The sequence below is a fragment of the Zeugodacus cucurbitae genome, chromosome 5, assembly GCF_028554725.1.
Source record: "Zeugodacus cucurbitae isolate PBARC_wt_2022May chromosome 5, idZeuCucr1.2, whole genome shotgun sequence".
NCBI lineage: Eukaryota > Metazoa > Arthropoda > Insecta > Diptera > Tephritidae > Zeugodacus > Zeugodacus cucurbitae.
This window is the reverse complement of record NC_071670.1, coordinates 46,408,536-46,480,624: the sequence shown is the minus strand read 5'-3', so window position 1 is coordinate 46,480,624 and position 72,089 is coordinate 46,408,536. Positions and strand designations below refer to the sequence as shown.

Genomic DNA, 72,089 nt, shown 5'->3' with positions numbered 1-72,089 from the left:
GTTGGAAGCGAATTTCGTTGCGCTAATTCATACGTCAAGGGGTTAATACAGGTTACATATATTATTCTCATTTTAAATTACGTAATGAAGTATTCTGTTTCCAATAAAAACTCCCAGTAAATATTCAATGTGTATAAAAATACGTTTTTGTAGCAAAGTATAGCAATAGTACACAATGAAATTTTATTACAAACATTTACAAATTTTTATAATCTAATACTATTTATTTTTAGTTAGAATATATAAACATATCCCTGAATTGTTAATACATTATTTCTTTATTTTAAGCTATTTACTTTTGAATACATTTCATTTAATTTAATTTCATTAAAAAAAAATTGTATATATCTTATACAAAAATGTTTTAGTAATATTAGAAATTGAGAAAATTTTGTTTATATTGTTGACATTTTCTGGCCCTTTTATATTATTTTTGCTAGCAAGTATATTTTTCTCTCTACAAATATTTCATAAAGACACATTTGTGTATGTGTACATAGCTATAGAATTTAACAAAAAGTCTACCAGTTTTTATTTGTATTGAATGCATTTACTTACTTTATTTTCATTTATTTTAGAATATTCCTTTGTAAAATGCAAACACTTCTCAATAACTTAACATTCGTTCAGTTAAGTTAATAAAAATCGGTAGGAAAATCCACTTGACTATTGCCAACCAAAAACTCTTATGCAAAAGTAATAAAATCAATTTCGCTTTATTGCTGTGAAAAATATTCTCTAAAAGGGTTGACTATTTTGTGAATAAGGGTAGAAGTATAATCAAAATAAAATGCTCTTGAAATCCCTTTTGTAGGGTTTTCGACATACACACACAGTAAACATATCAACTTGTATAAGTGGAAGTGCAAGTACCATTGTATTCGTGGAAATCAAGTTAATAAATGCAGCAAGCATATTTTGAAATAATTTGGCAAAAGCATTATAAATGTAGGAACAATTCAGTTTTATATTAATGTTTTCTTATTATATTACATTTTACACTTTTAATTGTAGATTAAATTAGTTTTAATAATTTTAATTTAAGTTTTTAGTTACAGTAGGTTGTAAAATAATCTTTAGTTTTTTAACGAGGTCTATCTTACGCTATGGTTATACTGAGACTGAATTCGTTTCCTTTTTCAGTTCTTCTTTTGTCGTCCGTGTTAGTGTCCGTATAGTCGTCTCGTCAAGTTCGGTCAGTCTGTCAGGGTTGTAATAGTTAGTATCAGTATTTCTGTCCGCTTCTATGTTCCCTGCCTACTTAAATATCTGCTTCCGTTTCTGTACTCGTACCAATTAAAAAAGCAATTGTAATTCCGTTTTGCGCTATATGAAAATAATTGAAAATTTTACAGAAAGTATATACTTAACACCATTAATTTTTCTTGTCCTTTATTTTTTATATATATTGCGTATACTTAACGTGACATAGTGAACAGTAGCTATGTAAATAATATGTATATTTTCTACTCTTAACTTTAGTAAATAAAGATTTAATGGTACAAACCAGATAACTGTTTCCTTGAGAATATATTTCAAAACTACTTTATTTTCAATTAGGATATTTTAATTCGGTACATTTTTGAAGGAAATTTTAAAATTAAAATCATTTTATTGTAAACCAAAATTTTTTTCTGAGCTGCTAATTAATTAGGTTATACATATATATATATATATATATATATTTGGCGTAGAAACCGCTTTAAGCGATTATAGCCGAATTCACCAGAGCGCCACTCATTCCTCCTTTTTGCTTTTTGGCGCCAACTGGAAACACCAAGTGAAGCCGGGTCACTTTGCACTTGGTCTTTCCACCGGAGTGGAGGTCGTCCTCTTCCGCGGCTTCCTCCAGCGGGTACTGCATCGAATACTTTCAGAGCTGGAGTGTTTTCTTCCATCCGTACAACATGACCTAGCCAGCGTAGCCGCTGTCTTTTTATTCGCTGAACTATGTCAATGTCGTCGTATAAATCGTACAGCTCATCGTTCCATCGTCTGCGGTATTCGCCGTTGCCAATGTTTAGAGGACCATAAATCTTGCGCAAAACCTTTCTCTCGAAAACCCCAAGAGTCGTCTCATCGGATGTAGTCATCGTCCACGCTTCAGCGCCATACATGAGGACGGGAATAATGAGCGACTTATAGAGTTTAATTTTGGTTCGTCGAGAGAGGACTTTACTTTTCAATTGCCTACTCAGTCCAAAGTAGCACCTGTTAGCAAGAGTGATTCTGCGTTGGATTTCAAGGCTGACATTGTTGGTGTTGTTAATGCTGGTTCCCAGATAAACGAAATTATCTACAACTTCAAAGTTATGACTGTCAACAGTGACGTGGGAGCCAAGACGCGAGTGCGCTGACTGTTTGTTTGATGACAGGAGATATTTCGTCTTGTCCTCATTCACCACCAGACCCATACGCTTCGCTTCTTTATTGTTGTTGCTTCCGATGATATCAATATCATCGGCATACGCCAGGAGCTGTACACTCTTGTAGAAGATTGTACCCTCTCTATTTAGTTCTGCAGCTCGTATTATTTTTTTCCAGCAATAGATTGAAGAAGTCGCACGATAGTGAGTCACCCTGTCTGAAGCCTCGTTTGGTATCGAATGGCTCGGAGAGGTCCTTCCCGATCCTGACGGAGCTTTTGGTGTTGCTCAACGTCAGCTTACATAGCCGTATTAGTTTTGCGGGGATACCAAATTCAGACATTGCGGCATAAAGGCAGCTCCTTTTCGTGCTATCGAAGGCAGCTTTAAAATCGATAAAAAGATGGTGAGTATCGATTCTTCTCTCTCGGGTCTTTTCCAAGATTTGGCGCATTGTGAATATCTGGTCAGTTGTCGATTTTCCAGGTCTAAAGCCACACTGATAAGGTCTAATCAGTTCGTTGACGGTGGGCTTTAGTCTTTCACACAATACGCATAACCTTATATGCGATATTGAGGAGACTTATAACACGGTAGTTGGCGCAGATTGTGGGGTCTCCCTTCTTATGGATTGGGCAGAGCACACTAAGATTCCAATCGTCAGGCATGCTTTCTTCCGACCATATTCTACAAAGAAGCTGATGCATGCACCTTATCAGTTCTTCGCCGCCGTATTTGAATAGCTCGGCCGGTAATCCATCGGCCCCCGCCGCTTTGTTGTTCTTCAAGCGGGTAATTGCTATTCGAATTTCTTCATGGTCGGGTAATGTCTATTCCATAGTCATCGATTGGGGAATCGGGTTCGCCATCTCCTGGTGTTGTACTTTCACTGCCATTGAGCAGGTCGGAGAAGTGTTCCCTCCATAATCCCAGTGTGCTCTGGACATCCGTTACCAGATTACCTCCTCGGTCCCTACATGATAATGCTCCGGTCTTGAAACCTTCTGTAAATCGCCTCATCTTTTCATAAAATTTTCGAGCATTACCCATGTCGGCCAGCTTTTCAAGCTTTTCATACTCACGCATTTCGGCCTCTTTCTTGTTATGTCTGCAAATGCGTCTCGCTTCCCTCTTCAGTTCTCGATATCTATCCCACCCCGAACGTGTTGTGGTCGATCGCAACGTTGCGATTAGGCAGTCTATTTTCTCTCCATTTTTTTTATGTGGTGGGTCCCAAGCCCTACGCACAACCGCAGAAGCGGGCTTCGCCTTCTCACTTTAGCTCTCCTCCAAACGGATGTCTGTTAGCTACCCAGAGGATACTTGGTCTAAAACCGGAAGTCGTGAGCTGCTTGAGTCATATGCAAAAGAATCGTTCCTGGCCACTCCCAAGTGAATGGCAATCAGAAACTTTCCTCACTTGTGTGAACTTCTACATATGACCCCATCCATTAGGTTATACATACTTATGTAATATTAGATATACATATCTTTAATCTAGCTTAAAATTTGAAAAAAAAAATCTGTACGTGGAAACTGTCGAACACAGCAATGTTGCCTGAAAATGTATTTGCTGTGTTAAAGTAAAACATAAAAGATCTTCTACTTATATGAGATAAACTCAAAGATGATTACAAGGTTTCGTGAAAATAGCTTCGTAGAAATGTTTACTTAACTTGTTAGTAGGAAAACACATATACATAGTGCAGAATATAAGAATTTATATACTGGTATTTTATGATAGTAAAAAGCAAATTTATTTTAATATGCTGTGAATTACGAGTTTTATTTAAAAAATAAATAACTAATAAATTTGAGGAAATACATGTAATTTCTCTTAGTTCGGAACTTTTATTTTCGTTTGATCCATAATACAAATTTTGCATGAAAATGTATCACCCATTTGACAATCCTGTGGCAAAAGTAATTATGCTCGACTTTTTTTTTGTAAAAGTACTTTGATATCCACTAGGAATTTCGGTATTTGTAGAGAGGCTGATATGCGAGATAGAGAAAATCTAGATGTAGGAAAGATATGTTTTCGTGCTCCGTTTCTGATTTCCAAGTGGGCATATGCATATGTGTTTGAAATGGCGCTTTGGCCTTGGCTTATGTTTTAATTGTGTTATATTGAGAAATATATTTTTTTAATTCCCTTGTGTTCGATCAACAAAAAAAGTTATTTTTCATTCTAAATACTTCTCATAAAATTTGAACCCACATCAAAATGCACTTCACAAAATTCGGTCAAACATCTAAAAACAATCAAAACTTTGCCATTTAGCACAAGTAATTAGCAATGTATAGAATTTCACTAAAATTGTTTATTTTGAGATGAGCCCAAAATTGCGGCCAAATAGTGGCTAGTTAAGCTCATTAATTATAACAGTATATATGTATATTTGCATGTGTAAATTGAACGAAAATTGCAAATTTGTTTTTGAATATTAACACATTCATGTAGATGCAGCTTGTTTACCAAAATGTGTTCGAGTTTCGAGCAGACTAACTACAAATAGGCGTCTAAAAATAAATTAAATTGGTATCGTGTTCGTGAAAACTGAATTAGAGACCAAATACGTGGAATACGATTTTGGATCGATGTTGTCGAAATACTAATGACGCATCGATTAAAATCACTGATATATTTATACGAACATTTGTTTCATTATTATACTATACGTTTACATATTTGCGGTAAACCCTATTGGATTTTTGCGGAATTTTTCAAATAAGTTTTAGGGTTAATTCTAAATAAGACACAAATGTATATATCTTTTTTGATATTTCTCGGAAAATCAATGTAAATTTTAAAATTTTTAACTGATACTCATACTGAAATATTTTATTTAATTCGGCAGAATTTTAATTACTTCGTTATATAAACTCCTTTCCTATTCACGATTCTAAACATCATTAACCCCAACCGTGCAGCAACCATACATATCTAAAAGTATGTGTGTATGTACATTAAAACACTTGTCTGCAGCTGCACTAATTTGGTGTGCGAAAATATATTTTCATATTATCCAGCGGGTGCTAAGCATTGAATTATTGTGCTGACATTGCACTACAACTGCAATCGGTGTTTTCAGTAATTAAATCCACTCATCCATTTAGCTAGTTACCATTTAGTCTGGTAAGCAGATGCATAACAAAAACTTTATATTTTCTGGCATTTGTGTTGTGCGATTTTGTTCTCACATATGTACATGATGTTGCCATTTCAACAAACAAGCAATCCGATTTTCGCACTTCATTTTAAATTTGTAATTAGAGAATGTCATTTCCCGGGTTTTCCCAATTTAGCCACAATAAATTTTCTCTAATTAACACAACTCATTTTATAAAATTTTAAATATTTATAACATTTTGGAGTAACATATTTGTGTTTGCATTTATAATCACTAAATTTGTGCATTTTCATGAGTTCATATTTGCATCCATTGATATTCTCATTTACTCACCTCAGCATGCTAAAATCAACAACATCTTCTCCAACATGAAACAACATGATTTTGTAAACATGCTCGTGAAGTCGCGTGAAAGATCAGTGTGTTTGGTGTAAATGTTTGAGAAAATTATTATTAAGTGTAAAAAAATGTTGTATAATACAAATTTTTAAAATAAAATGATTTTAGTGCTCTGATAAAATATTATTTGGATGTGGTGAAATTGGAAATAATGTAAAATGTGATAAATAAATGTCTATTATGTGTTGTGTGGAAATGTAAGTAAGTAATAAAGCTAAATTGTATCGATTGTTGGTTGTTTTTTTCAAAGTTCTAATTTGTTTAATATATTCAATTCTTTTAGCTTATAGTTTTGATGTAAATATATTGATAATTCTGCAATGCAATAACATTGAAAAATAGGAAAAGGTAAACTTGAAATAAATAAAGGCTAATTGAAGCACAAGCGAACACCTTTTTCACATCTATTGGATTGTAAGACACAAACAGACAGGCGTCAAGTGCAAACGACATTCTAAAGAAGAAAGTAAATTATATTATTTGATGGTTACATACAATAATCTTGCTCCTGATATAGAGTCCATTATTTTATTTTCTGTGAATTCAGGTTACTCATACGCTGTGTCACACAAACTCATGAAATTAATTGACTTTGAACTGTTCCTCTGACGCTTTCATTGTTTGACACCGGATTAACTTCGGGAAATTGTAGCTTTTCATCAAAGTATTCAATATGTTTACGAACTGACAGCATCAATCGGAATTGAATCCGACCTTGCGGTCTTTGTTTGTTGCTGGTGTGATGTGGTACTCTTTGACTAACATAGAATTAAAAAATCCACCAGCACTAGTAAGAAATGCTTTGATATCAACAGGTCACTAGATTAGTTTGTATGTCGAAGTTCAAAAGTGGAATTAGTGCCTGTACTTTAATCAGGTGTATATTGCTTAGTATATTGGGACTGAATTGATTGGGAATGTTGTTATCTTGTAAATATGGTATTACTTACCTTGAAATACTGATATATTTCAAAAAATGTATTAGTAACTGAAGGAAAATTCTCTTAATTATAATGTATTAAAATTTCATTAAAAAGTGTTTCTACATACCTTTCATACCTTTCACACATTCATATTCACAGCTATCTATACCACCACTTAACTTATACGATCTATGCGTGATAAATATAAATAAAGTGTTTGATTTAAAAGATAATTTATGAAGAATAAAATTGACACAGTAAAAATTAAAGGCAATTTTGTTGTTGTCAAAAGTATATGCGTTACTTTCCACGCGATATAGCAAAGGGAGTGTTGATCAACGTGATACACATGTGCACTTTTATTCATTGTACTTGCATATAATACCCTTTAGGAAAATTCGTAGTTCTTTTCTCTTGGATCTTTCATTTCACATAACCCTCATAATGATAAAAAATTTCCCGCAGGGTTTATTAAATAGAAATGCACGTAGGCTAATACACAGTTTATGGGTGCATTTACGAAGTGCATTAATGCCGATATACGCAATATGAACTCAGCAAACAATGCAAGCACTATGCAAGCCCTTTCCTCCTTTATTTGAAAAGTCAACCGAACTGAGTCATTAAAATTAGTTGACATCGGAAAGTAATGAAAGATGAAGTTTGATGTGCGTTGGTGCGATGCTTTCACATATACATATGTGTATGTACTTTGTAAAAAACATCGTGTGACTGCATAGGTATTTATTGTTGTTGTTTTCCTTTATGTTAAGCGCGTTTTATACTTTATCCCCTGTGGTTGCTGTTTTTCTTACATTACATTGAACATTTTGAACTTTGTTGTTAGCTTATACATAAATATGTATGTATGTACATTCCAGCCTACATAATCAAGTACTTGTTACTTTATGTTAAAATCCTTTACCTGAGACATGTTATTGATATAGTACTAAATGGTTAATAAATATTTTGATATAAACAACGACGTATTATAAATCTTTATGTATATAAATATATATGGTATCGAAATTATTATTTACATTTTGCAAATTTCGCAAGTTCAATAAAAATGGTAATGGAGCTTGTTCTGTAGTGAGTTAAAAAATAAATTTATAATTAATAATATAAAATATATATAATATATTAATATCTACAAAATACATTTTTCTTAAATTGAATTTATTCTTCTGTATATTTAATAAGTCAACTGAAACAAAAAATATGCCAATTCCATTTTAAATTAGCATACTGCTGTGTTTTGCCAGCGGAAGTATTTTCACTACCGAATAGGTGTTGATTTGAATAAGTAAATAAAACAACTCAACAACGCCTAAAAAGGGAGATGGCAAAATCACGTACAAACATACATACATACATACATACAAGCATTGTTTCATTTACATTAATGACACAGCCTGTGCATTAATTAAGTGAGTAAAATGACATGCTTTGTAGCGTTTGTTAATCGGATCGCATGCAAATGTCAAATTTAATCTTTAGCAAAGTTAATGAAACACCAAACTAATTATAATTATTTTTGAAGCCCACGCATGCATGGCCAATTGAGCCTCAATGAGACACCTAAGTGGTGCGGAGCGTTGCACATTTAAAGAAATTAAGTGAATTGAATTGTGGTCGTTTGCTACAGAAATTAAGTTCATTAAATATTGGTATGTTTGAAAAACGAAAGATATTTACCTATATAAAAACACTTTTATAGTATAGAAATGAATACAATTATTGTTGAAAGTGTTGACATATATCCTCTCCAATTTGAGTGACAAGTCCACTGATCTTTGCCAAAGACTGGAAGAGATTGTTTCAACTTAATATGGTAATTTCCATTTCTATATTGGGGGATATTGATGTCTATAGTCAGAACCTATTCACATGCAATAACATAGAATTGAATTTTCATCATTCGTGCGTATGAATATGCCTTCCGAACTGTCGCACGTAGCACTGAATTTCATTGCATTTGCTCTGTATATTCGCCCATAAATATGTTTTTTAGTAGAGCAGTTTTTCGTATTGTTCTTTACATTGGCCTAGTATACGCCCTCCTAATCAAGTGTTTTTATCTAGCAAAGAGTTACATGAGTGAGCTTCGAATGAAAATGAGAGCAACAATCGGAAATTCACAAAAAAAGTTACTGTATCACCAAAGTTTACGTAACCTGGTAGCTTACACAACGCAAAAATCAAAAAACAAAAGCAAAAAATCACATGAGCATAGATATTCGTTATGTGAAGCAGAATGTTTCTCTATATGACTGACTTCCTTTATTTAAAACTGTCGCTAGTCATTCTATAACCATCAGAAATATTCTAGCTTAAGGCTGAAAAATACAATTTTCATGTAAATGCTTTATGAATGTCTCATGTGCATTCTTCTTCGCTCTGAAGCTTTCACTACATTTTCTTCTCTTCTTCTATGTACACAAATTTCCTTGCATACTGATGTGGTGTTTCCATTGAACTATATGACGTGCATATTTGTAGCCGTTCAGCATGTAAGACTCATTGCGTTTGTATTTGCCTATGCCGTTGACAATTTTTCACACTTGTAAATTGAATATTTATTGAACGTTTCGTTTGCCATGATCGATTTCTAATAAAGTTTTCTTTTTTCTTTGCAGCCACTGCAAAATTAGACTAAACAGTTTCCAGTTGCAGTAAGGTAAGTGAACATTTTTCCAATAAAATGCTTTTAATAGCACTTTTAATTACAAAATTGAAACCAGGTGCATACTCTAATTTTCCCCGCTTTTTAATTCCTTTCGCCAGACCAATATAACTTTTATGTTGTTACATATCTGTATACACGCGTGCATGCCAATAAAAACCGATCCACTATGGTGTACAAATTTATTGAAGGAGTGAGGGAAAATTGTAGCAAAAAGTTTCGCCGCAATACAGCACCTACGGGTAATTGTCTCGTTGTCATTTTCGAGTAACGATACAAGAATGCCAGAAGACACGTAGTGAGTAGAATAAGTGAGGCAGTAAAACTTCCATAGAAATATTCGCACAAGTGTGTGTCTGAAATGTTACCTTTTGTTGTCATGTTATCAATTGTACATATATTTCATATCAAGACACACGTGTAGTTCCCTGGTGTTTTTCATGCACAAATATTCACCAAATACATATATATATATATATTCATATTAGTATATGTGTTCTTATCATTTAATCTACACACAATGACACTGGATAAACTGCCATTGAAATGGAATTTAAGGATTAACGAATGAAAATAAGAATATACAATTTGAATACTTAAGCTTGGTCCATTATATATAGAAATCGCCATGTTCATTCCATTGTTGTGAGAACCGATTTTAAGTTTTCTGGGAATGTTATCAACTTGCTTGCTTTCTCTGGTTTAGTTTTTCAATTAGCTGTGGATATATGTATATAGATGATCCTTAATTCAAGATTTTATATAAATTCGACTTAAATATTTTTTTTTTCAAAAATTCATTTTACGGATATTATGCATATATTTATATGTCATATTGCAGGACCGTGTATATGTAATGGTTACCACACCTACATATTAAACCTGTTATGTACATGTATGACTTTTTATTCTTTTGGACAATTCTTTTCTAGTAATGTAATTAAAGTTGTTGCAGTAGATAGAATGTTTTACAAATACATACTCACACATGAGCATATTCCACGTATACAATAGCATACATTGTGGTTACAAAGAAAAAACTTGCAACTGAAATCTGTCGATGTGTCCCTTGCAGCACAGACTGTAAACATTCAACTCTCTACCATTATGCTTTTAAGATTTATAAGATAGCATCAGCAAGGTTTTTCAATTAAATTAAATCTAAATCTGTCAGTGCATGAGAAAATAAACAATTTCTCGCTTATGTGCTTAAAAAGCAATTGGAACACACTTCAGATTTTTAGGAAAATTACTAAAATGAAGTTACTAAAAATAAATTAAAGTGAAGATGATGTAGTACATACATATATACGTACGACCACACAGGTACGAATGGACAAGTGCTACATAAGTGAACAGTTTATTCGTTGTTCATATGTCTACTATATAGTGATGTTATGAGAATATTTACTAGTATTTGTTTGATAATATATATCACTTTTTAGGTATGCTGTACAAATATCACATTTAACAATAATCTCTCCTGATAATATTTATATGTGCTTTTGTAGATAACCTAAAAACAAATAAATGTTTTCAAGGCAGCTCTATTTAAACAGACGCCTTTATACATATAAACAATACTTCCACAGGTTGTTGTCTGTCAAATAATAATGTTCTAGTTTGTTGAATAAAGCTTTTTTTGCTTGTTTGTTATTCGTTTGCCGTTTGGGTTCGTTTTTCTCACTCATTTGTTCTCTTTATTTTGCTTTTTACCGGAAAACGGAAGTTAAGTAGCCGAAGTTACTTGCTGAGATAGTGCCACAAATATCTATTTGTATATGAAATGGTTCCTCTAGTTGTCTACAGCAGGAATTTTATCACAAGAATACATAATGTCTACGTAAGCGACATGTCACAACGCACTACATAAGCATCTGGTAAAATGGATGTGGCTGTTGAAAACACTCTAGAAAATGCTTGGAAAAGAAGAAGTTAAGAACTAACGTCAATTTAAATTTAATAAGTAAATCTGTGTAGTATAGGTCGAGAAATAAATAGGGAAAGTGTAAGAAATTTAACTATGTATATGTTCTCTAAAATAGCAAGCTCTATTCCCAACAAATTTTTTTATATATTCAATAGATATTCTTATATACAAATTGAAGAGCTTTAATAAAGATGTAAATTTTTCGAATAAATCATAATAAAACCAATTTTCGATTTGTATGAAGATAATATTGCTCGGCATTTAACGTATTTTTGTAGAAAGCATAAATCAACATTGACAAGCAACCAATTAAATCGAGAATGAAGAAAAATGCAAGAAAAGCCTTGGGGTTCACTGGGGCGTATGGGTAACACTTTTTGGGTAGTTATGTAAAGTGAAAGTGAAGAATTGAGTTGAATGTTAAATAAATATTGTATTTTTGCTAGTAGTTTTTAGGGTTGGCCTCAGTAAAAGTGGAAAACCATCAGTAAACACTGATACCCGGATGTACTATTTACAAAAAACCCGGTTTCATTTCCTTTTTTTATTCAATATACCACAGTGTATTCGAATTTTCTTGTTATATATTGCTTATAACTGAGTGTTTACATTGAAAACTCTTCACATTTACTTCGTACAAAATCGTACCCAATACAACATAGAAGCATTAACTCACTGTTAATATTACATAGAAAAAGAAAATAATGATTGCTGAAATCCTATATATTTTCCATACTAAGATGCCATGCAATGCCAAATTGAAACTGATAGAATTTTCTAGAAAGTGCTAAGACTTATAAATTGGAATAAAACTTTGCTAGACGCTATTGCGACATATCAATTATATTCATAAATTTCATTTTAGCTTGCACTCTTCCAATGTTTATGGATAAAAATGTATTCTGTATGGCAACACGATGTAGATATAAATACTTTGACGCTAACTTAACCAAAAAATAAAAATTTCCGATTTCTACTGAAATCTACGTCATTTGCTTCATTCATGTGTACGATAAAAGTTCCCAAACTTTTCTGTTATCACTTACTTCTTCATTTGTCTATAAATTACGACATAATAAGTTTGGCATCAAGCACACATAACACTAATGTTTTTAATATACGCTTTCGCAGCGTATGTGCGTGATAAGGTTGTCTACCATAATGGTTTAACTCAGTCTGCTTTTATAGAGGTAGCAAATGCTCCAGGATGAACTTATGTAGGTGTACTTACATGTGCGTGAGGAAATCTGCGCATTTACTAGCGGTAAAATATCTATGCACAGCGGGAAGTTTGTTACATGGTGAGAACTTATCATGTAGTCAGCCATTGAGCCAGTTAAAAGCAACAGTTCAAATCTTATAAATTCTTGGATTATGTCGTACGGTTATTCACACCGTTTTCACTGTGTGTAAATCGATTGCTTACTGTTGCATTACTAAATTGCTCTGCTTAAAGTTTTTTTCCTAAGGCATACTTTTTTTCATTTCTTCGTGCCTTACCAATTTATGGATTTTAATATTACTGCTCATCACATTTCAGTATATTTTTTAGAAAATATTTTCTTATTATTTTGCACATAACCATAATATATTATTTGGTTTATAAATATATTTAGATATACATATGCATATGCCGTGATTTACCTAAAAATCCCAATCATGACGAATATTTATGTGTTTAAAGAAAGAAACTGGAAATTACCAATTTCCTTTTAGAATATTTAGCAATATCTTGAGTATACACGAATCTTATGCTCTCTTCTATTAAATCTGGCAAATGCTAAGAAATGTATGCGAGAACAATATCAATTTTTACATTCCACCGTAAATTGAGATCCATATCTTCTTTTGTGATTTTTTGCCCTTTATTTTGCTCGGTTAACTAAAAGCCAAACTTTCATGTATCATTGATTACTATCATCGAAAGCAACTCCAAAGTATTAAAAACGTTTTTCGGCGTTGTAACACTTTTCAAACTCTCTTCTATTTGTATTAATTTACAACATCTGTTGCTGCTGACGTGCAAATAGTTGGCAAATATGAAGCATAAGGCTTTGCAGTGTTGTTACTAAACTTTTTCTTCCATTAGGGGCAAAATAATGTATTTCTTTTGATCTCCTTGTTGTTGTAACGTTACTGTCGCTTTGCCGGTTTCCTTCTGATGTGCTGAACACATAGAAGACGACAAGCGACAAGCGACAAGCGACATCTGTCAAATATTAAAATACACGCGTTCTTAAGGGCACAGCTTTTTTGACAACAGCACGACTACGCGACAACAGGCTTGTAGTTGTCGTTGTCGCCAAATTAGAAATATTTCTAATTTTGCCGACGACAATGGCCGCTGTAGAGCTGCCACTAACATGCAAAATGTAAAATTATTCAAAGTTCTCACAAGTATGACGTTATTTTGCCAGTAGAAACGTAAAATTGCTTTGATATATCATTTATAACACCAATCTAATACTTAAAACAAATAAATCGCCAATTTTTTACGTAAATAATTTCTCTTTAAACTAAATATGTAAATTTTATTGAAGTGAAAGATGTTAGTACGGCAACAATAAAATTGCTGTTTGATATGTCGCTGCCGTCTTCAAAATGTTAAATACGCTGACTTCAAAGCGACATTTGTGGTCAGCCGTCGCTACGTCGTGTCGTGTCGTCGTCTTTGTGTTCAGCACTTGACTTCACATTTTACGGTAAACTTCGATATTATTAATTTCTGATATTTGCAATTTTCTACTAGTTTTAAGTTTTGAGAAGTATCGCCCGTGAATAAAAGTTTTTGTTTCAAACGAACTGATATTGTTATGAATTCATAGGAAGAATTCGCATTGAAATTGAACACCGGAGTCAACCTCATCTTTGCATACCATCATATATTCGTACGCCTCTGACATCTATTTCTGTAGCTTACCACTTCAATCTACATCATTACGCAAATGTAGGCATATCATATTAATACTATAGTTGCTTATTAACACACAAATTAATTAAAAAATTGAGAAAACTCGAATATTATGAAATTTAGCCTGTCCAAAATCCTTCATACAAATTGCAATAACATACTAAATTTTTCGAATAGCGTTATGAAATTTTCAGCGGTAAGAAGCCTATCAAACTAAATTAAAACTTCAAATTCTAGTATTTGTTCCCTGTAGCGATAGTGGTCGAAAGTGCAGTCGTATGGAAAATAAAGAATTTGAATTTCAGAGTTCCATTGAGCATAATTCTGTAGAAATTTAAGTTACGGGGAATAAAATGATAGCAAACGGTAGAAGATAGAATTTACTACAGAAATAAAGTAAGTCTCATTTGTAATGAATTTTTGAAAATTTTTTCAAAATATGGAATTTTGGGAAATCCCTAAAATTTTAATATTTTTGGTTTTTTATTACTAGTATAAAGACCAAGTTTGACTTGCCTCCTGAAAAATGTAATCAAAAAAGAATACACGTACATTCAAAATGTTAATAAACCTGACCTCACAAGACTCCTCAAAATGTAAATAAACTCGACTGGCTCCTAAAATTATCAACGAACCTGACCCCACGTAAGGTCTTAGAATGTAGAAAAATCTGACTCTAGGTGACCTTTACCCGCCAAAGGGCGGAAATGACCTACATCTTGGAGCTTCCCTATCCCTACCCTTTTCGATTTGCAAACTGCGAAAGTATAAAATGTTCGGTCACACCCGAACTTAGCCCTCCTTACTTGTTATCCGAAAAATTTATTCTTTTTGTTGCTTTTCCTTCTTGTTTTTTTTATTCTTAATTATTTGTTCTTCTTGTGTTTGTTCTATGTAAATACTTTTTGATTTTCAGTAGGTGCTAATAAGGTTTGCTTTTCAAATAACTGCGGGCGATATGCAAAATACTTTAGACTTGAACTTCACTTTCGGTTGAAGCTATTCATGCGCCTATGCCATAAAACTTTGAGGGTAAATATTTCGATATTTGTTGTGAAATGTGAATCCAATTTATAGAAAAGTGAAATGTTCCTTATTTGTATCGTCTTCTTATTTCCTTTACAAATTTTTCTTTCTGACTTTTGATTTTTGGATTTAAGATATTGAGTTTGAGATTAAAAAAATATGAACTAAAAGTGTACATAGTGATATGTTAGATATATTCATACTGCTATACTTACCGTTACGTTAAATGCTCACATGTATTTTTTGTCGCAATTCTCATCTTTTCTTCTGCCTGCTGCTTACACACACATTACTGCTGTTTTCGGCTCGGATATTCTTTAAAATAGGTTAACTTTGACACCAGAGCGTAATGATGCGCTTTGTTTCTATTTTATAAAGCTTCAGGAATAATTTAAAAATCGTCGTATGTTTACTTACGGCTCCTATAGAATTAGCTCTTTGTCTTCATCCGACTTTTTATATTTATCAATTCTGACTCGTCGTCACTTTTCTGTCTACCTATGTAAATGCCAAAGGCATTCTCTTGTATTAAATTATGTTGAGCTTATTACTAAATTTGTTTCGTTTTGCATATTTGATAATTATTGATTAGACTTTTGGCTAAATGCGCGACTTTAAAATTATACAAACAAAGTTCGAGTTTATGTCTCAGGTTTTTCCAAGTCAGTCCTCAACTGAACTTTATCTCTTGCCAACTTGGCTTGTACTGACTAAAGAAGAGTTTGCTTAGACATATGACAACTGAATGCGTAAATGTGAAATAGAATTTAATGGTTGCTTGAATCCTCTGATGAAAAAATACAACTCTTGATTAAAATAAAGTAATAATTTATATATATGTGTATAATTTTAATTTCATACATTTACCTTATATATGTATGGTTTTTGGCGCGGTGATGTTAGTTGGCTTGAATTGTGGGATCCATTTTGTCCATATAATTTACCCCTAAAGTATTTCTACTCATATAATACAATTCTGCGAATATGTGCAAACAAGCTATATTGAGAATTTTCGAATTTATTCTGATAAATATATCCTTCAATTTGCATTCTAATTGCAATACAAATCAAATTACAGTAGCAGGCGTACATTTACATAATTATATTAGAAGATGCGGATGACTGATTTGTGCTATTAGAAAAATGTCTAAACTGCATATAAATTCTGTGTGTCGCTCAATCAAGCACTTAATACCGTTATGGGAAATAAAACGTGCGTGTGGGCGGAGAGAGTAGCAAGTTAAATTTGCATTTGAAATAAATTTGATTGATGAAATAAATATAATTTCCCGCAAAACGCATGAAGTATTTAATAAAATTTTTGCATTTTTTACTTTCAACACATTGCCGGTGGATTGGTGTAAAAACGATGTTTGTTCGATATTATTTCTTTTTCATTGCCAATTTAAGTATTAAAGTTAGAGACTAACATGTTGGCTCTAGAATTTTTTAGACCATCGGTCCTGCATTAATGTCTATTTTCAATATATATTTATTCCCTAATTTTCTGCTTTGGTTTTGTGCAGTTCCTTTTAATTACACTGTCCAACAGCATTTTTGGAACAGAATAGCGACCCCATAATTCTGAAAGGGTATGTTGAGTAGATTGAGTAGATTCGGCTATAATCGCTTAAAGCGGTTCCTACGCCAAATATATATATGTTGAGTAGATCATTTTTGTAGAACAAACTTATGGTCCAGCACGTCTGAGTTTTTTTTTACAGTGGGTCAAAGTTTTCATTTTTTGGTCGAAGGGAGCATTATACTATATGAAAAAAATGTTGTAAGTTAATGTCTGAGAGAATTCTTATGGTCAGAGTTGTATTGTGGAATTGTATGAGGATTATTTTTGTGGAAGATCTTAACCCTCTAACTGTTTTCTTTATGGGTCAATTTGACCCTTTTTTCGAGAAAATCAAAAAATATCCTTTAAAAAAGGACATTTGAGGATTAAAATATTCTACGAAAATGTTTGGCGGAAAATTTCAGTGGGGGTCACCAAAGACACCATTGTTGTAAATAAAGCTCTTTACGATTAATTGGCAAAATTACACGCCAACATATACAAAGTAGGTGAAAACGTCGTCAAGTTCGGCCGGGCCAAACACTGAGTTCTCGCGTCTAGTCAGCTGTGACTTACATATCGGGTGTGATATAATTAAGCATAACTGACTTACTAAGTAGTACATATCGGGGGTGATTTTTACTAAAATTAATATAAAAAAAGAACAATTAAAGCTTAAATAAGCATGGCGGATTTTGTTTGCAAATTAAGAGATTGGTTTTGTTTTATTTGTGGACATTTTACGCACCTTCAAAGCAGAAGAAAGATATTCCCTACAATTGAAGAACCATATTTTCTTTTCTTTGGAATTCAATTTTTATGTGAAGCTTGGATACCAAAAACTGTATGTACTACTTGCGAAAGTGGTCTTTTGACCTGGTACAATGGCTGTACTAAGGCGCTGCCATTTTCTGCGCCTATTATATGGATTGAACCTGAAAATCACAAATCAGATACATGCTATTTCTGCGTAAATTATAAATTTGGTAGAAGCCAAAGGCACTACGCGATAATGACATACGAAGCAACAAATAATGTCATTTTACCAGAAGTGCGCTGTGAAGGTGTTCCGGTGCCTCAACCGCCTACACATACATTTTCGGCCAATATGACATACGCCAATACAGAAATAACAGCGGCGGTTGAAAACATATCAAATATAAGTTACTTGCCTCCTGGTGGTTTAAACATATATCCTAATTTGATAGACCAAGCTTATTTTGAAGATTTTGTAAGAGATTTAGGACTAACAAAAGAGAAAGCTGAAATATTATGTTACAGATTGAAAAACTGGATTTTGATAAAAGCCGATGTAAAAGTTACATCGCCAAGAAAAAGACACGCCGATTTGGAAAGTTATTTTAAAAAATCAGAAGAACTTGTATACTGTTACAGTTCTAAAATATCTAAAGCTTCCGCTGGACTCTTCCGACTATTTATAGATAGTTCAAAACACAGCTTAAAAGCAGTTTTACTGCACAATGGAAATCAGCATCCATCAATACCGGTTGCGTATTCCACAAAAAAGGAAGAAACATACGCAAATATTTCAAATCTCTTAAATAAAATTGAATACTATAAATATAAATGGGAGGTATGCGCAGACTTCAAAATGATTGCAATATTGACTGGAATGCAAACAGGATACACAAAATATATGTGCTTTCTTTGTAAATGGGATTCACGTGCTACCAGCAGCTATTATCATATTAAATATTTCGAAGAACGTAAAGAAAATATTATTGGTGACTTAAATGTAATCCATGAATCTCTTGTCCCAAAGGATAAGGTCATACTTCCATCGCTGCATATTAAGTTGGGCGTGGTGAAAAATTTTATTAAAAGCTTAAATACACAAGGATATGCTTTCAAACGCATTCAAACAATTTTCCCCAGATTATCTGCAGCAAAATTAAAAGAAGGTAAAATACGGTTTTAAGAAATAATTTATTTCATTTAATGTAAACTACCTTGTCTAGGAATGCTCGTTGGACCCGATATAAGACAATTATTACAAGATGAAGAATTTTATGGTCATCTGTAGGATATGCAAAAGACGGCATTTGACTTTATGCAGCTGGTTATATCAGAATTCCTTGGAATGCTAATCGGTTTTAACAATATTGGCGTTAAGATGTCACTAGAGCTGCATTTTCTGCACTCTCATCTCAATTTTTTTAAAGAAAACCTTGGAGTGGTTTCAGATGAACACGGTGAAAGGTTTCATCAGGATATAAAGGTATTGTAAGAAAGATTCAAAGGGAAATCCCAAACTGTAATGCTTGCTGAATACGTATGGGGCTTGTACAGAAACCTTGACACATCGGAACATTCACGTCAAGCTAAATATAGGAAAGCATATTAAGTTTAATTTTTAATCCATTGCCCCACTACTGCTGAAGCAAAAATATAAGTATGTACATACTATAATAAACCACTATTAAAACAAAATTAAAATTTGGTTATCAATCGTAAAGAGCTTTATTTACAACAATGGTGTCTTTGGTGACCCCCACTGAAATTTTCCGCCAAACATTTTCGTAGAATATTTTAATCCTTAAATGTCCTTTTTTAAAGGATATTTATTGATTTTCTCGAAAAAAGGGTCAAATTGACCCATAAAGAAAACAGTTAGAGGGTTAAGATCTTCCACAAAAATAATCCTCATACAATTCCACAATACAACTCTGACCATAAGAATTCTCTCAGACATTAACTTATAACATTTTTTTCATATAGTATAATGCTACCTTCGAAAAAAAAAGAAAACTTTGACCCACTGTAAAAAAAAAACTCAGACGTGCTGGACCATAAGTTTGTTCTACAAAAATGATCTACTCAACATACCCTTTCAGAATTATGGGGTCGCTATTCTGTTCCATTCAAAAAGTCTTCATTTGTTGGACAGTGTTATTTATATTATTTTTTGTGCTTGACTACTAAAGGGTTTTTTGTTCACTTTGCATAATAACTAATACCTTTGCTGATCTGCTGGTACGGTCGCAAATACTGCTAAGTGGTAGTTGTTGGTTGGTTGGTGTAACCTGCATGGGCGTGTTGTTTGCAATGTGTTGCCTTCTCAACTCTAAACATATAACTATTGTTGTGTAAAACTTTATTTACGTATTTTGCTATTCCAAGCGATTTCGTTGTCCTATTTTATTACTTTCATTCTTCAAAAACGCCACAATAGTTACAAGATAATCGTTGTGGATTGATTGATTTTGGATTGATTGGTTGGGGATGCAGATAAAACATATCTTTATTTGGGGGACACTGAAATGCCAAAAAGGCTTTTATAACATTCGCCGTAATAAAAATTATTATTTTTCTGGAGATATCAGACCATAACAAACTGAAGCGAATAGTTTATTCAAATTACATCGTTAAGTATATTAGAACGTCTGTTCAGTGTAAATTTTCAAAAAATGTAAATCTTGACCTTTCGCATAACTTAACAGATCAATGCATCAATACAAAACCACACAGTCAAAAAATAGTTTCAGTCTTATACCAAATTCCGTTTTTTATTGTTTATAATCATCTAATTTTTGAAAATATTTGTACTTCACATCACTAGTGATTTCAGCTGCAAATAGGTACTTGCTGTGAATAAAGAAGAAGCATTTTTCACTAAATTCATTCTTGCTGTACAATATGCAGTTTAATCCTCTTCCTTGATGAAAATTGCACCTTTTCAAGAAGAGCTTACCGAAATATGAAATCAAACTCACCGACACTCATTTTGATAAAATTTTGAACGGAAGTTGGTGGGATTAATGAGGGAGTATTGAGTAATGACTGCCATTTGAACCAACTATCGTAATATTGCTTCGTAAAGATTGCTGGAAATGTTGCAGGAATTCAATTATGCGTAGAAAACTTTCTGGCCCGAGTTCTGTGATATTCCATGGTTTTCACTTTTGACATTCTTCCGTTTTCCAAAGTATTCGAATTTACTGCACTGTACTTGTCTGTATGAGACGACAATGGTGAAGTTATAAAAATAGATTTTCTGGTAACTGGACTCAAAAATATGCGGCTTAGAGCCATAGTAAAGGCAAAGGAAATAATTCCACAAGTTTTCATGTAAGAATTTAAGAGTACACGTATTACTGCTTAACCATACATAAACTATAATATTCAAGGTGGGAATTTATTTGTGAGGGTTTCAATTAAAAAATATATTTTTTTACATTATGCAATTACAGATATGCAAATTTAATAGCTATAAAATGTCAAATAATTATTTGCGATTATATTTTATGCAAAAAAAATTTGAAACACCACCTCAGACAAGCTGTAACATTCATTTCCATACAAAAATCATTTATCAAGTATCTGGCCCTGAATATATAATAATTGTATATATAATAATTGGCATAGTATGTGTTTACACCGGTTTACTATTCTCCTGTAGTTACGGTTAATTTGCCTAATTGCTTCTTGTTTGTTTGGAAATTTTGTAAGTTTATGTAAATTTAATGAGCTGAGAGCTGAGCGAAACTCATGTGCTAACTTTATGCAGTATTCGAGTATTACACACACACACATATATGTTTGTATATATATATTCATGCTCACTTATGTATATTAAAGCATATATTTCCGCTAATTTCGACGGTATATTAACGTAATTAATTTGTCAGAAACTTTGAAGGCAGCTTTATGAATTTACGAAAATGTATAGTCACACATAATGCACATAAAATTTGTAGTTACTGAAGTTTATTTAGTAAACCGTTGACCTCTTCTTACATTGTAATTTTATAACATTTATCACGAAGCTGCGAAAAAACTTAATAGTTTTGTTGGAAAACTTATCTTTCAATTGCTGTCCTACTAATAGTGTTGATTAAAAGAGATAAGGAGATTGCAAATTATACATATTTCCATACATTGTAGGCAATTCCATAAGGACCCAAAACGCACAACATTCCTTTCTTTACATTCCTTCTTTTAGTAAGTGGGCCATTTTATATATTTTTGTAAGTGTATTAAACACCATGGCAATCGATTGTATACGTAATTCTGTAGTATACTCAAATTTATATTTATAACATCTGATATGTACCTTAAAACCATACACAGTGTTCACAATCTTACGTATAAGATTACTCATACGCCACGGAGTTTAACTGATTGTTTACCCAAATGCTTTCGTGGCCTTTGTTTGCTTGCATGACATTTTGTATAATAATCCGTTTAAATGTAGCGCAGGATTTTAAAAAGTCAAAGCTTCTTTTATTTTAAGATGTATTGATCATGACATTGTGGACTGAGCAGTTCGGAAAATAAAAATTGAAGCATATGTCAAATATTATTAAATTATTGATAAAATTTCTTAGTATCAGGCAATAGCTTCGCTTATTAAAACAGATATTTTCACATGTTATTTAAGAAATCTCGCAGCTATAAATATCCAGGGGTATTAACATTTAACTTTTAACTTATTGACTTAGCACTCTTAACGTTGGCTAGACAGCGCTTAGTTTTACTTGCGATTGACAAGGGATTTGTTACCACACCGAGTATTTTTTATTCAGTATTTATCAGTATTTTTTTTCAATGGATTGAATATTTAATGTCTTTTGATTATGTATGGGTTTTTTCGCAATTAAACAATCCTATTCGTATGTTTTACCTTTCGTGGCAAGCCAAATTTTAAAATATATAAATTTCGATGGGCTGAAAATTTTGTTTAAAGTCTTGCTTAATTGTTGTGTGGTCAGAAATAATTCTTAAGTTTCAGTGCTGGAAATTTCATAAAGTGCTCGCCAGAAGACATGCTTCATGATTTTTCTCGATTTTTTCATCAGCTAACTCGCAGTTTGCAACACATTCACATTCAGTATGATTCCTTCGCCCTATATGGGAGAGCATCCTTCTGTATATAGGAAAAAAAAATTGTATTTTTATTACACAATTTAGTTTTTTATTAGATTACTTAATTCTGGATATATTTTCAATTCCAAATGGTAACTGCCAATAAAATTGACAATTGAAACCTACATTAAACCGTTTTATTTGTTGAAACAACATTGTAGAGAGTGAAAACTGAAAAATAAAAGTTGATGACTAACATGCACCATTAGTGAACAATTCGAACCGCAACCATATAGAAGCTGAACCACTAACTGCAGAAAAGGATAAAAGCGTATGTTCATGCATTAATGATTTTCGATCATTTGAAAATGTAAGTGTGGTGCTACCCAGTAGAGCTAAACACTCACTGATGGTGAGTTCAATGGTGCATGGTATCGGAAAGTTACTAGATAATTGCCATACAATGGATTGTAATGGTCACAGCACATATTTGGTATTTTTGGGTATTTTGTGATCATATTGCTATATATGTTTGGCTTTTAGTGACTATAAAACGCGTTGTTTATTTCGATTTATTGATATTTTATGTCTTGCAAAATCTGCGCTTAAATGTTGCCCATACGCCTGGTGCGTCCGCTTGAAATGTGAAGACGATAAATGTCGAGGGAATTTAAAATGGTTCATGGTGTTGCAAAAATTTTTATGGGATTCAGCTGAAATTTTATTCAATCAATTCGAAAAATCTAGTGCAAAAATTCGCAAGCCCAGTTGTAAAATCAAAATTTATATTTCTAATGTCAAATTTTTTTGGGAAAAATATTCATTCTAATAATTTTTTTTAATTACTTCAGAATTTAAACTTTATTCTAGGTAGCGATGAGCGATATTGCTATTTTTTAATCACTGTGATTTTTATTATATTGCTATTGCGATCGCAACAAAAAATCCTTTTTAAGCTTCGCAGTGGTTTTATCTTTTTATAACATTTCTTCTTCTTCAGCATATACAAAATTTTGTACTGAATCGATACCCTCGTCAATTTGGCTGCTTGCAGATTTTACAAGGCAAAAAGAAAAATTGGGATTGTTAAAAATTGCATTGTACATTGTATTGTTATTCTTATTGCTTGTGCGTTGCAAACCAGTTGAACATAGTACACCATTGCGTATACGTAATTTACTCAGCCGATGTTAATAATTACATGCATATGTGTATGCATGTACATGAAAGCATTTATATGCACGTATGTAATTACATTTTTTAATGGGAAAAATATGTCATTAAAGGCACAGATTTGCATGAGCAGCTGCTATAATTTATAAAATTATTTTATTACCAATTATGATATGTTAATATGGCAGATGGTACACTTTAATTTTTTCTTCTCGTCATTGCGGTTTATTAACTTAAAAAATGTGCTACATACATGGTTTGGTCGACTCTTTCTACCTTACTGGTATATTCAATATTGTCTAGTAGTACATATAGTTTATCGGACCATAATAATTTCATAAGAAGCCGAATATTTCACTATGTACTAACACGAGACGGTGTAAGAAGGAAAGTCATGCTTTAAAAGACTTTCTAATAATTATTTGCTACACTTGGTTTAGTATAATGTATTTGTATAACTTAGACAGAGGTGTTCCGATTTATTTCTTTTTCAAAAAAGGAGAAATAAGACTTAGTATTTATGATCAGGATTAACTTAGTTTTAGTCTTGAACTCACTTAGGTAACTAAAAAGCTGATTTTCTGGTGAAGGTACCGTTTTCAAGCCTAACGCTGGCACATCAGCTTACTTTGCTAATCTCTTAAATAATATCATAGAAATTCGTCGAAGATGTATTGCAAGATATATGCATATATATATTCTATCTCTTCATACTATTTGACTACCTACGTATGTATGTGAGACTGTTTTCAATGATTCTACTTGTTGCATGCCAAATTTGCTTTGCATTTGAAATTGGTTTCACTGCCATGTTGGATAAACATCATTGAGAAAGCCGCGTGTGTTGAAGGTGTTGAAGATTGGCTGATTTGCCTTGTTAGACTCAAGTTGGCTACAAATGGCGAAAAGGCAATTGACTTTCAGAGGTTCGAATGCAAGTGGATTTTAATTAGTTTGTCAATTGCTCAGTCAAAGTATTTTGTCAAGATATACATTTTGGATGTTAGGGATTCTTTATTGCAAATGTGTTTTAACTGCACTTAAGGTTATTTTTGTAATAGTAACAGAATATGACTCTCTGTAGTAGTGTAGCATAAAAACGTGAATAACTACCGTATACCGTATAATATTTAATCGAAAAAAAAATGTATTTGCATGACGCGTAGACTTATTTTACACGTACCGCTTTATCTCAAGGGACCAATTTTGAAATAATTTCTCAAGTATGTCCAGTGAAACTGTTATAATTTGTTAATGAAACGCTTGCAACTACGTTACGGTGTAACGGTGAAGCTAACTGTTCAAAACTAAAATTGAGTATAAATTTAGGACAGTCTGGAAATCATGCCAAGTAGCTAAGGGCGACACGTACACACAAATATAATTCATTTCACTAGAATATAATGAGCATAAGTAACTGCTGCCAGTTTTTCTGTTGTGATGATTTTGCTATATGCAGTTAGTTGTGGTTGTTTGTTCTAAATATAATACTTATTGAGTTAATAATAAATTTTGACATTTTAAATACATTCAAGTTTTTAGTTTGCAATTTCATAAGGAAGTTGCTACTTTAAATATACTCATAGACTATGGCAATCATTTGAATATTTTATTATATTCGGGCATAACATCTACTAGCGAACTTATATTAACCCATACATAATTTGAAATTACAAAAGAGCGGTCAAAGGACATTATTATTTTATTTAAGTGCCAAGAAGTGAAAGCAACAAGCGGTCTTTTCAGCAATGTAACTTCTGTCCAACCACAGATCCTGCAATAGTAAGGAATATACTGGCTAAGAAACGAAATAATATTTCAAATATAAGAGTAGAGAAAATAAAAAAAAAAACATAATAAAAACGTTAAAGTCTTTGAAAAATTCAGCGGGAGTTGCCATGGTTAACTCAACAAACAGCTCCAAGACAGTTGTCAGCAAGGTCAAGAATGAGGGTGGCAAGGAGGCTAAACAATCGGTGATAGAGGCAACAGTTGGCATTGCTCAGAAGCGAAAGCGTCAGTTGTTGAAAGAAATGCGTGAGATTTCAAATGTCTCAGACATACAGATACATACACATAAAAGTATTTTCATAAAGGTATAGAGGAAATAAAAAAAATGTTAAAAATACAAGTGCGATGAAAGTGATTTGAGTAGCATGGATGTCACAATAACACTTAAATATTGCAGCACTCCACAAATATAACGAAATGCTTTGCCGAGTTTAAAAACTTAAAGTTTCAATAAATGCATAAATGCAATATACATTCAAATATTATCTAGTTCACTTTAATATTCATGATTGATCTGATAAATATGAGTGTATAATGTAAGCATGAAATATTATGTATTTTTGCTACTGTTACTTATTATATAATATGTAAACTTACGGTCTATAGTTTTCATAAAATATATTATTTATTTGCCCACCCTTGAATATTGCCACGCCCACTTTTTTAATTCCTTGTTAAGGGGCTATACCAGTGTAACCCATGAAAAATTAGGCGATTTTCGTGAATTTTTTTAAAAGAAAGTACTCGATCGAATCTCTTTCAAATTTTTTTCTTTACAAAAATATTGAAAAATGACGGAGTTATATGTTGCCTTCGGAGGTGCCGAAAAAAGTTCCCCAACTGACCGACCGAATGAGTAGCTGAAACAAAAAAATTCAAAACGGATATTAAAGTTAAAGATATTTCCTATAAAATGACCTACGATTTTCGAAAAATATCAAAAGTTAACAAAATGGCGTAGTTCAGAAAAAAATGTCGTTTTTTTATGTACAAAAATTGTATTTTTTTAATGCCACATTGACAATTTTCAACCAATCAAAGAGATCGAAGGTCATTGTGTAGTAAATATATTGAAGAATACTCAGTTTAAATTTGTAGGCGATCGGTCAATGTATAGTTGAGTTATGATGTCAGCAATTTTGATAAATGTCGTTTCGAGAAAAACGCGTTTAAAGTTTCGACTAAAGCAGCTACATTTATTGCTGTGTCTGCCTTTTTATTCACTTGTATTCAAGTATTTACTTTCAATCAGCCAAGGTTGACAAGTTATGTTGCGCGACCTTGGTGGTGGCCCCAGATAAGCTATATGCGATTTCTTTTACTGAAAGTGCGTTCCAATAGGTGGATAGTAGCGTGAGTGTATTGGCGGTTATGTGAAGGCTCAGTCGGCTGTCTGGTTGCCATGAAATGATATCCACACACAAGTGTCTCGTTTATTTATTGCAATTGTTTAATTAATATTTATGTATTTACATATGTATGAACACTTGAAGGAAGCTTTTTTATCCCGCGGCTTGTCTGCACGTTGACTGCAATCCAAATAAGCGTGACCGTTGTTTATCGTTACATTCTACATTACATATATATGTATGAGCCTTTGTATACTGGATTGCAGACATTAAAGACAAGTTGTCATTGCCGATTACCATCAACTAGAGGTGGCTGCATACACTGGAAAAATGTAATGCATTATGGGGTTGTTATAAGAAGTTTTTCCTTATTTTCCGCTTTTTGGTGCCAGTTATTCTCTTTGCTTTAACAGTCAATACTTTGCAAAGCCTTCTACTTTGCATATCTTGAAGTAGATCGATTTTGAAACTACCAAGGATGATTTGAGCAAATTTTTTCACATTGCGTTACCATTCTCCAATAAGTTAGTGTATCAAATAAACACTTCGAGTAACAACAAGCACAACTATACCAATCAATATTTACCAATCGGTCAAACTTGACTGCAGTATGTCTTTTTATTGAATTATCAAAGCTTCTAAGCAAACGAACTAAAATAACGTGAAAATTGCAAAATAATAAATTGCATCGTAAAGTGCTGCAAAGCTTGGTCAAACAGAGTCTGTACAAACAGCAATCAAACAGCGAAGTAAAAATGAGAAAAGACGATTAAATAAAATTACTTAAATTCTTTTTTCAGCTATAAGTTGAAAATTGGTTGGATTGTTACATGATTGTTATGTATTCGTAAATTCTGAATTCAATTTCTGTAATTTTCTAATTGTGAGATTTTATATAAACAACATGAGTGATATGATATTAGACTCGCTTGCGTAAATAGTACATACAATATATATGTATACCTTCGAGCTTTCAGCTACACACATGCAGTGTGCAAATTAATTACAGTAAGTTAGCCCAATCCACAAAAAGGGAGACCCCACAATCTGCGCCAACTATCGTGGGATAAGCCTCCTTAACATCGCTTATAAGGTTCTATCGAGCGTACTGTGTGAAAGACTAAAGCCCACCGTCAACAAACTGATTGGACCTTATCAGTGTGGCTTTAGACCTGGAAAATCAACAACTGACCAGATATTCACCATGCGCCAAATCTTGGAGAAGACCCGTGAAAAAAGGATCGACACACACCATCTATTTGTCGACTTTAAAGCTGCTTTCGACAGCACGAAAAGGAGCTGCCTTTATGCCGCGATGTCTGAATTTGGTATCCCCGCAAAACTAATACGGCTGTGTAAGTTGACGTTGAGCAACACCAAAAGCTCCGTCAGGATCGGGAAGGAGGTTTCAGACAAGGTGACTCGCTATCGTGTGACTTCTTTAACTTGATGCTGGAGAAAATTATAAGAGCTGCAGAGCTAAATAGAGATGGTACAATCTTCTACAAGAGTGTACAGCTCCTGGCGTTCGCCGATGATATTGATATCATCGGAAACAACACCCGCGCCGTTAGTTCTGCTTTTTCCCGCTTGGATAAGGAAGCGAAGCGAATGGGTCTGGTGGTGAACGAGGACAAGACGAAATATCTCCTGTCATCAAATAAACAGTCAGCGCATTCGCGTCTTGGCTCCCACGTCACTGTTGACAGTCATAACTTTGAAGTTGTGGATAATTTCGTATACCTAGGAACCAACATTAACACCGATAATAATGTCAGCCTTGAAATCCAACGCAGAATCACTCTTGCCAACAGGTGCTACTATGGACTGAGTAGGCAATTGAAAAGTAAAGTCCTCTCTCGACGAACAAAAACTAAACTCTACAAGTCCCTCATCATTCCCGTCCTACTTTATGGTGCAGAAGCGTGGACGGTGTCAACATCCGATGAGACGGCACTAGGAGTTTTCGAGAGAAAGGTTTTGCGGAAGATTTACGGTCCCTTAAACATTGGCAACGGCGAATACCGCAGAAGATGGAATGATGAGCTGTATGTGTTGTTCGACGACATAGACATAGTCCAGCGAATAAAAAAACAGCGGCTACGCTGGCTGGGTCATGTTGTTCGAATGGATGAAAGTGACCCAGCTCTGAAAGTTTTCGATGCAGTACCCGCTGGTGGAAGCCGAGGAAGAGGGAGACCTCCACTCCGGTGGAAGGACCAGGTGGAGAAGGACCTGTCTTCACTTGGTATTACCAATTGGCGCCAAACCGCCAAAAGGAGAGATGCGTGGCGCACTGTTGTGGACTCGGCTATAACCGCGTAAGCGGTTTCTACGCCAGTTAAGAAGAAGAAGAAGTTAGCCAATAATACGCTGAAATCCTATCAGAATAATTGAATATTATTGGCTTCTTAGAAAAATACGGATAGATAAATTATTAATTAATAATTCACTGGAAAGGCTTAAGGCGATAAAGTGAGAAGCATTACAATCTAAATAAATTCAATTGAATTTAGATGTTCTGTCTTCAGCGTTAGAGTAATAATTTACTGGATAGTAAATCTCTTATTTATTGTTTTAACTGTAAATTTGTTTGGAAGTAAGAAAATTCGACAACTGCTGTTAATGAAATGAAAGCGCAACATGTCAAGAATACTTACAAATTCGAAGAAAGTAATGTGGAATACATATGTATTTGATAATTTTTACTTGACACACACGATCATACCTTTTGATGTGTTGTATATTATTTACTCCTTGCATAGCTTGTAGTAAGAGATTTACTCAAATTAATTCCAAATTATTCAGACGCTACGAACTAGAAAGAAACTTCTGAGGGTTATGGTATCAAATGGAAAAGTAAGCTTGTCAGTATGTGAGTGTATAACAAACTTTGACGCTCGTGTGTGTAATTCAACTGCTGAATGCTTAATGCATTAAAAACTAAACTGTAAAGTAAAAAGAAACGGGAGGAATATGTTGAGGTGACAAATACGTTTAAGCCCAAATCTAACACTGACTAAAGTGAGAATGTGGTAAAATAAAATCGATTGCATATACGAATTTAAAACTGTTTAATAGATTTAGTTGTATATGAAAGTTAATATCATCGTTATAACCGAGTAAGTTGTTTGGTTAAAAATAATTTTGGAATATTAATTTTAAATCAATTATGAAATGCTTGGCAACAGCCTTAATTAAGTCTCATATACCACTTTATGCTAAGCATGCATTAATTTATTATTACTTAAGCTATGGCGCATAAATAGCAATTACGACTACTTATGTATGTATATGTATGCTGCCGAAAATACAGTCTAATGACTTCTATGTACTATCTACTTTATTTTCGTGTACGTATGTTTGCTCTTGCAATATTGTTTGTTCAACGTAAATTCCACAATAGAGAGTTATACTGTTATACTCATTGTAATCCTTCAAATACTTTTACACGTAATTAACTGCAATGTAATTAATTCTAATGTGTGTGTTCATGTTGTCGTATTTAATGGTGTATAAACATACTGCGTGGAAATTAAAGAGGTACTTTAAATTATTATAGGAAAAAAATTATATATGTAGATATTTTTTCACAATTTATTCCACCTATATTCTAAATTAAAACAAAAGCTTCAATACATGTACATAAATTGTGAGCTTAGTTTCTTCCTCTGCTTTATACCGTTGAGATTTTCAAATGTATGCGCGTAGCTGTCGAACAACTTGAGAAAGCATTTAAATTTCCAAATTGACAAGCGAGATGTCAAGTGATACAAAAGAAAAGTTGAAGCGTACTTAATTACAAAGGAATCATTAGGAAGTACTATTATATCTAATATTACGTATGAGTTTCTTTTAACTTCAAATGATACTGGGTGCCCTTAGTCTTGCTAATGCTTACCTCATTCATGTTGTAATTGCACTACGTTTTATATTTCGGAGACGTGGCGCTATTAATTTTTAGTAAAAGTTCTTAGGTCAATAACCAAAAAGGTTAATAAGTATCAAACGCAATTTCTCCTTCTTAATTGTTTCGCTTCGTTAATGTATTGCTTCCAATCAATATCGGCTTTCAACAAGCTCATTATTTTTGTATTTTCCAAACAAGTTGAGTAGCAAACCAAGTGGTACGAATCCAAAATTGATGCTCATACACTCATTAATATTGAATATTAACGTTCTAACAATGATGACATGGAACAGCAAAACCCATTGGAGAAGATAAAGGGCACAATCGACCCACAACAAATGCAACAAATTTGACTTGAATGTGCACAGCACTCACTCATTGACACGCGTTATTGAGCAGTTGATGGAGCGGCTATTTTTATCGTTCTTGACTCTTGCTGAATTTTTATGCATATTACCTTTTGCGTGGTTGGAGCTGCATTGATGTCTTTACTTTCTTTTCTTGTCTCACTTCAGACATGTTGTGCACAAAATTCGGTCAAGTATCTTAAAATAATCAAAATTTTGATAGCTTACAAACTCTGCCATTTAGCAAAAGTAATTAGCAGGGGATAGAATTTCACTAGAATGGTTTATTTTGAGAGGCGCCCAAAATTGCGGGCAAATAGTGGTAGGTTAAGTTCATTAAATATAACAGTAAATATGAATATTGTTCATGTAGCTGGAACTTGTTTACCGAAAAATGTTCGTGTTTTGTGCAGACTAACAATAATTAGACGACTAAAAATAAAATAAATTGGTATTTTATTTACATGAAAACTGAATTTGAGACAAGATACGTTGAATACCATTTTAATTATATCGTTATGTAAAGCCATTTCCCTTTTTTCTAAAACATTCACGATTCTAAATAACTCATTATTGACGCCCTCCGTGCAGAAACCATATGTAAAAGTATGTGTGTATGTACATTAAAACACTTGCCTGCAGCTGCATCAATTTGGTGTGCGAAAATTTATTTTCCACTTTACCGCGTATGCATTTGCATTGAATTATTGTGCTGTCATTGCCCTAAAACTGTAATTGGTGTTTTCAGTAATTAAACCCACTCATCTGCCTAACCAGGGTACGTAGAATAAAATTGATGTGGTTCATATATTCTGGCAATTGTGTTTTGTGATTTTATGCTCATAAGCATGATGTTGCCAATTCAACAAACAAGCGATCAAATTTTCGCACTGCATTTTAAATTTGGAATTAGAGATTGTGATTTTACGTAGTTATTCAGTTCAGCCACAATTAATTTTCTCTAATTAGTAAATCATTTGATGGATTCCCATTTGTTACGATCTAATTAAATATGTATAGAATTTTAGAGTAACATATTCATGTGTAATTGTGGAAATTGTGTGGAAATGTGAGTAAAAAAAAACAGAGGCAATATGTAAAAATTCGAATAAGTATATTTAATCATATTAATTTAGTGATTTATACATGAACAATTGAGCAAACAATGAGCGCAGATGTGTTAATAGTTGTGTTGGTTGTTGGTATTCTGTTCAATTATGAAAATTAATTGATAATACTCCAAGGACATTACGTGGAGAAGTAAGCGAAGTTAAACTGCAAATAAATAGAGGAGAATGGAAGTTCAGGTGATGAAAGTCATGCCCGATATTATGTTACTAAGGGGGGATATTTTATGGGAATTTCGGTTACTCAAGTGTCGTGTTGCATAAGCTTGTGATTTGAAGAATTTCGCTTTTACTTTGGCAGCGATTGACTTTCAACATTTGCTTTGAAGCTTGTATTATGTGGCACTGCACTGAATTAACTTTGGAAAATTGCAGCTTCCCAGTGTTCTTCTGCAATGCTTTCTAACGGACATTATTAATCCGCTCTTCCACTTTGCTGTCTTTGTGGTTTGATGGTGTGATGTGGTACTCTTTGACTAACCATAGAATTATACTAGAATCCACCAGCGCTAGTCAGAAATGCTATCAGCTGATAGCTAGAAGACTTTGTTGGTATATGTTAAACTTCAAAAGTAAAATGAGTATCTGTATGTTCATCATGTGGTATTGAGTTCCAGTCTAGGTACACATAGTGCTCTCTTTGTTGGGGTTCAATTAGTTTGGAAACGCTGTAAGTACGGATAATAAAAAAAAAAGTAAAATTAATTATTTAATATAATATAATAAACAGGGTTTGTATACAGTTTCCGTATTTTTATAAAACTTTGTAACTTAATAACAGAAATGTATTTTCTATTAGAAAGAGAAATGAGAAAGCAAATTAATTTAAGTTTTTTATTAAAATGTATTTTCTACAATCTGTGGTATTGAATCTTATCACTTTTTAAATCATAAGACCTACGAGTTTAGTTTATAAATAAATTGATTGTATTATAAGGTCAAACGTACATTCGCATATAATTTATGGGGCATAAAATTGATGCAGTAAAAATGAAAGGCAATTTTGTTGACGCTAAAGGTAATGGCTTCACCTCACTCGCGAATAAATTCGTGCATTTATAGCACAGTTGGGTTATTCAAATTCGATACATACGCGTGTATTTACATATTATTTTCACCTTTATGATGTTTCACATAGCCTCGAATCATCATCCATAAATATCAAGTATCCATAAATAATGACAAGGTGTTAGAAGTTTCTATGTCTTGTGAACAAACGTATTGTATTTGATGTTTATCAAAAATTTCCCGCTGGGTTTCTGCACGTAGGCAGTTTATGGGTGCATTTACGAAGTGCAGTAATTACGATGTTCGTAATAAGGGCTCATGCAACAAACCACCCACAAACGCAAGCACTCTGTAAGCCCTTGCTTCTTTTATTTGAAAAACCAAGTGAACTGAGTCTTGAATATGAGTTGACATCTGAAAGCGATGAAAACCGTTTAATATGCGTTGGCGCGTTGCATGTACACACATATGTACACATACGTATGTGTTTTGGGTGACTTCACTTTTGCGCTTAAAAATGGGTTTATAACTCATTTTACGCGTTTTTTATGTATCACTCGCAGCTGTTGTTGTTTTTCTCACATTACCCTTGTAACAGCGTAACGAACCGTAAAGGCTTTTTGAACTTTGTTTCTACTTTATATATTCAAGCCCACATACTCACGCACTTGTGAATTTATGCTCACATTTGACGGAAGTGTTAACGATTTCATAAATTTTATACAAACTCAAGTGTGAAATAAAATATCCTATAGAAATTATTGGAATAATAAAGGCAGTTGAGATCATTCTCTTCTTTATCGACGAATCACATATATTTACTATGAACAAAATTTTGATACGGATAATAATGAAAATCTTCGTTAATCCCATACATGGAATGATTGTAAAATCATATCAATACTTTGTAATAATTAGACTGGAAATAAAAAAAAAATATGCCAATTCCAATTAGCATACGATTTTTGTTAAGTTTTTCTAGTGAAAGTGCTTTTGCTATTTACTAAGGGTTTATTTATTTAAATTTCAAAATAAAACAACTACACAAAGCTTTCATAGATAGGTTGTAAAATCACTTACAAATATATGAGGACAAGCATCATTACAATTACATTAATGATTCTGCCTGTGCAATAATTAAATGAGCATAATGACATGTGTTGAAGCTTTTGTTAATCGGATCGCATGCAAATGTCAAATTTAATCTTTCGCAAAGTTAATGAAATAACAAACTAATTATTTGTTAAAGCCCACGAATGCATGGCCTATTGAGCCACAATGAGACACCTAAGTGGTGCGGAGCGCTGCACATTTAAAGAGATTAGGTAAATTGAATTGCGGTCGTTTGCTACAGAAAATTAAACCATTAAGAGCTACTGTATTAGGGAAATACGGTATTTACCTATATATACTTGTATACTAGTATGGAAAAGTGATTTTTTGTGGCTCTCATTTTTATAGGCGTCAAGGCCGCTGACCTTTATCAAGAACTGATATTGAATATTTGATCTTTTTGTGATATCTTCTAGTTCTCGACAGTTAGCATATTGTGAATATGTTTGACTTCTTATAATAATTATTTTCATTCAATAATCCTAAATTATTTTCACAAACTCGTATATGATGTTATTTTGTGGTGCATAATCTGGATATATTTGCATTTTTCTAAGAAGGTTATACATGTCGTATGAGTGATATATGCAGGGCAAAATAATGTGAAAATCTTGTTTGGTTTATCAAATGTATGTAGGAAGTCAATTTGCCTAAGAAACTAATTTGAAGGAAATAAAAGCAAGAAAAAGAACTAGAGCATTACACTTTGTCAACAGAAACGTAAAAAGCAAAAACTGTAAATTCAAACCTCACCAATCGGGCGGATGAAGTTGCCCATCGTATTCTATGGCATTTGCCTAGTATATGGCCTCATAATCACGTTTTTAAAGATATTTTTTTCGTATTGCATAACTCTTTAGTTCTTGTCATGCTACCATTGAGCTTCACGCTGCTTGCTACTAGATTACCAGAATCGATGTCATGGATGAGGCAAAAAAAGTTCAGAGCGCTTAAAATAGATTGGTGGGAGAATTGCAAGGGAATTTGAGTTTCAAATGAAAACGAGAGCAGCATTAGGAAACTCACAATGGCAAAAAAGTAACTGTGTTATCAAAGCGTATGTAACGTGATATCTTACACATGTGCAGAGATATTCGTTATGAGAATATGTAGGTTAATACGTGGTTCTTGCGCAGGAAGGTGATGCTATAAGTATGGTGCGGTCTTTTATGTAGCTGTTTTAAGCGTACAATGGTTTTATTTTAGGTTTTCTATGTTGAAATCTTGATCCATATAGTTTCCTCTCTTTCTTAAAAAACCGTCACTTGCCATTCCATAGCCATTGGAAATATTCCAGCTCAAGTTTGAACAACACTTTTTCTGTAAATGATTTATGTATAAATCAGGTGCATACTCTTTACTTCGCTATTACTACGTTTTCATATAAATTTGCTTGTACATCGAAGTGTTTGTATTGAAATACTTGTAAATGCCTATGCCGTTGGCAATTTTTCACAAAACTTGTGAATTGAATATTCATCGAATATTTCGTTCGATCGATTTCTGATTTGTTTTTCTTGTTCTCTTTGCAGACACTTTGAAACTGGCACTTTAACGCCAGACCAACAGTTTGCAGTTGAAATAAGGTGAGTTTCAATTTACGCCAATTTTCGCTTTTGTGTTCCCCTTTAATTGCCAACCTCTATCTATGTGTGTACGTTACATTTTTTCGCTTTCAAATTCGTTACGCCAATCTTCTACACATCTTTTATATTGCTACATGTATCTGCACGTGTCAATAAAATTCTACCGGTTAGGGTGCACACATTTTCAGGACATTGTTAAAGGAAAAGAAAAATAGTGGTAGAGAATTGTAGCAAAAAGTTTTATTGCAATACAACACCTACGGGTATTTGTCTCGTTGTCAGATTCGAATAACGATACAAGAATGCTAGAGGACACGTAGTGAGAAGAATAAGTGAGGCAGTAAAACTTTTTTAGTTATAAAAGAAATATCATCCACAGGAGTGGGTGAACAGGCGTGTATCTGAAATGTTGCTTTTTGTTGGTATGTTATCAGTATAGCATATATATATTTCAAACCAACCTACACGTACATATCATGGTGTTTTTCATTGACAAATATTCTTATATTCATAGTATTAGTATATGTGTTCTTACTATTTACTCTACACACAATGACACAGTATAAACTTCTATTGAAGTGAGAAAAAAGAAGATTCTCTGTACTCAAATTAGTGAGATTAGGAAGTTTATTGAAATATATACATATTTGTATTGCGTTTGACAATTCCTCCACAATACTCTTACTCAACTGTTAGTTCTCTAACAAATATACAAATAAACAGTTGTCTTTGTATAAACAATACTTTCAGTGGTTGTTGTCTTTCAAATAATAATGTAGGATGGTGTTGAATACACCTTTGTTTGATTGTTTGTTATTCGTTTGTCGGTTTGTTTTGTTTTTCTTTCTCATCTCTGTTCTTATTTATTTTGCCTATCACCGGAAAACGGAAGTTAAGTAGCGGAAGTAACGTGCTGAAACAGTGCACCCGCAGAAAGCAAAAGCTGCAATTGAAACTACAATTATACCACTGTAGATAGTTTTGTATCGTGGATCTATCTGAATGAACATGAGATGTGCCCCAATTTATTAGAATGTGGCAAAACAGATGTTGTGTTGAAAACTCCAAAGAAAGTGATGGAAAGTGAATGGAATAAGTCATCAACGTTGCCTTTTAAAGTGAACCTAACATAACTACAATTATCTGACCTAAGATTTATGAAGGTTAAGGCTGTTTCAAGGCTTCCAAATATAGCTTTGCTAAAATCTATCTAAGTTTTATTATAAATCTTGAAGTCTATAGTAATCCCTAACAAAACTATTATCTAGTAATGTTTATATTTCGAAAGTATTTTAATGAAACCAGAAGATAAAACTCAATCCTCGCCTTGTGGAATAATAATATTCCTTTCAATTGCAATTCTCTCATTCATTTTACTTCACTCTTTAGCATATTGACTTTTTGTTAAGTAAACCATATTGGCTTAAATCATTGCATCAACTGTTTGATTTTGAAATGTAAAAGGGTTTTAGCTTTTAGTGTAAGCTTTGTGTATATAATGAAAACTAAATATTTTGTCCGAACTTGTGGTCGGAAAACATTGACCGATTGATCAATAAAAATCAAAATAAACAAAAGAGTCGACATTCAAAGTGCAAAAATAAAAAAGTGGAATTGAAAATGCTAAAATCACATACAATAGCAGCTGTGGGTCTAATGATTTATTGAGCGAATGTATGGACATTCTGTGAATTTTTGTTTAGCAATGTGTATAGTTTTTAGTTTTGCCACGAAAGATAACTGAAAATGAAAAAAGGAAGGAGTAAACAACTTGTTGCTTCATCGATTTGTCAGAAATTTGTATAGTTTAACGTTGAACTGAAGGTGCTTGTGGTTATATAAAGAGCGCGTAAGTTAATGCATAGGTCCAGTGGGGCGTATGAGTGACGCATTTGGTTAGGCACGCAAAGTGAAAATGGGAAGTTGGGACATTTTTGGAGTTGGTTATTAACCGAATGCTTAAAAATAACAGACCACCCCTACATTCAACTCTTTGCCTATATTTCTTTATTCTTTACCACACTGTTTTTGACATCATTTGTTCATTATGCTATACTTTTGTATGCACATGAATATTTTGTGAGATTTATACTTATTGCTGGGTGTGAATATGGAATATAGAATATATGATTATTGAAGCCCTTTATATTTTCTATAGTAAGATGCTAAGCAATGACAAATTGAAATTGGCAGAAGTTCGTATAAAGTTTTAAGACAAATGAGTTGGAATGCAACTTTGCTAGACGCTGATGCGACACCTCGGTGATATTCTTAAATTTCATTGAAATAAATTTCTATGTAACAAACAAATTTCAAGAAAAATGTAAACTTGCACTTTCCAATGTTTATAAAAAAATATTGGTCTAATTATATAGATATACAATATTATTGCTTCCTTAACCAAAGCATACAATTTTCTACTGAAATTTACACAATTTAGTATATTTATCCGTACGATAAAAGTTTCGAAAGTTTTCTGTTATCACTTGCTTCTTCATTTGTCTATAAATTACGACAGAATAATTTTGGTTTCATGCATATAACTCTAATGCTTTTAATACACACTTTAGCTGCGTACGTGCGTGTTAATGTTGTCTGCCATTATGGAGGTAGAAATGTTCTCAAATGAACTTGTGCAGGTGTACTTACATATGCGTGAGAAAATCTTACATATTTGCACAGCTATAATTTGTTGCTTGGTGACAACTTATCATGTAGTCAGCCATTGAGCTAGTTAAAAGCAACAGTTGAAATCCTATAAAACTTTTGTATTCTTTTGTACGTTTATCCGCACGCTCTCTTTCGTATTGAAATAGATGTCTTGTTGGTGTGTTACTATTCTCATTCCATTGTTAGACCGTCTTCTATTTACTTATTTCCAGTTTATTTAAATTTCGTAATTAAAAATTATTCGTTTTGCACCTTTCCTTATTTAAAAATAATTAATAATTACATCTCAAGATGAAATGGCAGCTGCAAGTAAGTAGCTTGTTTCTTTCATTCCACACATTACACAGCTTGCGAGCATTCAGCCTCTGGAGGAGTTAAACGAAAATTGTAGCTCCGGTTGCTTGCCTATTTGGAAAAATTAGCCACAAAAACGATAAGAAATAAAATATCGCGCTCTGAAAATTACATCATATGAAAATATGAGGGCATATGAAATTAATATGACGCTACAAATTGACCATCGGCTTGCTATACAGCGGTTAGTGTTCATTTCCTTAAAGGCTATCTTTCTTTAGGTAGGTAATTGACACTTATTTAAAGTGTTTATGAATTTCCTATGAGATAAAGAAAATTTGCTAGACTCAAAAATATGCATAAATAGAGGGAAAATATGTATATTTAATGATGCAGGTGCTTGTACTTCTACAATATTTCAGTAATAGTAAATGCATGTAGCAGCATTGCCAAACCTTACTGAAGCTCTCATCTAAGTATTAGGTAAATATCAATACATACAGTTCGCCATATATGTAAGAAATCTGAACTTATTCGAATTTAATTTTTGTTTTTTGTTTGCTATCAGCCGAACTTTCATATACTTTTTATTGCTATCAAACTGTGCTGTATTTGTGTTAACTTGCAACATCAGATGCTGTTAACGCTCAAATAGCGCCATAAAGCAAATATTAAAGTTTGACTTTGCTGTTGTTCCAACATGCATTGAAGTTTTTTTTTTTTTTTTTGTTGAGCAAAGTAGTTTTAATTCTTATATGAACCTTAAAAAATTACCTTGGCCTCGTCGTTAGCGTAACAAAGAGGCTGCATTTCGTGATTTAGCTCTATCTTCCATCTCACTCAAGATATGTACATATATACTTAATTACACTTTTCCTCTGCAATATTGCTTCAACAATATTAAGGTGCTTATTGGTTTAGTTCGGTCAAGCATAGTTCGTTTGACTCTTGCGGTAATGCAATAAGCGTGTGGCACTCAACTGAAATGTCCTGCCCACGGATTTTAAGTATAATGTGATTTCCGTCCAATATGTCCTGGAGGATATGATGAACTCACTGATGAAATTACAGTGACTGCTGCCCACGTCAACTACTATATAAAGTATCGAATATGAGTTTCATACATGCTACATATGTGTATTAATGTGTTTTTATTGCAATTTTTAACATCTACTTTGCATGACACCAAATATAAGCACAAATATAAATATAATAAAATAAATAAATATAAGCACAGAATTTTCAACTAGTAAATAAAAATATTTTTAAGCCAACCTAATTAACTCCACCCGCATTACACTGATTATTTAAATATAGAATTAAGGAGAATGAAGAATTCGAAAGAAGAAGAAAGAAATTGGAAATTAGTTAAAAGAAGAGCTCTGCTGGCGTGAAAACATTTTTTCGTTTATTTCCTTTTGAATTCATTTACCACCGATAATAAAATTTGCTATTATCCTGGAACTTTCAGCCTCACCATATCCACTCCCATTTCTCTCATCGAAAAACTAAAGAAAGTGCAGTGAAATTAAAGCTTAACTTGTATTAATTTGCATATCCTTCAGCTAATTTACAGCCGCTCTTGACTACTTAAGCCTAGACCACTTAACAAGTATGCAGGAAAACTATTGGTATTTTGTAGTAGTTTAATGTTCGCAATTTGCTTCTCGATGGGGAGTATTTACAGTATACAGTTTTCGTACTTTTGCTTTGAATTAAATTCTTTAGTTTAGTAACGAATCCAAGTTCACTCACTTTGCACATTGGTAGTATTTAAAGTCCACTTTTCCATTTGTATTCCTACCCTTCAATTTAACTTTGATTGTTCTACGTTGTATTTTCCCATTTTCTTATGCTCTCCGTTTCTTCTTGTCCTTGAACTATTTGTTATTCTTATGTTAGTTTTCATTTTTCAGGCTTAACTTCACTTCCGACCTTCGATTCGCCGGTCTGTTATGTAAATACTTTTTGATTTTCAGTACGAGCTAATAGGATATGTTTCTCTAAATAACTGCGTGCAAAATGCAAAATACTTGAGACTTGAACTTTACTTTTGGTTGAAGATATTCATGCGATTATTTCAAAAAATTTTGAGGGTATATATTTCAATATTTATTAGAGCGAAATGGAAACATAAAGCATATTACTTGTATAGAGAATGGTCTGAGATGAATTCGTTCAGTGTCGTCTATTATCTTTGCAAATTTCTTATTTTTGATTTTGGGAAGTGGATTTTGGACATCTTTTATTTGTGTGAGAATGATAGATGATGAAAGTTGTAAAGTAAAGTATGCTAATTCGTAAGGAGTTACTATCTTCTCCTCAAGGGTTTTCAAAGGAATTGATGCACAATGATTAGTTTTGCTTTCGAAATTTCTATATGTGTATACACGACTGTTTCGATGAATTTCTGTTTTTATAATCTCTTTGTTTTAATACGACTTTTATTATAATCATTAGTTCTAGCTCGTCGTCACTTTCTTGTATGACTAAAGCATAATTTTCTATTAAATTATGTTGAGCTTATTAAAATATTTACTTTTTTGTATGTTGTATGAATTCGTTAGCCAATTTACAGCTTAGCAGACGAATTCAGTCACTTAGTAGTATTTATCTCAAAATTAAGATAATATCGATATATGCACAATATTCCAATGCATTACAAATTTCAATTATTATAGCCTATGTTAAGAAAAACGAAAAATTTAATTGGGATTTAGATTAGATTAGCTTTCCAGGATATTGAAAATTTAAGAGGAATTCGTTGACAAATACGTAGTATTAAAAATTCAATTATTTTCCGATATAGCTCACAGCATTCACAATATGTACACTCTTCACAATCTAAACATGGATTTATTGAATTTTCGACAAATCGCTTGTGGCAAAAACTCTCATTCCAATGGTTGAGCCTACATGAATACCATATCAACAGTGGTTTAACAGAGCAGGCAGGTGAAATAGTGCCCGTGAGGGTATTTGCTTTTATGCTTTGAAATGGTGAAACACGCAAATACAAAATGGACAATAAATGTACCATGTATGAGAAAAATATACATCGTCATCAATATCGAAGCTACCTACTTGTGTTCGTTTTAATAGTGAATGGTTATTCATTACCTGTACATGTATGTACATACGTTTTTATGTATGTTTCTCTGTTTCTATTGTGTCTTACTTAAAAAATGTATTTTTATGCATATTGCAGCGAAACTAATACTTGCTGTAGAATATTCTTAGCATTGCCGTCACGTCACAAGTCTCATGTGACACAGTTTGTAAGCCACTCAAGCTTGCAAACATTCATGCTTCTTTATTCCACTGACTTTGGATAGGCACCACAAATATTTTTTTAAACAAAAATAAATTTCGAAATAAACAAGCATACAGAAAATATGAAATATTATTTAGATCAATGAAAAATATTCTAACAAGTGGGATAAATCATATGAAGTCCAGATTTCTCTCAGAAAAAGTCAGAAAATTACTTTGTGTTTAACCCAAACAAATGTTTTGCTAGTGTGTATTTCCATATCAAACATTTTAGTTTCTTATGGGCATTTAAATATGTCGTTTTTTCTCTGGAGAATGAGTTATGGAGACAGCAGCATTCTGTTGCATGAATTTGCACATTTCAAAGCGCTGCTGCCACAAGCTGTTGTATTCCTCCCAGCAATATTTTGCAACACACTATTCAAACAACAGAATTTTACTCTCAACGGAAGCCAACGTTATTCTTTTATATATACTAAAAAACTATTGCATTCACATTATACGCCGAATAAATTTCTCATACGCTAGACTGCCTGCCAGCTTTTTTGAGTTGATAATAAAATTGTTTATAATAAAATTGAAAGAAAAATATTTCAAAAGTAAGTGGGTGTGACGTAAAGGGAATCTGAGAGTAGAAAGGGTGAGGATGAGAGTGAAGCGGATAGTGTTTGTGTGTCTGCTGTACCATGAAAGTGTGTTGCAGCTATTTTACACGCAATATCATCACTCCATTACCATTAAGCAATTGACGGTGAAAGCAAGTGCAATAGTTTCATTTGTGATTTTGTAATCAAGAACCACATTTCAGCATTCTTGTACATGTACGACTTCCACAATTTAAGAAAGAAATACGATAATTCGATTAAATGTTTTTAAATCAATTTACACAAAATAATTCGATTTTATTGCTATATTAATTTACAGGCAATTGAATTTTAAGTGTCGTGTAATTAATTCGTATGTACATATGTCTTTATAAATTGTATAGAGTTGAAATTTATCAAATTTCGTTTCATTTTAAATTTATTTTTTTTCTTAAGACATAACATGTATTGGTTAAAATTATATTATTTTTACATATACAGTATCGGACAAAACTAAAGCACCCCCTAGTGCGTTTTTTGAAATTACTGTTTTTCTTAAAACTAAGAGTTCAGAAATAAAAACTTTTTGTATATATTATTAGATCCATATAATCACTCAAAACTAAAGAACCCCCTTTGATTGGTGTCAACAAATTAGTTTATGAGCTAATATTTTGTTGAAAATGTGTTATTTGAGTTAAAAAGTGTTCATATTTAAGATATTTAAGATAAGATATTATAAATAGAATTTTCCGACGATAATGCCCTTTTCCAGTCTTAGTTCTAATTCTACAGATTTCTCAATAAATTCCATATCAACGATACCATAAAATTCCAGAAATATTTTTAAAATCAATTGATGAATTCAGGTGAACGAACTAAACACTTTAAACCACCATTATATTAGCTTGCAAGCTGCGTTTACCTTGGTCAGAGATGTATTAATGACCATTATCTCGTTGGTACATCCATCTAAATAAAATGAACAATTAAATTTATAGCAGTATCACATTTTAATTAATGTCGGAGTACACGAAAGGGTCCATCATTCCTATTATTTTCTGTTTTGACTCGATCTCTTACCCAGAAAAAAAATTACAGACCAACATGTTACCACCACCGTATTTCTTAGTTGCTATAATACTAGTGATTGAAAGAAACTTTTTAAACTTCCCACAGATTAATCAAATGATAAAATAATTTTCGATTACTAGTCTTTCCAATAAATTGAAGCTTTGGTTAAAAATTATTTTAACTATAAATTTTTTACTAAAGTGATTGGCTACTTGGCTGGGTGTATGGTGACCTACTGCGCTTCAATTGATCGTCTGCCAAATGTAAATTTATTAAGAGACTATCTAAATTTTTTTTTATTTGTTCGCTAGAAATTATTTTATTTATACGTTTTTTAATCAAAAATATATTATAAAGTTTTGTCCGATACTGTATATTAATCATATATTCTGTTGAATATGTGATCGATTCTGCCCACACAATATGCTCCCTTTTTTATATAATTCTGTAATTACATGCAAAAAAGTTAATTTTAGAAATTTAAAAAATTTATTCTGATTTTTCGATATTAACGCCAATTTACAGATATACACAACCAATCAATTCAATTCAATTCTTATTATAATTCAATCAAATCATCATTTACATAATTCAATCATAAGTAAATATTATATTAAGTGGTTGACTGATTTGTGATAGTGACAAATCGAATGCGCCTAAATTGCCTATAAACATAAACTCCTTGTGTCGCTCAATGTATGAGGAAGTACATATTAGCTTATGAAATATGTCTGATTGATGAAAGTATTATAATTTCTCGCCAAAAATCAGAAACGTTCAGATTAAACGTTTCATATACTTATATATCACTTTAGGCGGCTTTTAGGCTAAGGTATTAATTCGGTTTACTTACGAATTAAGGGAGGGCGGTTATGAGAACTTGTCTTCGAGATTCATGGAATTGATTGAATGCTAAAGATCCATTCGATTCGCTATGATGTCTAGTTATAATTTGAGTTCTTACATATATTGCCCTGGCACTATATCTATCTGAGATGTATGGCTGCATGCATTAAGATCTTAATCAATGACTTCCATAATATCATCCAGGTCGTTAGATCTACAAGTGACCTAGTCGTAGTAGTTCTGAATGTTGCATTCTTTTCTTTAGTAAGTCTATTTTTGAACCAAGTTCGCACCGGGATTTCTTCTTTACCGAACTTATTAGCAGGGTCACTTGCTGAAGTGAGTATTCTAATCGTGTACGAATTGTTTGTTGGGTGAGTCTGTTCTAACTAATATGTTTTTCTAAGACTGTCGTCAGCTCTTCTCCATAAGTAGTTATACTTATACTGCGCTTAATCAGTTTAGCCCTCCTCTGTTTCAAATAGTTTTAGTTAATTTCTGTCAACACTAAATAAGCTGAACATCTGAAATTATTTGTAAATATTAATTAATAATTTTTCACTTGAATAAATTAAAAAAAAAGATTTTCTCTTTTATTTTTTAATATTTTGTTTTGGCAAGCAATAAAAAACTCTTTAATTTTGATATTTTTAAATATGGATCAGTACAAAAAGTTTGGTGTCAATACATATTCAATCTTCAGAGCAAAATAAAAGACAAATGACATGTGTTAAATATAAAAACATAATAAATTAGCGTTAAGTTAGAACTAGAAAATTCAAAGCAATTATATTTGTGTGGTGATGGTTTTGTAGATCTGTTGTTTAGTACAATTACATTTATTAAAATTTCTAATAATTTTTTTGATCATATTTATTAAACTGTACTTTATACATTCAAGCTTTGATAACTGAAAAAATAATTTTTTGTTTTGAATTTCAGGTACGTGTGAAATATAAGTTCAAATCTCAGATCATTTATGTAAGTTAAATTATGACAAACATTTTTTGATATTTAATTTAAAGCATTTATAAGTCACTGGTATATTAAGATAAATATTTAACATACCAGAAGACGGAATGAACATAGCAATTTTTCAAAAAAAAAAAAAAATCACAACGCTTAACTGAGTAATAAATAACATTTTCGCACATTTATTGATCAATTAAAATTCTGATTGAGAAACCAGTATTTGCCCTTCACACTGCCGTTTACTCGATAATCGATCAGCTGTTTTTGCTTTCCATAAGAAGTGGGTAAGTTTCATCAGTTGATTGCTATATTTTTATTTATTTCCAGCAGCGACATCTATTGTCGTGTAGCGAGAACAACAACTCGCAGACAATACATTTTCAAGTAGATTAAAATTCAATTAGAAATTAATGTAGAAAAATGAGATTTAAATCGAGCAATTACTGTTTAATGAAATAATCAATTAGTTCCTGTGTGAAAAGGTTGTATATATATATATATATATATATATATATATATATATATATATATGGGAACCGCTTTAAGCAATTATAGCCGAATCCACCAGAGTGCGCCACTCGTGTCTCCGTGTTTGCTTTTTGGCGCCAACTGGAAACACCAAGTGAAGCAAGGTCACTTTCCACTTGATCCTTCCATCGGAGTTGAGGTCGTCCTCTTCCGCGGCTTCCTCCAGCGGGTACTGCATCGAACACTTTCAGAGCTGGAGAGTTTTCATCCATCCGTACAACATGACCTAGCCAGCGTAGCCGCCGTCTTTTTATTCGCTGAACTATGTCAATGTCGTCGTATAAATCGTACAGCTCATCGTTCCATCGTCTGCGGTATTCGCCGTTGCCAATGTTTAGAGGACCATAAATCTTGCGCAAAACCTTTCTCTCGAAAACCCCAAGAGTCGTCTCATCGGATGTGGTCATCGTCCACGCTTCAGCGCCATACATCAGGACGGAAATAATGAGCGACTTGTAGAGTTTGATTTTGGTTCGTCGAGAGAGGACTTTACTTTTCAATTGCCTACTTAGTCCATAGTAGCACCTGTTGGCAAGAGTGATTCTGCGCTGAATTTCGAGGCTGACATTGTTGGTGTTGTTAATGCTGGTTCCCAGATAAACGAAATTATCTACAACTTCAAAGTTATGACTGTCAAGAGTGACGTGGGAGCCAAGACGCGAGTGCGCTGACTGTTTGTTTGATGACAGGAAATATTTCGTCTTGTCCTCATTCACCACCAGACCCATATGTTTCTCTATTTAGCTCTGCAGCCCGTATTATTTTTTCCAGCAGTAGATTGAAGAAGTCGCACGATAGTGAGCCACCTTGTCTGAAACCTCGTTTGGTATCGAACGGCTCGGAGAGGTCCCTCCCGATCCTGACGGACCTTTTGGTGTTGCTCAACGTCAACTTACACAGCCGTATTAGTTTTGAGGGGATACAAAATTCAGACATCGCGGCATAGAGGCAGCTCCTTTTCGTGCTGTCGAAGGCTGCTTTAAAATCGATGAAAAGGCGGTGAGTGTCGATTCTTCTCTCTCGGGTCTTTTCCAAGATTTGGCGCATGGTAAATATCTGGTCCATGGTAGATTTTCCAGGTCTAAAGCCGCACTGATAAGGCCCAATCAGTTAGTCTTTCACACAATACGCTCGACAGGACTATGTGTATGCAATGTTGAGGAGGCTTATCCCACGGTAATTGGCGCAGATTGTGGGGTCTCCCTTCTTATGGATTGGGCAGAGCACACTGAGATTCCAATCGTCAGGCATACTTTTTTCCGACCATATTCTACAAAGAAGCTGATGCATGCACCTTATCAGTTCTTCGCCACCGTATTTGAATAGCTCGGCCGGTAATCCATCGGCCCCCGCCGTGTTTTGGTCGATCGCAACGTTGCGAGGTAGGCAGTCTGTTTTCTCTTCACTGCGGAGCGACAACTCTCATCGTACCAACTGGTTTTTTGGCGTTGCCGGAGACCAATTGTTTCGGCTGCAGCGGTATGCAATGAGTTTGAGATGCTGTTTCACAGTTCCCTTATATCGAGATGCTTATGAGTGCTCTCAGAGAGCAGGAGTGCAAGTCGAGTAGAAATCGTTCGGCTGTCGATTGGTCATAATATACCAATATAAAATTACATAGATGATCATGAAAGAGTGCACCCAATTCCGTTTAAATAGTTTTAATAGTTTAGTCTAGTAAAGTTTAGTTCAGTAAAAATATTAATTATATGTGTCATGTTCACGGGTCGGAAAACAATAGGAGTTATTTGTTTTTACGCCTGATAATAAAACGAAAAATATATTCCATGCACCAATATACACAACTAATAGAGAATCATTAAAATACTTAATTTTTTAAACTATCATAATAACATAATTAAGTCAATAAAGTAAAAATAAAATTTATGCTAATTTATTGCTTCTAATGCAAAAGAAAGTTCGCCTCCGCGTCAGCTAGTAATGTATAAAAGAAAGGCAAATAGAGATAATCTTGCTCATTCGTCTTTTGGACTCACATGTCTTCGGTTGTGACATGCAAGACTCAGCGTTTGAACTTTTAGGTATATACACAATGTGTGACTCGACCGCGTACCTGGCCAACCACAATGTTTACTGACTAATATACCGATTAATATAATAACGAATACCGAAAATGAAAACAATTAAAAATAGCAACGATCCGCGCAAACGTCTCCTCTCGTTGAGATGAAATAAGTGAAGAAATTCAAGTAAGGGCCAAATTCCAACAAGCGTACCATGAGTGCAATATCACACCTTAAAGTGGAATCCAGCAATTTGTCATCGTATGGAATACTAGATGCTCTAACATTCTCACATTCTTTACCGCCGGTGGCTAAACCGGTCGTGAATTGCTGAGACCTTTTTCATCCAGATCTTCAGATCTGCATCTTTTAAGCGAAATGTCTTGATATTGGCCATAATAAGCATCTTTATTCTAAATTAAAGATTTTACATTTCTGAAAGTCTGCTTATCTTTGACTCGTCTGTTCTTGAACCATGTCCGCACTTGGATTTCTTGTACTCCAATACGTTCTGCTATTTCCTTTCGCCGCGCACCTTTCGCAAATTTATTCGCTGCGTACTCCGCCTCTAAAGCATCTATTTGTTGGTATGTGTACACTGTCCGTATACGATTATTCTTGATCTTATCGTGTGAAAAATTGTTAACACTTTGCATTTTGTTTGGTTTAGGATTTGGGTCGGTGCTTACTCGAGAAATACATTAATTTATTATGAAACAAAGAATTTCTCTATACTGTATACTATGAAATAGAGATGTAAGCATTATACCGTTGACTGAGTTTTGTTATTGGCAGTTGAATATGCTCCAAATTCATATAAACACTCCGCATTATCGGATGCAAATTAAAACTGGTTGATAGATTCAGAAATTTCGTTATAAATACATGTAATTGAATTATAAAAGAGGAAAGAGATAAATATTTTTAGAGATTGTGTTTTTTATTATTTCTAGTTTTGTTCACAATTACTCAATTAAAATGATTTCTATAAAAATATGATTAGAATATGAGAACATTATTTAATTGAATGTTCTACTCATGCAGTATGGTGGAAGTTTCATTGAAGACAACTTAAATTCGTATCCAGCAATTTGTATCCGGATGAAGCACCAATTGCTCCAATGTCTGTATCTTAGGTTTTTTCGCGGGCGGTGGCTGAATACAATCTGATGGATTATTCCCAATAAATTCCATGATGTAGTTGTAATCGTCAGTTGAGATATGTTCAAAAACGTTCAGATCGTTAGTTGTTGGGGTATGTTGATAAGCGGATGGTGGCTGAATCCAATGATTGAGATCATTCGCAGTGAACCCCATAATGTCGTTCTCAGTTGTTGAGGAATGTTGATAAGCGGGTGATGACTGAATCCAATTTGATCGATTGAGATCATTCTCAGTGAACCCCATAATCTCGTTCTCAATTGTTGAGCTATGTTGACAAGCAGGTGGCGGCAGTATCCAATTTGATTGATTGAGATTATTCGCTTTGAATGAGTTCAGATCGTCAGTTCTTGACCTCTTTAAAGAGGTATGTTGATAAGCTGGTACGGTACTTTGTTCTATCGGTGCGCTAGTAGTTGTGGTTTTGAAGTTCTCGTTCTTTTCTCTCGCTCTTCTATTTTTAAACCAAGTTCGCACTTGTATTTCCTGCATTCCAATACGTTGTGCGATTTGTTTTCGTCGCGCACCTTTCGCAAACTTATTTGCTGTGTACTCCGCCTCTAAAGCATATATTTGTTGGTATGTGTACACTGTCCGTATACGATTATCCTTGATCTTATCGTGTGAAAAATTGTTAACACTTTGCATTTTGTTTGGTTTAGGATTTGGGTCGATGCTTACTCGAGAAATGTCGATTTGTTAATACTTTTAATGACTTTTTATATATCCTTTTTTCGAGTTTTCTTTCACCTGCTGCAATCACTACGGTCTAAGTTTAGTTACCGTTGATCCTTTAGCAGGTAATTAAATATAGGGCTTATGCTTTAAAATAGTGCTCTGGAAGATGGTTTTTCTTTAGCTTGTCCATTTTTGAATCAATTTTGCACTTGGCTCTCATCTACACCTACACATTCTGCTACTTCCTTTCGCCGCGCACCTTTCGCAAACTTATTTGCTGCGTACTCCGCCTCTAAAGCATCTATTTGTTGGTATGTGTACACTGTCCGTATACGATTAACCTTGATCTTATCGTGTGAAAAATTGTTAACACTTTGCATTTAGGGTTTGGGCCGATGCTTACTCGAGAAATGTCGATTTATCGTTGGGTGAGTGTGAAAAATTATTAACACTTTGCATTTTGTTGTAACTTTAACTAAGTGATCCTTGGCTGGTATGTTGCTCGATGTTTACTCGAGAACTATTGTTGGGTGTGTCTATTCTAACTTGTTTGTTGGTAGTTGGTTCTTAAGCATAATTTTTATGTTTGTTCTGTAATACTATATGAGTTGGTAGAATTAACAATAAAAATATAGTTAAAAAATCACGCTATTGAAGTACGTCTAACTAAAAAACTAATAAAAATAAATTCTTACATAAGCTGACAAAAACAATTAATCGCCCCTATTCCCGTTGTCGTTATCGTTTTAAAACGACTTAAGAACGCCTATTTGGCATTCCTCTTAGCGTTAACGACATTTATCGAAAATAAATTGAGATTCCCCAATTTGAAACGACTATAGAAACGACATAGAAACGACGCGGTTGTTTGAAGGAATATTTGAAGTGAAGATGAAAATTCCAAATCGGAAACAGTTTGAAATTTTAATTTCTGAAATGGAAAAATATCCTGCATATGCCAAAGACTTTAGAAAAGGGATAAATCCTTTAAATTTCGATTTTTTGGGAGGGATATTTTTTTCTCAAAAAAAAAATAAAATAAATAAATCCATTCCACCGCCATCTCTCGTCGGAAATTGTTGGCATTAATAAAATTGCATTTTTATATCTAAGAATATATTTAAGATATGAAAGATCTTAAAATTCAAAACGAAGAAAAAAATAGTACTCCAACAAGAGGAGGAGTTAATAAACAGATACCCATGTCTCCTTTGGCTGGACCACTAGTTAGAGTAGTCGGATTAGCCAGAAGCAAGGAGCATGAGACGCTGGAAGTATAACATATTTTAGAAAAAAGTTTGGAGGACGCAGATGTCACCACTACTTCTTTTAAAAAATCAAATAAAGATGGAAGACTAACATTGTTGTACTTAAGTACAATAATTACAGTGATAACGTTGTTTAGAGTCAATATAGAATAGCATAAAATCCATTAAGGACTGCTTTAAAAATGTCTCTCGTTGCATAAGAAAGAAATTTTTATGTGGGAAAAGAGCTCCTTAAAGTATACTATATAAAATATGTAGACAAATTTCGATAACTTTTCTTAGGCGTTACGATATACTTCAAGAATACCAATTTAGGAACGAAACGACGATAAGAACGACAACGGGAATAGGGCCGAATTAAAAAACGTGTAATATGATTTCAAAAATGTGAGTAGTTTAATGCCGAAGCGTACTGGACCTTTGTGTTTAAAATGTATTGATGTCGCAAATTATTTTGTAAAATATGATTGTTGTAATTAAAATGTTAAGGAATATAATTCTAACTTTTTATTTAGCTACTTGCCTATTTTAACTTTCGTAAAGAATATTTGTTTAATACTCAAAAAACACCTTTGACGGTTGAAACTTATAGTTTGACGTTGCATACTTTTAGCTATTACTTGACTATTTTACTGAGCTGCTGAAATTATCACTAGCTCCTGGGGAACTTCAACGTCGTAATTCATTAGTCAGAATCTTTGAAGGCTTTTGTATGCATATGGTAACATATTTTTAACTGTTTGGTAATTAATGACATAATAATTTGGTTTTCACTTCTACTTTAACTATATATTAAAACTTAACTTCAACTCATTGGAAAGAAAAAGGAAAGCTAAAAGTTTTATTGAATTTTATTTTATCAAAATTGAGTAGAGACAAATGTCCACGAACATAATTTGCTCTCCATATTCTACGACAAAATTCACATTTTTGCTAATATCAATTTCTTAGCTTAAGGTTTGAGAACTAAATAAATAGTATAAATGAGATCGCTATGTAAAATATTAACCATAAGGATCGCTAGCAGATCACCTTATAAAAATATGTTAAAAACAGCCATCCACTAGTAGAGATGAGCCCATCAGTGTGTCGGACTTAATAGTCAGTAATATGATTGGATATTTTAACAACCAGTCGATTACAGCTCTTACGGTAATTTTACAGCAAACATAAATTAATAAAATGACGTATTTATGTATATTTCACCATACGCTGGAGTTGGCGGTGGCATATACGTAACGAGTATTCTTAACATTTATCATCGAATATTTAATGACTTTTGATTCTGTATGATTTTAAATCCTATTGGTATTTTTATCTTTCCTGGAAATTCACTTAATTAACGATTTCAAAGCGCAATAACTTTTGCCTCCAAGCATGCCTTTTACTGGCATTTATTTCAAGGCACTTAAATGTGCGGCAGAGAAAAAACAGTTTACACAAAAATGCCAGTAAAAAAAATAAAAATTATATAATCGGGTAAAAGTTTAATGGCGAGAGTAAGCTATGGAAATGAATGAAGCAACTTGCGTTGACATTTTTATTGAAAGGTTTTTTTAAAATTTTTAGTCTTTTCTTTCCATTTTCGTTGCAATTTAAAAACATTTTTGAAAACCATCGTTATTATTTTCATAATTATATGGAATGTTATACCTAATTAGATTACCCCCAGCCTCTTGTTTAAATGTAGTATGATATAGCTGCAGGCTAAGCTCAGTCGCTTTGTTCACTGATTGTTTGCTTAGCAACTAATCTTCATCCCAATCTGATTCAGCGTAGTTTACATTCCTTTCCTGTCATCAAAATTTTATCTTGCGGTCTCTTGGTCAAATTAGTGTAAGCTGCACTTCGACTTATGCAATTAGGAATATTTTTAACTTTTGCTGTTGTGATGCATTCTTTTAATTAGGTATGTTAGATAGTAGTCTAGAGGTCAATTACTTAAAAGTACCAGTAACTTATGACATTCAAAGTTATAATTTGTGATAAGCCCTCATTTCTTTGTTGCTGCTGCATATTTACTAGTCATTTTTGCTGAAATCAGAAATTATTCATGATAAATGAAAAATTTTTGGTGTGGTTTTAGTGCTGGGAATTTCATAAAGACCTCGCCTTAAAGCATGCTTCACATTTTTTCTCGATTTGCTCATTAGCTGACTAGGAGCTTGAGCTACTGATTTTTTTAGTGCAACAAAGCATGCACATTGAGTATAATTCCTTCGTTCTCTATGAGAGAACATTATTTTTTAAATGACACTGTGAAAAATATTTTTTTATTTTTATTACACAATTTTTTTTTTTTTTAATTTTGAGCATTTTGTTCTGGCTGTACTTTTAGTATCAAGTGGTAACTAACAATAACACTAACAATTGAAGCCTTCATTAAACCGTTTTATTTGTTGAACCAACATTGTGGAGAGTGAAAAGTTAAAAATAAAAAATGTGGCTAACATGCACCATCAGCGAACAATTCGAACCGCAATCATATAGCAGCTGAAGCCATTATCCGGAAAAACAAGCCGTAAGCGTGCGTGGTTACACAGCAGAGTTAAACACTTATCGAGTTCAATGTTGCATGGTATCGGAAAATTCCTAGATAACTGCTATCAGTAGATTGTAATGGTCGCAGAATTTTTTAATTCTTTTGGGTAATTTGTGTTGTTGTTATGCCACCATTAGTTTGACTTTTAGTGACTATAAAATACGTTATTTATTTCTATTTATTGACATTTTATGTATTTCCAACTCTGCGCACAAATGCTGCTCATACGCCTGGTGCGTCCGCTTGAAATGTGAAGACGATAAATGTCAAGAGAATTCAAAATGGTTCATAGTTTTTCCATATTTTATCAAATATTTTTTGAAGAATTATTCATTCTAATAATATCTTTTAAATTACTTCAGAATAGAGTTAGTTAAATTTTTGGGGTACTCCCCCCAAAAGATTATAATAAATATTTCTTTGAATATCCCTCTCTCTTTATATCCTTTTACGCTTGTGTGCACTTGGGCTTTATTTCTTTGAATACTCATTTGTGTGATTACTCGGTTGAGTATCTAATGAATAAACCCATATTTGTAGATTATTAAGTTAATGAAATCATAAAAATTAATATATTTATGGGAAAATATTTGCATAACCCTTATTAGTATAAAGTAATGCATATATATTAATAATAATTAGTTAGTTTTATGAGAAAAAACACATTTTCATAATTACTATTATTATTTCTTGTGGAACAAGTACATCTCATATGCTTATGTATCTTCAAAGTACAAATTGAAGAAATTTTGCTTTATGACAAATCCTTTTTAAGTTTCCAATTATTGCATCTTTGTGTATACAATATTTAGATTCGTATTTGAAAAAAAAATGCTTTGTGAATTCATTCTATTGAGTATAGAATATACAAGAATCGATACATAGACGAGGGTAGATTTTGGTTGGCTGCTTTTAGATTTTATAAGGCAAAATTAAAAATCGGTATTGTTGTTTCTAGTGCCATTGAACAATGCATTCCTTCAAAATTAGCTATTTGTATTAACCCCAGAGAGCTATGAAATATACTTTTTTCTCTAGTTGTTCTGGTTTTCTTTCTGGAATGCATAATAAAGTTAGTGCGCTGTTTAATAATTTTCATAGGGGTGATACGAGCATGTAATTAAGATTTTCATATGTTCACCATACAAATACATAATTGCAAAATAAAACGGACATATTTTCTTATTAACACGCCTTTCGCTTCGTGCAGTCAAATTTACAGTGAAAGATGGGAAAGTAAAAGCAAGAAGTAGCGCGTCGGCGGTTGCCATTAATTTCTTTACGCAATGTATGTACATCTGGCACTTTAATTATTAACATAAATGGCACATACATATATGGGAGGTAGTACAGATAATATATACTTACATATGTACATAACAAGTTCCTTACAATCAGTTTTTCTTCTTGTATAGCAATTGAACATATATACTGTTGCGTATACGTAATATCGTTGCGTTACTCAGTATATAGTAGCTACAATACATATTTGTAAGCACGTACATATGATTTTATGCATGCATTTAATTATATCTTTGTGAAAAAAATACGAATAATTGAATGTACCGCTTTATTATATCGACGTCCTCATGAGCAGCTGCTCTAATTTACACAATTACTTTATTGCCACTTAGGACACATTTTGATACTCTTTGTGCTTTAATTACTTAAATAATTTTCTTTTCACCTACATACATACAGACATATACAAGAAATATATAGATGACATGGTAATTAGAGTATATGTACAAGCATGCTTACCGAAGTTAAAAACGAAAGTTTAGTTAAAATACTTGTATAATAGTCGAAGAGGATATTTGCCTGATGTTGAAACTTTTCTGCGCGTACCGTTTTATCTCAAAGGACCAATTTCGAAACAATCTCTTAAGAATTCCCAATGAAACTGTCATAATTTGTTAATGAAACACTTACAACTCGTTACGTTGAAACTAATTGTACAAAAGCAAATTTGTGTATGCTGTCAGAGTAGTCACAAAACCATTTCAAACAACTAAGGTAGACACGTACACACAAATATTCCAAAAATAAATCCAACTTAGAGATAACGAATGCAGAAAACTGTTTTAACTAATGTTACGATTTTCTTTCGTATAGCTGTAGCGGTGTTAGTTGTGGCTTTTGGGTCCAAATTGCGTTAGTAATAAATTGTAACACGTTTCGATTGAATGATTATACATGACATACGAGAAATATCTTGCTTGGCAGAACAACCGATGAACCGTCTCTATTGTCACCATTGAGTTCGCTGCTATTTGAAGAGATATCATTTTGAAATATAAAATGGGGACAGAACAGCATTAAATATGGCAGTCATGGTTTAGTGTTTTGCCACAATAATATGACATTGACTGTGGAGCATTTCCTTACATTCTCTTTTATGTGCATAACGACGATAAAAGTTGAACCAACAGGTAACCGCACGCCCTAGCTACTTTTAAATCATTTAAATGTGCACACGTACGAACTGCTATATGCAAATCACTTATTGAGTAAACTATGCAAATGGTTATATTTAAGTGTTACACACAAAGCAGGCGTTCCATTCAATAAGTGTGCTCATCCCACAGCGTAGACTGATATAAACTACCACATAATAATAAAATGTTCATAGATAATACAGCTGAGTTTTTGTTTCCACAGCAAGGTGGCACGTTACATTTTATTCGCTTTCCAAATACAAAGAAGGTCACACGTTTTTGTTGTCCTTTGAATACGTTCTGAAATATGAGGTGCCTTATTCAAAAATGTATGACAATTCGCCTTAAGTTAACCAAAAAAAAGTGGACTAAATCTTTGTCAGAAAGTTTCCAAATATTAAAACAAACTATAAATATTTATGTTTGATAAAAAAAACTGTAAACACGGTTAAATTTTAACTTTTGCATCTAAGCTTTTATTTATTGGGAAAACTTAACAAGTGTCAAAACAAAGCTCTACTCATATACATATATATTTGTAATATATAATAATTCTGAAATTCTTGGAAAAATTCGAATAGATGCATTATGAATTAATAATTAACTGGAAGAGCTTAAGGCGATGAAGCGAAAAGCAGTACAAACTGGAATAACTGTAATTGAAATTCGAAGTTCTGCTTTCAACAGAGAGTAATATTTAACTAAGAAGTAAATGCCAAAACAAAGATTTCTATTCTGATATTTAACGAAACCCCAAATATTTTCAAGAAAGTTTAAGTCGGGACTCTGCGGAGGTCAACTTGATTTGCTTCATTTAAAAGTTTCATTGGTAACGATCCCTTATGGAATGGAGCATTGTCCTGTTGTAAAATGTAGTAAAAAGTTGGAAAAGGCCGACTAACCACTACAATGACATGGTCATGTTCATTCCGGATGAATTAGTGTCCCTAAATTAGTAGCAAATCTCCAGAACTTAAGTAAGGAAACTTCCCCAAAAAATCATAATGTCACCTCTGACTCTGTTTAGCGCCTAAACTGCATATTTCTTATTTTCACTTTCTGAATGCATAAAGCGTTTGCTAAACAAGCCCTGAAACTAAAATTCCGCATTATCTGCCCACGACAGGCAAATGACTGGCATAACGCTTTTTTATTTTCGGAAATATTGACCTATATTTGCCATTACCTATTTTGTTATTTATGTTAACTTTTTTAATGTCCTGAGCTGTGTAGTATCATTGACGGTTCGTGCAATATGCTGATTTGATGCTGCTGCAATATTAACAGGTTTAATTATAGAATTTTGTATGGCAGTTCCTACTAATCTTCTGCATTCTCTTTGAGTTATCATAGGGTTCCGCCCAGTCCTCTTTAAAGTAACTTTGCAATTGTTCGTCTCCTTCTTATTATTGGCATTATAAACAGTATTCTTTTAAATTCTATTAATTTTTACGAACTCCAAAGCCGAAACAACAGTCTTAAACTTAGTACAAACTAATCGATCGATCTAGTTATAATCGATAATTCCTTTGTTTTCGGGATTCTATTTACCACTTTTTTTATATTTTAAGGCTGAGTTAGGTTGTTACGAATGCAATTGAATCCAATTACTACGCTTGCTCAAACCAAAAGCAAGGATGTAGGTTAAATCGTCGTGTGTAAATACTTTTGACTACTGCGAGTCTTCAGTTCATTTTCTTATTTCTCCGTCATATTTCTAGCTATTCTAGCCGAACTGACTTCATTCGCTCAGGATTAGATCAAGGTTTACAACAACATAGCATTTTGTTCCATGGCATCAACAACAATAACAAGAAAAAGCTTGTTGTGTGAATCTTGTAAAAAAAACGTTCGATGTGTAAATAATTTTGACTACCTCTGTATATGCTTTTTGTATGACTTGATTAAATATTTATTAGCCGATTTAAGAAAAAGCGGAACAAGAGAGCAAACCTTATTTTGGTAATCCGCTTAGAAAGGTTAATTTTAAGTCGAAACAGATGGTTGCACAATTATGTATTCACAAATTTTTAATATCAACATAGATGTATGGAATATTTTCTATCACAACCATAAGATGTATTGGAAAATAAGGTATTGTCAATATTGCGAAGAAGGTCTGCTATAAACCTTATTAGTTTCTTTAAAAACGCAAATTCTCTCTAAGCTGTTAATTAATTCTTATTTATGAAATCTAAAAAAACAAGAGCACAGCAATGTTGTTTCATAATGTGCTTGCTGTGTTAAACTAAAATAAATTTAGTAATAAAATCTCCTGCACTTTTGCGTTTGCAAATCTAAGCCGTGTACAAGGTTTAATGGGAAATTGTTTCCAAGAAATGTTTACTTAACTTGTTAGTATGAAAATACAAAGAGCAGAATTTATATACAAAATGAGAATGAGATAGAATGCTATAAATACATGCCTATGGTCGTTGATGAGTGTAGGAGTATTTATTATAGGAACTCAAAGTTATATGGAAATAGCAAATATAATATTTTAGTATACTAGTAGGTGACAGGATTTATTTATTTATATAAATAAACTGATTAATTTGAGGAAACATTTAATTCCATTATGAAATACTGAAACCACGAGCAGCTTGGTATGATTTTAAATAGAGAAATCAGTGCGGCTTAGGTTGTCTACTAATGGTTGTGGTAATTTTTAAAAAAAATGTTGTGGTTTGCTGCGAGCAGAATCAGTACGTGGTACAGGAATTTTAACCTCTGAATAAACCGAATGCAACAATATAGTTGGTAAATTTATCAGCGGGTTCTATTTTTCTGGAACTGTTTTTTTTTTGTATTGTCATATATCTTTTCTGAATGTTCACTTGATCATATTCCCGCTAATCCTTTGGCAAAAATAATTACACTTGTAAACAAGTGAAGACTTGCAAACTTGAAAAAGTACTTCGAATACATATAGACATATCACATTCTCTTGTACCTAGATATTAAGAACCCACTAGGAATTTTGCTCTTTATAACAATAATTACTCGCTGACATATGAGAGAGCAAATCGGTAAAGTTTGTTTTAATTTTTTAATTTATTTATAGAGATTTTTGATGAGATGTTTTATAAAAATTGTATTTTATAATTATGTTGAGGTTGCGGAGCTTAAAGAGCCCTACGTAGTATAACGAAAACTCGGGTCGAATTTTCCAAACGACCATTTGTATGCTTTTGAAATTGTCTGTTCTGCTACAATTCCCGCGAAGGCATTTATGTATGTGTGTATGTATGTGTGTATGTTTATATATAAACGGTTACTTGCAACAACTGCCATAAACATGTGTCACCGGAATGAAACCATTCAACATTGTTGTGGTTTTTCGCTGACATTGACAACTTTTAGTGCAATTTTATGGTACAAAAACAACAAATCTAACAAGCTAAACCCAACAATGGTGTTAGAAAGTTTTGAAGCTGTGTGAGTTTAAAAGCTTCATAACACGCTGATAAAATAAGGTTTTAATGTTTAAATTACAGTTGTCAGTTGTGCAGATAAATGTTTTAAATTTCCTTTTACAAGAAATCTCGTTAACACAATATTTTTTAGACATGATGTTTTCAAGAAGAAATAAGAAAGACAAGGGTTTGCCAATATGTTTTAAAAATGAACTCGATCCGCCGCGATATACATATTTAATTTTACGAGTATATCGGTAAAATTTTTAATTTTTCCTTCAAAAAAAGCCTCACATAAAATCCTTGACCCAATTAAAACCCAAGTTGGGACAAGCATGTAAAAGCAATCAAAACTTTGCTGGCTTACAAACTCTGCCACTTAACATAAGTAATTAGCTATGGATAGAATTTCACTAGAATGGGACAAAAGTAAGGGGCAAATAGTCGTTAATCCTATTAATTATAACAGAATTAAGTATATTTGCATTTCTAATGCGAATGAAAATTCAAAATTTATCTGTGAGTACCTACGCATTCCTGAATGTATTTTTGGTACAAGTTATTTAGATTCTACACAACTCATCAATAGGTTCCAACAGCGCTGCATATACATATGTACCTACATGTGTACATTAGGGTGGCCCTTAGTTGTATGGAGGATAAAAAAAGTTTCTGGATTCTCTATCGCACCCCTTAGAAATATACGAATGGCCCAAAAATTATTATATACAAAGTTTTGGGTCAATCAAAAAAGGTTTAGAGGTTGCGCAAGGAGCTTGAAATCCTGAAAAATTAAGATTATTACGGTATGGAAAACCAGTAAGGGATAGTGTGGCTTTGAAATATGGAAGTCTGAGACATAAAAATGGCAAAAATTCTTAATTTTTCAGGATTTCAAGCTCCTTGCGCAACCTCTAAACCTTTTTTGATTGACCCAAAACCTTGTATATACTAGTTTTCGGGCTATTCTCATATTTCTAGGGGGTGCGATCGAGAATCGGAATACTTTGGAAAATAAGGGCCACCCTAGTGTACATACTAAATAGTTAACCTTGTGTCTGCGGCTACATCAATTTGGTGTGCGAAATATTTTACATAATTTTAAATATTATATTTTTATTGAATTCTGCTCGCTTATAAATCTGATAAAACTTTATTGTTAAATTAAAAAGTAGGAGAAGGTAAACTGGAAATTTATATAGCGTCGAATCGAAATTGAGAAATTCACAAAAAGTACAAACAACAATCAGTAGTTATGAAAGCATCCGGCTAAAGTGAACACACTATTCAAAGCTGTTGGAATATAGGGCATAAAGCGGCAGGCGTCAAGTGCAAATGACATTCTAAAGATGAAAGTAAATTGTTAATGTTGGTAACATATGAACACATGTACATATGTAAGTACGCACGCAGTCCCTTAAGAGTCAAGAGGTCTACATGGATTTTTGCTGTAAAATCAGAATAGTTATACAAACACATGACTTCAAGAATTTTTCTTTGACTTTGAAATGATTGACTTTGGACCGTTGCCCTGAGGCTTTCATTGTGTGGCACTGCACTGAATAAACTTCTGGAAATTGCATCTTTTCATCAAGGTTTTCACCTTTTATGCTTAGTAACTGACAGCATTAATCCACCTTGCTGTCTTTGTGATTCTGTGGTATTCTTTCACTACCATAGAATTATAGAATCCACCTGGAGCTAGTAAGAAATGCTTTGATATCAGAAGGTAGCTAAAGTAGTTTGTAGGTACATATCTGTAAATTACATAAACGCACACTCAATCGCCTACATACTGCTTACATTTGAAGGGAAGCGCTATCGAATTCAAGACGTTTATCTATTTTTGATATGCATACCAAGTGAAAATTGCTTCAAATAAGTTAGACCATAGCGTGGCATGCACATTTATTTATTTTAACATTATAACAATTGTTTTTTTTCATAAATATGTATATCTCTTGAAATAGATATGTACATTAATATACAAATAATTAAATGTTTAATCGAACGTTGTTAATATGTATGTATATTTTTGCATATGTATGTATGTTCACTTGTAACTAAAATTTTCTACGATCAGAACATTAATACTACTTGTATACATTTTATTATGAATAGTTTTGCTTCCAAAACATTAACGAAAATACATAAAAAAGTTTACCACTTTCATAAGTAGATAAATTTCATTTAGTACGTAGTGAACATATTTATTTTTTATTTAATTAATTTAATGAACATTTAAAATAAAATGAATTTAACATTTCGATTAATTATCGCATTGAATAGGTCGCGCACTATTGTACCATGCGCAAAATTGCATTAATAGAAATAGCATGGGGCGAATAATAAAAGAAAAAAAACATGCGATAAATTTATTACACGACCACCTACGAATGCATTTGCATTTATGCATGCATAGACTTGAAACAAAACTTCTCCCAACAACACCTACCACCCACTGCTACACGGCGACGCTAATACGTGCAGCGTCAGCAGCAGATCAGTTGTCAATCGGAATTTTTCGCGTACGGTCTTCGGTAAAAAAACAAAAATAATTCGCAGTAAGGAAAATTTAATTGATAAAGAAAAGGAATATTAATATTATTTGTAAATTATAATGTTCGTTTAGTGTTTAATAAATCAAAGGTGTATAGTGCAAATGTGTAAATAATACGTGGAAAATATCAAAGTTTAAAGAAAAAAGTGTTTTGCTATTGTGTGTAATGCTTAGTTGCTCATATTTTATGTGCTCGTTGGATTTTTTACTTCAATGAAATTAAATATGTCATAAATGTGTGATAATAATACAATAAATTTAATAATTCTATTGTTTTAATTATGGAAAATGTGTGGAAAGTAATTGCGCATTTTTTTGATCAAAAACTCTAAAGTCGCATGTTACAATACAAAAATATATCAAGTAGTGAGCTCGTGCGTTTTTTCTTTTTTTTGTCGGTGCTTTCGTTCGTTCATATTTCTTCACGAATAAAACATTTATTAATGAAATTCGTCGATAATTTTAAACAATGTTGAAATTCACGTTCTAGTTCAAAAATTTTATATTAGCAATCAAGCGTAGTTAATATGTATGTATGTACATTTTTGCGTATGCATGTATGTATGTTATTAACAATTTTTTCGACCAGCACATTAATACTATTTGTATAAATTTTATTATGATTTGTTTTGCTTCAAAAACATTTATTAAAATGCCCTAAAAATGCCTTAATTTTTATTTAATTTATTTAAAAACATTTTAATCAAAACTAATTTTTCATCTCGCTTAATTATCGCATGGAAGGTCGCGCACTATTGTACCATGCGCAAAATTGCATTAACATAAATAGCATGTAACGAATAATATAAGAATATTTGCATGCGATAAATTAAATACACGACCACCTACGAATGCACTTACATTTATACATGCATGGACTTGAAAAAAAACTTCTTCCAACAACACATACACCCCACCGCTACACGGCGACGCAAATAAGTGCAGCATCAGCAGCAGATCAGTTGTCAATCAGAATTTTTCGCGTACGGTCTTCGGTAAAAACAAATAATTCGCGTTAAGGAAAATTTAATTGATTAATAAAAGTAATATTAATATTATTGGTAGAATATATTGTGCGTTTAGTGTTTATTACATCAAAAGTGTATAGTGAGAATGCGTAAATTATGAGGAGAAAAATGAAAAGGTTAAATAAAAAGTGTGGTGCTATTGTGTGTATTGCGTAGTTAAAATGCTTAGTTGCTTATGTTTTTGTGCTTCTTGGCTTTTCTTGCTCTAATAAAATGAAATGTGTTATAAATGTGTGAAAGTGATCTAATAATAAAATAATAATAATCCATTGCTTTAGTAATGAAAAATGTGTGGAAAGTGATTGCGCATTTTTTTGGTCAAAAACTTAAAAGTCGCATGCTACTTCTGCAATAAAATATATCAAGTGGTGTGCTCGTTGTGCGTGTTTTGTTCGTTTTTTCGGTGCGTACGTTCGTTCGTTTGTTCTCTCATGTTTCTTTCATGAATTAAACACTTATTAATGTCGTGCGAGGACAATTTTAAACAATGTTTGAATGTAAGTTGCAATTCTTTGATTTAATATGAGTGACCAAGCATAGTTAATATGTATGAAGGAGATGTAAATATTATTTCATGTTTTGCGTAATTTTTGTCGCTAGATATTTTTTATATGTAATATTTTGTTGAGAAAAATATCAAGGTGCATTTTATTATTGTCTCCTAAATACAATATCTATAGAATTATGAATTTTTATATTGCATCATTTTTTTCGCTTAATATTATTTGATATGCAATATTTTGGTGAAAAATAAATATCAGGGGGTATTTTTTTTATGTTTACTACATAACTAATAATTTTTTGTATGCCATTATTTTTGCCACTTAATATTTTAAATATGTTTTATTTTTTGAAAAATGTTTATCAAGATTTATTTTTTTTATTTCTCCTTGTACATACATATCTATTTAATTATGTTTATTTGCATTATTGTTGATGACAAAATATAAGCCAATAAACAACAAATATAACGACAGCATATTGTTTAATGTTTCGGCTATTGCACGATAAAGAAATATCTTTCAAGTTGCAGTACACTCACACTTTTTTAATACCACATTCTTATTTTTCGAACTTTTGATACAAATTTTTTCAGGAAAGAAGTGTTTCAAGTTGATAAGCAAGAAAAAGTCAGCTATGTAGAGAGTTCTGAATTGAAATTACAATTTAAAAAAAAAATTAATTAACGATGAATAGAATTTAAAAAATTGAAAACTAGCAAAACTAATAATAAAAATGAGTTGACAATGAGCGACGGTGATGATGGCGAGTGTCTCTTTTCACGAGTTCCCGCTGTTAATGCTTCATTGCCTGTTATTATACTTGCATTATAACTATGTGTAGTATTCATTACTGTTGTTGGTTGTGGGTGGTTACTACTGGCAATCGGATGTAGTATGAAAGACTATGAAAGAAATAATAATATAGTTATTGAATTACTTTGAGGCAACAGCAACCATATCCACAGAGAATTGAAATCTCACCATTCGCAGAAACGAACATGCCTGACTGAGTATGTCGCACTGAATTCCATTACCTTGGCCTAGTATACTATGGCACCATAATTGCGATCTTTATCTAGCATTTTTTCGTATTGCATAATTCTTTTGTTCTTCTCACGTCACCACTGAGTTGCACGCAGCTTGCTACTATATTACCAGGATCGATGTGCATGTGATGAGGCAAAAAAGTGCGGAGCGCTTATAGTAGATTGGTGGCCGAATTGCAAGGACATTTGAGTTTCAAATGAAAGCGAGAATAGCAATCGAAAATTGGCAATGCAAAAAGTTACTGTATCACCAAAGCGTATGTAACGTGGTAGCTTACAAAACGCAACAAATCCATACGAGTACATACATATATATACTATATATACTTGTTGCCGGTCAGCATGAAAAAATCATTGCGTTTGCAACTCTAAAGCCATTGGCAATTTTTCTTCTTATTGAATAATCCAAGAGCGTTTTGTTTTTTAATGATGTATTTCTAATACTTTTCTCTCTTTCTCTTTTCAGATATTTTAAAAGTGGCAAATAAGGTAAGTGACAATTTTTCGTATACTCACTTTTAAGCACCCATTTAATTACAAACCTCAATCTCGGTGCATACTGTACATTTCTCAGTTTTTTTAATTCCTTTCGCCAGATCAATAACTTTTATATTGTTATATATCTGTGTACATTGGTTTCATGAAATTATTGAAGAAGTGAAAGAAAATTGTAGCAGAAAGTTTTGGTGCAATACAACACCTACGGGTATTTGTCTCATTGTCAAATTCGAATTACGATACAAGAATGCCAGAAGGCACGTAGTGAAAAGAATAAGTGCGGCAGTAAAACTAGTTATAAATGAAATGGCTTCCTCGGGAGTGGGTGAACATGCGTGTGTCTGAAATGTTGCTTCTTGTTATCAGTGTTGTTCTTGTTCAATGAAAGTTACACATTTTATTCAAAAATATTTACAATTCATATTCATATTTGCCATATGTTGTTACTATTTACACACACAATGCCATTGAAGTGAGAGGAAAGAATCACTCTCATACTAAAATTAGTGAATAAAGGAAGTTTATGGAACTACTTATTCTCGCAACTTTTCTTATTATATGTAAATACTACGGAATATGTTTAAGTGGTCTAATAAAGGAAACAAATTGTTTCTATAAGGAGTTCAATAGATTGATTTGAAAAAGTTAGATTCAGTAGGCCTTTAGTTTTATGAACATAATTTTGAAATCAAAAATTTTCCTATATTTATCAAATTATGTATCATAAAAATATTCACATTTAAAATATTGTCACTTACGTATGTGCTAAGCTGTAGCATCCTTTTCATTTGTGTGTAAATACCGCACCGATATATTAAATCTATTAGAAGTATATATGTATGCCTTTGTAGTGTTTTTGACAACCCTTTCCTTGATATGTAAATAAATTTGTTCAGTAAATATAATGAATGGTGCTTTCCAATTTTACTAGCATGATCACAACAGCATTATAGTTATAACATTTGAAATCTGTCAATGTGCCCCTTGCACGAACTATAGAAGGTGTTTTTAAGTATTGTGAGATAACATCAGCAAATTTTTTCCATAAGTAACGTTTTTTGTTATAGGCTTCTGTTAGTTAACCAATGAAACAAATAAATGTGTCCAAGAATGTCTTATTTAAACAGACGCCTTTGTATAAACTATACCTTAGTTGTTCTCCGTCAAACAATGATGTTGAATAAACCTTTGTTTGCTTGTTTGTTATTCGTTTGTCGTTTTGTTTCGTTTTTCCTTCTCATTTATTACGTTCATATTTGTTTTGCCTGTCACCAGAAAACGGAAGTTAAGTATTGGAAGTAACATGCTGAGACAATGCTTTAATAAATATATGTATAATATAACTGAAAATGAAAAAAAGGTAATAAGAAAACAACTTGTAGCTTCATTGCTTCGTCACAAATGTATATTGTTGTTATAGATTGTGAACTGAATGTATGTATATGCATAGGTCCATTGAGGCGTATGAGTGTCGCATTTGGTTAACCACGCAAAGTGAAACTTACTCCATTCCCTCCCACTGTACTCGCTTGTGTACAGAAAATGGTACAGAAAACCTATTCGATCCCATTGAACTTACTTGGTTAAAAAACATGATGTTTTCTGTACCCATGCGAGTACAATGGGAGGGAATGGGTTAAGAGTTATTGAGTTGAGTTGTAAAATATAGATATTTGAATTAATTAATTAGTTAAAACAGATCACCCATAACATTCAATTTTTTGACCTATATTTCTTTCATTCCATATATGTATGTACCACACTGTTTTTGACAAGTGATCATTATGGTATACTTTGGAATAAACATGAATATTTTGAGAGATTTATGTTTATGGCTGCTTGCTTATACTGTGTCAATATTGAAAACTGACAAACAGAAAATTATGATTATTGAAGCCCTATTATATACTTTTCTATAGTAAATGCTAAATTGAAATTGATAAAATTTCGTAAAATGTTCTAAGAAAAATAAATTCGAATGTAACTTTGCCAGACGCTAATGCGACATATTGGTGATATTCATAAATTCCAGTGAAATAAATGTCGGTATAACAAACAAATTTTAACAAAAATGTAATCTTGCACTCTTCTAATGTTTATGAAGAAAAAATTATACAGTATGACATCACTATACAGATGTACATATATTAACGCTTACTTAAACAAAGCATTTTCTACTGAAATCCCCAACATTTTCTGTATTTATGCGTACGATAAAGGTTTCCAAACTTTTTTGTTATCACTTACTTCTTAATTTGTATATAAATTAAGACTGAATAATTTTGTCGTAACACATATAACACTAATGCTTTCACAGGGTATGTAGGTAATAAAGTTTTCTGCCATAATGGCTTAGCTGCTTCTGTCCTAATGGAGCTAACTAATGTTCTAACACGAACTTCTGCAGGTGTGTGCTTACCCATGCGTGAAAAAATCTCCACATTTGTTAGCGTCTTTCCTTTGTTTGAGATTTGTTATTTTTTGTTATGGCAGGAATTTATGGAGTTGAGAAATCTTGTCGTCATTATTGCTTTGGTAGCCAGCCATTAAGTCCGTAAAATCAGCAGTTTAAGCCCTTTATGTGCTGTTGAATATTTATTCTCGTATAAGTATATCCTTTCATCGCTATATACAGCAGACTGCAACTCACTACAAATCCGCAACCTGACGAATTATTATATATTTTTGGTTATTTAAATCAAAATGGCACCATATGAAACCGAACAAAATCACCAAATTTTATAAAAAGCTTTGTTGGTAGAACGTTTCAATTTTTATATTTTTTTCTCCATATTAGCAATATTCCAGTGACCTTTTTGTAAGAAAAATTGCTTTTAATATATTTTTCGGTTACGTATAAGCACTGTCCCTCTTTTCCATGATAGGAATTATATTTATATAAATTATAGTAGACATCATTCACATCATCGATCTCCATAAGCAATACCATCATGATCATTGCTGTCATAAACCCACGCGTATCTTTTAAATGACGTCAATTCCACTTTATCACCACGTCCTGCATTTACTTATATTCGCTTTATTTGAATTTCGTTGCTTTTAAATTTCATAAAGTTAGTGAGGTGCAAAGCAGAGGGACATTATCTGAAAACCAAAACGGTTAATAATTAAAAAGGAGAATACAAAAATGTCCCTGGGTAAAACATATCGTATTCTCAAGCAAGGAGGAAACTTGAAAACTTATTATTATTATTTGCTTTGCTCCATCTCTTATTTAATTTTTTTTTTTGCATAATTACGTCTCCAGCTTAAGTGGCAGCAGCCTTCGATTAAATTGGTTTTCATTGGATGTTTTTTACAGTATGTTGTAACACTAAACACACTGATCAACAGATTGCAGTATGTAACATATGAAGAAAAATAAATGGAAGAATGTAGCTCCGGTTGGTTAATTGGAATATGTAACATCAAAAGTAAAGAAATATTGCGCACCTGAAAATATAATCAAGACAAATTGATGCATGAAAATTTTAGGATTTAAGTGAAGTGTACTGATGAAGAACTTGTAATTGATTTATTATCAAGTGTAGAGACTTTTTCTACTTAAACTGATGACTGTACTTAGGCGTAATTACATACGTACGTACATATGTAAATACATTCGTACATCTGTGATAATCACTTCTACTTATATACGAGTATTACATCAGTTTCGTCCAGATCATTACGGCAATGTAGGTGTATCATATATCCTTGCACTTTACCTGTTGCAGCGTAAATACACCCACGTAGCAACATTATTGCGTTTGTGTTTTTGCTTCGGTTAAGCACTCTTGCGGTAAAGCAATAAACGCTGAGCGTTCAACCGAAATGTCCTGCCAACGCATTTTAAGCATAAAGTGATGCATGCGCAATGAAACAGTGTCCTGAAGCAGATGATGCACTGTTGCAAAATTCATGTATTTATTCAATTGCTATTAATATGTAGCTCTGCACGATATGCAAATACATATATACATAGCAAAGCATTTTCAACTGACGAAAAATATTTTACAGCATTCTGTAAATACCGCAGTCCTATATTTTTTTTTTAGTCTTCCGAGCTAAACGGTTTTATTCTTTAATATACGTATATATATAAGGATAATGAAGTAATCGGCGGAGTAAAAACATGAAATAAATATTTGCTTCCAAATATACATTTTTCATTTATTTCATTTTAAATTCTCTTACCAACAGCAATTATCCCATTGGCCCGTAATTTTCAGTCACACCATTTCCGCTCCCATTTCCGCTCCCACTTCCGACAGAGGAAAGCGCAAGAAAAAGCAATGAAACTGTAGCTGAACTTCTCTTTGTGGTTAATTTGTGTTAATTTTCACTTCCTTCAGCTAATTTAGCTTAATTAGCTCTTGACTCCTTAAAGCTAGATCGCTTAATAAGTATGTAAATGCACCATTGGTATTTTGTAGTGTTTGCATATTCGCATTTTTCGATTTTAGATATATAGTTAGTGCTGTGGATCAACTGATATTTTATACCAATGTTTTCGTAATCTTGTTCGGAATTAAATTTTTTAGTTTAACAAGTAATCCGCGCATGTAATCTTTGCTGGTATTTAAAGTTCACTTTTCCTTTTATATTGCTACCCTTAAATTTTTATATTTTGTTGCTTTTTCCTGTTTTTGAAATATTTGTTGTTCTTGTATTTGCTCTTATTTTGTTGGGTTGACTGCACTTCCGACCTTCATGGCGCCGGTCAACCCTGCTTTATGTAAATAATTTGTGACTTTTGGTATGTGATAATAGGGTCTGATTTTGCAAATAACTGCGGACAATATGCAAAACACTGACATTAAAGCTATTCATGCGACTATTTCATACAACTTTGAAGGCAAAATTTTTTATATTTTTAGGTGGGAAATTTGAAAAAGATGTATAAAAAACGGTTTTGTAAAGAGTTCGTTACCCGTCTGGGCTTCTATTATCTTTATATGTACGCACTTCACAATCTAAACATGGATTTATTGAATTTTCGACAAATCGCCTGTGGCAAAACTCTCCTTCCATTGGTTGAGCCTGCATGACTACCATATCAACAGTGGTTTAACATAGCAGATAGGTGAAATGGTGCCCGTGAGGGTATTTCGTGCATTGAAATGGTGCAACACGGAAATTCAAAATGGACAATAAATGTACCATCTATAGGAAAATATACATCGTACATACATATATTGCTCAATATCAATTTTAACAGCGCATAACCACTGGCATTTTTGATTGTTAAAGCATATATGTATAAGAAATGTTTTTACATTACACTGTTTGCTAATGTGTTATCAGTACGTTGTCATAAGTAAGCTGTCAGCATTTTAACGCTCCGATAAACAAGAATTAGCAGGAATTTTAACTGAAACTTTTGACTTTATTATTTCGAGTTGTCATAAATACTCTATTAAATATGTTTTACAATAATCTCTTTGGGAATTTCCTGAAAAAATTTTTATATAGACTTTATTTTATATTTTTCGGTAAATATATCATTTATTACCGCCGTCTTTCTAGTTTTAGAAGTTTTAACAATTAAACTTTCTATGAATAAATCTCAAGCTGAAAAAGTTCTTACATATACCAGTTGCAGTTATTGTGAGTTTTATTCAAGGTACTTCCTCATTGTTGGTCTACAATGAGCACCAAATAAACGAAACATAATATATTCATAATTCAAAGAAAAGTACTTGGATTGCCACCTTTTCGGTGCTATAAAACACAAACACTTACAACTTTGTGAACTAGTCCACTTTTAATTGTTTGACATAAAAACTAACTTAATGAGTAGACACTAACTGGAACAAAGTTATAAGTTTGCAACATAAAACTGAAGTTGTGGTATATATTTGGTTTTCATATTTCTTTCTTACTTTAACAAATGCATTCTTATGCATATTGAAACATAACCACTACTTGCAGCAGAACATTCTCGGCATTGCCGTCACGAGACAAGTCGCATGTGACACAGCTTGCTGGTGCAATCAGGCTTATAAACATTCATGTTGTTCATTCCACTGACTTTTGACAGCCAACAGGTGGTGCTCTCTACCTGGTGAGTATTGAAATAGTTTTTACATACATATATAACAAAGGTAGTTCTCTATAATGTATACTGTATACTATGAAATAGTATAAAGGAAAATAAAAAATGCTCTAGCAAGGATTGCTAAATATAACGTACGTGCCAATATTGAAAATAACCCGAACTTAAATGAAGAAATCTTACTAAATGTCGCTACGAAGTTGTTATATCTGGATTGCATTATAGATAGAAAGATAGACAGAAGTTTTGAGGACTGCACTACGACCTGTGGTCTATTGTGCCCTTCCTAAGTCTACAACAACTCCATCAGTCCCAGCACTCTTACAAATTCAAGAATGGTGAGTGAGGGAGTCGATGCATTCCTTAATTTGTGTTGCTGAGACCCAATAATTTACTCCTACTTCGGTGACGTGCTACACAATCAATGAGCAGATGTAGGGGAGTTTCTGCCTCCAAGTCACA

General features: G+C 32.7%; 1 protein-coding gene across 1 annotated transcript; it reads right to left on the bottom strand.

Moving 5' to 3' along the window:
- Positions 1–49,505: 49,505 nt before the first annotated feature.
- LOC128922149 (retinal homeobox protein Rx-B-like) lies at positions 49,506–50,243 on the bottom strand. The gene has a single exon (XM_054231782.1). The coding sequence runs from the start codon at positions 50,241–50,243 to the stop codon at positions 49,506–49,508; it is 738 nt and encodes a 245-aa protein (XP_054087757.1).
- Between the last annotated feature and the right edge of the window lie 21,846 nt (positions 50,244–72,089).

Excerpts from the sequence above, each read along its gene's own strand:
- LOC128922149 (XM_054231782.1), bottom strand. The coding sequence starts at position 50,243 with ATGCAAAGTGTTAACAATTTTTCACACGATAAGATCAAGGATAATCGT.